The sequence below is a fragment of the Zingiber officinale genome, chromosome 5A, assembly GCF_018446385.1.
Source record: "Zingiber officinale cultivar Zhangliang chromosome 5A, Zo_v1.1, whole genome shotgun sequence".
NCBI classification, from domain to species: domain Eukaryota; kingdom Viridiplantae; phylum Streptophyta; class Magnoliopsida; order Zingiberales; family Zingiberaceae; genus Zingiber; species Zingiber officinale.
The window spans coordinates 38,180,426-38,252,514 of record NC_055994.1 but is presented as its reverse complement, the minus strand read 5'-3'; the positions used below and the strand labels follow the sequence as shown (position 1 = coordinate 38,252,514).

The following is a 72,089-nucleotide window of genomic DNA, read 5'->3' as shown; positions in this document are numbered from 1 at the left end:
ATGCCTCGACTTCCGACTCCGACGACGTATCGTCCCACGTCGCCTTTAGGGCCTTTCGCTTTTGGATAGACTTCTTACCCTTCTCCTTGTTCTTGTTCTTCAGCTTGGGGCAGTTGTCCTTGACGTGCCTTTCTTCGTTGCAGTGGTAGCAGTGGATCGTCCTTTTCTTTTTCCCCTATGGATGGTTAGTAGATCTAGATTTACAAAGTTTCTTGAATCTTCTTACCATCATTACCATTTCCTCGTCATCGAGAGAAGATTCCGACTCAGGTTCGTCTCTCGAAGCTTTGAGGGCGACGTTGTTCTTGGGCTCCTTCGAGCCTGCACATCTTGATTCATGCACTTCAAAAATCGAGAAAAATTCTTCTAATGGAATTTTTTCTAAGTCTTTTGAAATGTAAAAGTCATCTACTAGTGATGCCCATTTTGAATTTCTCGGAAACGAATTTAAAGTGTACCTTAGCGAATCTCGGTTACTTACTTTTCTCGGAGATTCGACAGTCCGGTGATGATCTGTTTGATTCTTGAGTGCAGATGCCAACTATCTCGTCTGCCCCAAATCCCAGGCTGGTGAGCTGATTGCGAAGTAGATCTCTTCTGGCGAGCTTGGCTTCGGACGTTCCTTCGTGCAGCTCGAGGAACTTCTCCCAAAGTTCCTTTGCCGAGTCATATTTCCCGATTTGATTGACTTTTTGTGGCGGAAGAACGCTTAACAGATGATATTCTACTTTGCCGTTCGCCACAAAGTCAGCCTGCTCCTTTTTCGTCCATTGATTTTTTTCCTTACCCTCTAGAGCAATAAAACCAAGTTCCATTGTTAAAATTAAATCAAAATCTGTTGTGAAAAATACCTGCATCAGTTTTTTCCAGGTTGTGAAATCCCCTTCGTATTTCGGCGGGTGGATGCTTGGTCCGGCCATTATGTTTACTTTGATTGACGGTTAGTCCTCCTGAAGCGTCTTGGCTCTGATACCACTTATTGGACCATTGGCGGCCGGCTAGAAGGGGGGTTGAATAGCCCTGTAAAACAAAAATAAAAATACCCTTCTCGAACTTTCAACAAAACACTTGCATAAAATAAATTGAACATAAACTAAAGAAAGGAAGAGGCAAAAGGATTTACTTGGTTACAACCAAGGAGGTTGTTAATCTAAGGAATGTCGCACTAGTATCTCCTTTGAGTGGTGAAGCCTCTTATAGCACTGAAAGCGCAAAACAAAGAAGCTACTCTAAAATTGAAGCGTACAAGCGTTGGAAATGAATTGCTCTGAGTTGTTGAAAAGCTTCTGGACCAAGGCTATATTTATAGCCTTGGTCGAGGCGCCCTGAGGGTTCCGAGCGCCCTGGGGGGATAAATTTTATCCCCCAATGTTCAGATCGAGTCAAAGCTCGATCCTGGGAAAAAGTCAACTCTGGGCGCCCCGGTACGTTCCGGGCGCCCCGAAGGGGTCCGGGCGCCCCGGTCAGCTCCGGACGCCCCAGACCCAAAATTCAACTCTGGTTGACTTTTTCGGTCCGGGTCCTCTGTTCCGGCTCTGGTCGCCTTGGTCCGGGTCTTCAACTCCGGATCCGCTCGCTTGGGTGATCTCGGTCATCCGGAAAAGGGCTCACCCGAACCCAACTTCTGGTCTTCTCGAGTGGGCTTCCGCTCCAGCTTCTCGTCCCTTCGGAATCACCACGTATTTTCTTCTCGTCCACCGGCGTACTCATCCGCAGTCTTTGTCCCTCGAACGTACCGCGTGCCGTCCTTCTCGCTAGCTGCATCTCTTGCTCCTCGAGTAGTCTTCCGCTCCAGCTTTCTTCCCTCGGAACCACCGCACACTTCCTTCTCGTCCGCCGGTGTACTCTTCCGCAGCGCCTCATCCCTCGGACGCACCACGTGTCGTCCTTCTCGCTAGCTGCGTCTTCCACTTGACTACTTGTGCTCCTAAGCTCCTGCACACTTAGACACAAGGTTAGAAACACACAGGACCTAACTTAACTTGTTGATCACACCAAAACAACCTTGGGGTTCCAACAGAGAACACATAGATACTCGATGGCTAAGGAACCAATAAAGTACGGTGAAATATGGTATATTATACTTGAGGTATTAGAAGGATGAGGAGAATTAGAGACATCAACATCTTTGTAGAAGACCTAAGAGAGTGAAAAGGATGACATGGGAAGTGAATTCAGTGCATTCGAGGGATGCAAAACTATAGAAGGATACTCTAGTGGAGCGATAAGGATGACACGAGGAGTGAACATGTCACGCCCCCAAAGGAGTTCCTGTCAGACAAAAATCCGGCAGAACCTCCCCTGTACCGATGACAATCTGAAGCATCACTACAAGCAAAATACATCAGCCACATGCGGCTGGAATATTTATATACACAACCACGCAGTTATAATAACAGCCCACACGGCTGGAATGAAACAATCACAACCACGCAGTTATATATAAAACAGCCCACACGGCTGTACTAAAAACCAACACAGCGGAAAAACGAAAACGGAAAGCCCAATACAACCCAATCAACACACTGCTAGCCGGCTAGGCTTATACAACAAATACAACACCAAAACCATAAGATAGCCACACGGCTATACACAAATACAATGCCAAAAATAAGAAAAGAATATACAAAAGAAAACAATCACGATCTTCGGATGTGACGTAGGACCCGACAGACAGGATACTCCGAGCGACACTCCAACCATCTACCGTGAGTATAGGTAACTCAGTGGGTATAGACATATTAAAGCATGATTTACATAATGATATAGGAAATCAAAAAATGCAGTCTCCATAAATAAAGAATGAGATCATGCTGTCAAAATATAACACATCTAATCATATTTGATACAATAACTATACATGTACATACTTGAAACAATAAACGCACATACCACAATTACATATACCCGACCAGAATCAATACCATGATACTATGATCCGTAAACTCACTGAGTCAGCAACATACTCGTGACACCTGTGCAATATAAGTACGATTGCGTATACATGTAAAATAAATGACATGTATGCAGTATGGCAACCAAGTGCAACAATCATATCTCAAACAAGTGCAACAACGACAATCACATGCAACTAGTAACTACTAGGCATGTATGCAAATCGCAGATGCACCACGCATCATAAGTAAAATGTGCATGCATGCTCCATGGTCACCCCGCCACCTCTCTAGACACCACGACCCTGTATGGCCGAGAGGCTTGGGTCTGTGACGATCAGACTACCCTCCAGCCCACTATATAGTGGTCGAGGCGGACAGTCCGCTAATAGCTATCTAGCTAAATAGCATCGGGGTCCCTGACCGCTCACAACGCCGGATCTCACTAAACCTCGTGACCGGGTGGCACGACAGGACTAGCGGCAACTGCTCTAGCTACCACTACCCATGAGTGGCCGAGTGACGACTCTCTCACCACAAGGGAGACAATGGTCATCAGATGCAATGAATGATGAACATGATATATATATATAATCATCATCCATGCAACAACCCCAAACCTCATAAATACCTCCAACATGAGTATAATCGTCATGATACCTCCACATATCCCACCGAACATATGTACCCACTACACATGTATAATTAACCAAAACTCCAATAATCCCACCAGACACATGTACACAAAAATATAAGTACAATCAACATGTATCCTCCAATAAAAATACAACGGACATGTGTATATACTCCGAACATACAATCAACACAACTCCTCCAAAAGTACATGACAAATACGTATGTACACACCACATGTAAATGTACGGTCAACAAGATAACTCCTATGACACATACCCATCTATGTACAGTCCACATCATACACCCAATCAGCATGGTAATACCAACAACCCGACAATCCCTACAAGGCATACTCTACACGTGTAATCACAACAGAGTAGATATCAAAAGTAGAGACGGTATATGAATTAAATGGAACACCTCAAAGATCAAGCATAAGTCTCTAGCAGGAAGTCAACAAACCGATATGATATAAGGTAAAGCAGTCTAATCCATCGGATAACAACCATGCACTAAGTACAAGAAAATCTACATAGAGGTAAAGGAAGAAATACCCGCCTTAATTTGTCGACCGTGTCCAGAATAAATCCCACGTCGTGATGATCATCCCATATCAAAGTCCTGCATAAATCAATATTTACATATTTTATTTAGCTAAATTCACATGAATTAAAATAGCTAAATAAAATCCCTACTCAACTAGGATAACTCCACTCAAATCTGATCTCTGATAAATCCTCCAAAGAATCCTCAATCTAACTCACATAATTCATCATCAATCCAACACTAATCTAAACTCATCAAAAATCCTTCTAAATCCACAAATCAATCCAAGATTCAATCCAAATCAATATATCAAAGTTGAATTCTAATTCCTTAACCATGAATCAACTTCACACAATTCATCCATTTCAACTAATCTACACAGATTACAACAATCTATCATCAACAATCTATGTTAACCCAATACCATCATCAACAATCTATGTTAACCCAATACCATCATCAACAATCTATCATCAACAATCCATGTAGAATGCTTAATCTAATCCAATATGAAATACCTCATTGATACATCACTTACCTTGGAAGGTTGTAGCTGATCCACACTCACAGCTCCCACCATAACCCTGCCAACAGCTACCAAAGCATTCATACATCAATCCTTCCAAAAATTTGTCCAAGAAGCAAAAATACAACAATGTATCTACTGAATCCTACAACCGGAATCACACTCACCTCAATTGATCCCAAATCAAGCTGTTGCTCACCACCCGGATCAAGGAGGGATCAGAATTCAACCAAACAATACATCACTAACTCATTTCCAACAACAACTATGCACCTTACCTCTTCACCCGAGAGCTACCAAAGACCCCAGCCACAAGAATTGGAGAAGAAGAAGTTCTTCTCAAGGAAGATCCATCACTAGGTTTATCCGAAGCATCCTCCTAGACCAGAACAGAGAGAGCACCATAAACGCATAAAAAATCCTTGAATTCATAGAATCTCTCGACCAAGCCTTACCTCAATCAATCCCTACAGCTGGTGTCGTGCGATCCACAACTACTGCAACGAGGAACCGAAACTAGGGCTCCGATTCTTGCTCTTGGCCAAGATCAAGTTGTGCTGAGGCGGCACCTTGGATCAAGAAGAAGGTTGTAGACCCGAAGCTAGGGCTCAGGAAGCGGTGGCCAGCACCAGCTGCTCATGGATGTCCGGCAATGGCTAATCGGAGCGGCACGGGGTCGGCATCGCGGGTTAGGGGAGGAATCGCCAGGGAGAGGGAGGAGAGGATCGAGCCGCCTAGTAGCCAAGAGAGCTTGGCATCGGAGAGGCACGCAGAGGAAAGGTCGCTGCCGGCGGTGAACTCGCGGTGGTCGGCGATCGGGCAAGGAGGAATCGCCGGAGAGGGGTTTCGGGCAGAGAGAATCGGGGAGAAGAATAAGGATCGGGGGAAAAATTAACGAAATCCGAAATTTAAACCTAGGTTTTATTAATTAAAACCTAAGTCCATTCCCAAATCAACTCCCACTTAAATGGGTATTCCAAAACAGGTATTCACTGTACCCCGAATCCATCCCATCAAAATGGATCATACGGACTCCGTTTAAATCCCGAAAAATTTCTAAAAATTCTGAAAAAATCCAATAAGATTTTTCGTCCAATAATAATTATTATTTAATTTTACGGTATCTTACATTCTCCCCCACTAATAAAAATTTGGTCCCCAAATTTACTGGTCAACTCAGGGATCCTCATCCAAGGGTAACATCCAAACAGTATCCTCATCCACTACCTCGTCATAACATCATAAACATATCTCCAAGCATGACAATCCACCCCCAAGTGAATAGTGATGACTCTGTGAGCTATGAGCTCACTCTGCTCCTGTTACTCCCACTCTGCAATCTAGCCAACTGTGAATAAATCAAACCCCTCTAAAATCCAAAATCCACTATCCACAAATCCTCCAACATCTGTACAAAACACGCAGACTATCCATCAGTCTAAGGGTGAAAATCCATACTATAGTAAAGCTCCAATCCCAAAATCTGTTGTAACCAAAGTCAAAACCAGGATGTGAAATCGCAGATCTCCATCCAAAACCATACTCAGAGATACATCATCCAGTCTGATAATCCCTCTAGAGTATAATCCTACTACTCAATCCAAAATAATCCGCCTTACTAATCGACAGCTAGGGATCCAAGTTGTCATCCAATAATGACTACCCAAACTATTATATCCTCTCCATGTCCTGGATAATCCCATAACAAAATCCATCATAATATGCTCCCAACTCCACTCTAGTATCCAAATCAATGGAGACAATCCCATAACATAATAATCCTGAAAATAATCCTGATGGTCTCCGACGTTCAGCCTCGCTGATACACTAAACATCAAGCTACAAATCCACGATGTCATTCTTCATACCGTTTCACCAATAAGAATGCTCCAAATCTCCATACATCAGGTGTCACCCGAATGTATCGCAAATCCAGATCAATGTGTTTCCTGCAGTAACTCCTCCCGGACAAGAAGTAACTCGAAAACACACACAATCTCCCATAGAGATATATGAATCTCATTCCCATCACACGATAATTCGATATACTGGCATGAGACTACTCCGCTCATACCATATCGGAACTACACCAACTCCCAGATACGATACATCTGTGTAGAGTACAAATCCGTCTACACTAGAAAGCATAACTAAGACGGTGCAGTTATCTAAACTGATCTCACAAACATCTATCCAGGAAAATTCCATACTATTCCTAGACAATCAGTCAACAACAAAACAATGCTAGAGAAACTCTCAATCCAATCTCCAGTAATATCCAGCTAGACCAAGGAAGATGCGAGTCTCCGATATAGACTACAACTACTCCCAACTGGTAGCAGCCTCTAACTCTCATGGATCCACCGATATCATCTACTAAACACGTGTCCCAAAAACTCGTAAAAGACAATCACAATACGTACTACTAACTTCACATACAAATGTCCCGTCGAAACCTCTCTAGAATTATGCAAAGATAGTGTACGTAATCCACCTCGGACCGAAAATAGATCATAACATCATCAATGGAGATAATGAAAACTGATCTAGACACCCTAATAATACCTAATACATCGAGTCCATAAAAACATCTAGGGCACGGTATGCCTAAACGGTAATACCAAGGACTCGTTATATCCATACAACAGACACTCTCAACCATAAGATCCCCAACAAATCTGTGATCTGATCACCAACTATAAATCACCAAATCCATAAATATCACATAAGTGCTACTCCTCACGTCTATCAACATCAAATACTAAACAATAGATCATCAAATCAAATATCCACTAATAGATCATCAGAAGATAACATATCACCACACCAGATCTCACAATATCCACCAAACTCCAATCATCCTCAACATCAATCAATCATACTACATAGTCCCCTAAACAATGATAGAGAAAAACGAAAGCATCCAACCCTCAACACCTACTGCCAACAAACTAAATGTATCCAAAAAGTCTGTCAAATCTCATCATCTTAATCCTCTCTGATAATTAAATATCCATAGTAAAAGAATGTCAAACCAAAGTCAAATGGTCACACAACCTGCTGACTAAGAGTCTACCCATCAAGAAAGTATTTCCACAACTCACATCAACATCCTATATATGTCCCTCGACAAATACCGATGAAAGGTTAGACCCTCTAATATGAGATATAGACTACAAGATCTGATAAAATGATCACGTGGTCAAGGTCTTGAGCCACCTGATAGGGACAATGTTAGCTGAATCGTCTAACCATTATCTTGTACCCCATCATACTGTGATTGCTCCATCTGAGGTTCAGTAACCTCTAGTATCAAGCAATGAACACAAAAATAGAGGAGCACTATAACTAACTAGCTGATCAAAATATCCATCAATCAACGCTCTACCCTTCGGAGATCATCATATGAAATTATACCTAGTTACGATCAGACCTCCTAGGTAGTACTCAACTAATACCACTTCCTCCGCACCATTATGGGGTATATATCACTAAGTACATCATGGATATCTAATCATATCCAATAGTTCCATGAGTCAGGATCTCCCATGGAACAACGATAGGCGAGTCTACTAGTCATCGCCTTACAAATCACCATGCTACCGAAAGAGGTAAAGAACTACTCTCTCCAAAACATCTCAAGGAAATCACTAAGTGATGACCTGATCTCTAACAAGCATTCTCTACTTCTTCCTTCACGTGGTACCAGGTCACATAAAGGTTAAGCAGCTAACTTCAACTCTCTCACGCCAGTACAAATCATATATCCAAAGGTCCTCTCCAACTCATACACCCTAGTAATGGATCCATCTCATAAGTGTTAAGCATGTAGCCTTACACCTTTCCCACTTCAACAGAGGTATCCTATCCGCATGTACCTTCTAAGTCAACCTATCAGGTACAAACAGTCCATGGTCAAAGTCCCCATGGAATAGGATACATCAATCCTCTATAGACTGACTAAGCCTATAATAGTATATGGCCAACTCAGTCCTCCCTATGACGGTACAAGTCACGTACTCAAGTGAGTCTCCCAAATATCTAACCCAACACAAGTAACCCCAAAGATCAGAACCTCTAAAAATAGAGTATGATGATACCCTAATGATCAAACTACTAACTAAATCGGTCGTCAACTAACTGATCTAATAAGGGTAAATCAATCCTCGTCAAAATCAACTAAGGTAACATCAATCCACCACTACCCAAGTCAACAAGGGTAATCTACAAACCTAACCAACATGAGTAAATCAATACTCTACTAATCAAAATAACAAGGGTACGGAACCAACTAAGATAGATCAATCCACAATGGCACAAGTCAATCAGGTAAATCAATCCTAAACTGATCTAACCAGCTGGAGTAATACAATCTGAGTCAACATATGTATACAGATATCATCCACCACCCTACTAATAGTAACAAGACTGGTATGTAACTCTAACTCTTAACCAACTAGTAGTGGCGGTAACTAACACAAATGGTAGTATGATATAACAAATCCCTTGAGACTGTAATCTTTGATCTCCATTAGGTCAATCGTGATCAGTGATTGACCCAACACATGCAATGCATGCTACAAACAACTGAATAGGTACTAACAAAGATTTACTAACACATGTCATAACTAACTATCCTGAACAACAGCATGTACACCAACAGAAATGTATGATAACCATATGCACACATACCTCCTATAGCCTGGAGATGTCCTGCTACTGCCTGGTCCCAAAGCCCGAAAGTCACATCAAGAAAATCGAATCACGAAATCCAAAACACGAATAACAGGCATCGAACCTGCTCTGATACCAAAAATTGGTATCAGATAAATCTCAAAAATCCAAAACAAAAACAAAACAGGCATCGTACCCGCGCTGATACCACTAAATTGGTATCAGATAAATTTCGAAAATCTAAAACAAAACAAAACAGACATCGTACCCGCTCTGATACCACTAAATTGGTATCAGATAAATTTCGAAAATCTAAAACAAAACAAAACAGACATCGTACCCGCTCTGATACCACTAAATTGTCACGCCCCCAAAGGAGTTCCTGTCAGACAAAAATCCGGCAGAACCTCCCTGCATCAACGATCATCACATCATACAAAATACATCACCACACGCGATGGAATATTTATATACACAACCACGCTTATAATAACACTCGGCTGAATGAAACAATCACAACCACGCATTTATATATATATATATAACCAACACAACGGAAAAACGGAAACGGAAAGCCCAATACAACCCAATCAACACTGCCGGCTAGGCTTATACAACAAATACAACACTAAAACTATAAGATAGCCACATGGCTATACACAAATACAATGCCAAAAATAAGAAAAGAATATACAAAAGAAAACAATCACGATCTTCTGATGTGGCGTAGGTCCCGGCAGACATGATACTCCGAGCGACACTCCAACCATCTACCCAACATAAAATATATATGCGGTGGTGAGTATAGGTAACTCATGGGTAATAGAAAAGAGCATGGCCTATAAACAATATGGAGATCACAAGTATACCTCGAGGAATATGAATACGGTCATACTATCATAATCAACGATCCGAACATACCCGATATAATAACCGATATAAACCTGCATAAAGCACAACTAATATAACGATACAAACCTAACTGACATCGACCACGTGACAACGATCAAGAACTCACCGGATCTCGCAATGCGGATATACCGTGACACCCGCAGATATAAGCACGATCGTATACATGTAAAATAAACGATACGATGCAGACGGCAACCAAGTGCAACAATCATATCTCAAACAAGTGCAATAACGACAATCACATGCAACTAGTAACTACTTGGCGTGATGCAAACGCAGATGCACCGCGATCAAACGCAAGAATAATAGCCATGGTCACCCCCGCCACCTCTCCTGACACCACGACCCCTGTACGCCGGAGAGGTCGGTCCGCGACGATCAGACTACCCTCCACCACTATATAGTGGTCGAGGCGACAATCCGCTAATAGCTATCTAGCTAAATAGATCGGGGTCCCTGCTCACAACGCCGGATCTCACTAAACCTCGTGACCGGGTGGCACGACAACTGCTCTAGCTACCACTACCCATGAGTGGCCGAGTGTGCGGTGCTAAACCAAACCAACTCATGACTCTCTCACCACAAGGGAGACAATGGTCATCAGATGCAATGAATGATGAACATGATATATATATATAATCATCATCCATGCAACAACCCCAAACCTCATAAATACCTCCAACATGAGTATAATCGCCATGATACCTCCACATATCCCACCGAACATATGTACCTACCACATATGTATAATTAACCAAAACTCCAATAATCCCACCGGACACATATACACAAAAATATAAGTACAATCAACACGTATCCTCCAATAAAAATACAACGGACATGTGTATATACTCCGAACATACAATCAACACAACTCCTCCAAAAGTACATGACAAATACGTATGTACACACCACATGTAAATGTACGGTCAACAAGATAACTCCTATGACACATACCCATCTATGTACAGTCCACATCATACACCCAATCAGCATGGTAATACCAACAACCCGACAATCCCTACAAGGCATACTCTACACGTGTAATCACAACAGAGTAGATATCAAAAGTAGAGACGGTATATGAATTAAATGGAACACCTCAAAGATCAAGCATAAGTCTCTAGCAGGAAGTCAACAAACCGATATGATATAAGGTAAAGCAGTCTAATCCATCGGATAACAACCATGCACTAAGTACAAGAAAATCTACATAGAGGTAAAGGAAGAAATACCCGCCTTAATTTGTCGACCGTGTCCAGAATAAATCCCACGTCGTGATGATCATCCCATATCAAAGTCCTGCATAAATCAATATTTACATATTTTATTTAGCTAAATTCACATGAATTAAAATAGCTAAATAAAATCCCTACTCAACTAGGATAACTCCACTCAAATCTGATCTCTGATAAATCCTCCAAAGAATCCTCAATCTAACTCACATAATTCATCATCAATCCAACACTAATCTAAACTCATCAAAAATCCTTCTAAATCCACAAATCAATCCAAGATTCAATCCAAATCAATATATCAAAGTTGAATTCTAATTCCTTAACCATGAATCAACTTCACACAATTCATCCATTTCAACTAATCTACACAGATTACAACAATCTATCATCAACAATCTATGTTAACCCAATACCATCATCAACAATCTATGTTAACCCAATACCATCATCAACAATCTATCATCAACAATCCATGTAGAATGCTTAATCTAATCCAATATGAAATACCTCATTGATACATCACTTACCTTGGAAGGTTGTAGCTGATCCACACTCACAGCTCCCACCATAACCCTGCCAACAGCTACCAAAGCATTCATACATCAATCCTTCCAAAAATTTGTCCAAGAAGCAAAAATACAACAATGTATCTACTGAATCCTACAACCGGAATCACACTCACCTCAATTGATCCCAAATCAAGCTGCTGTTCACCACCCGGATCAAGGAGGGATCAGAATTCAACCAAACAATACATCACTAACTCATTTCCAACAACAACTATGCACCTTACCTCTTCACCCGAGAGCTACCAAAGACCCCAGCCACAAGAATTGGAGAAGAAGAAGTTCTTCTCAAGGAAGATCCATCACTAGGTTTATCCGAAGCATCCTCCTAGACCAGAACAGAGAGAGCACCATAAACGCATAAAAAATCCTTGAATTCATAGAATCTCTCGACCAAGCCTTACCTCAATCAATCCCTACAGCTGGTGTCGTGCGATCCACAACTACTGCAACGAGGAACCGAAACTAGGGCTCCGATTCTTGCTCTTGGCCAAGATCAAGTTGTGCTGAGGCGGCACCTTGGATCAAGAAGAAGGTTGTAGACCCGAAGCTAGGGCTCAGGAAGCGGTGGCCAGCACCAGCTGCTCATGGATGTCCGGCAATGGCTAATCGGAGCGGCACGGGGTCGGCATCGCGGGTTAGGGGAGGAATCGCCAGGGAGAGGGAGGAGAGGATCGAGCCGCCTAGTAGCCAAGAGAGCTTGGCATCGGAGAGGCACGCAGAGGAAAGGTCGCTGCCGGCGGTGAACTCGCGGTGGTCGGCGATCGGGCAAGGAGGAATCGCCGGAGAGGGGTTTCGGGCAGAGAGAATCGGGGAGAAGAATAAGGATCGGGGGAAAAATTAACGAAATCCGAAATTTAAACCTAGGTTTTATTAATTAAAACCTAAGTCCATTCCCAAATCAACTCCCACTTAAATGGGTATTCCAAAACAGGTATTCACTGTACCCCGAATCCATCCCATCAAAATGGATCATACGGACTCCGTTTAAATCCCGAAAAATTTCTAAAAATTCTGAAAAAAACCAATAAGATTTTTCGTCCAATAATAATTATTATTTAATTTTACGGTATCTTACAGAACATCTAATGGATGAGAAGCTGTGAGGTAAACTACGCAAGGTAAGATAGTGAGATGAATTGAGTGTCTTTGTATTCGATATAAGGGTAGACACGACCATAGGTGGACTCAGGGGTAGTCGACTAAGTCAGAAGGTTCAAGCAAATAGAATAAGGTTTTTAATCGACCAAAAGATCAAATCAACTAGACCAGCTAGTTTGATCGACCTATGAACATGTTAATCCTTATTTGTTTAGTAGGTTATCACTGTAATTGGATCAAATGACCAGATTTGGAGATTGGGCCACCGTCAGCCACGTGGAAGCTAATTAATCCAACAACGCAAAGCTGATGTAAGTAGAATGGGTGATTAGAGTGTGGGATCAGACAATTGAATGATACATAGTCAGCGATCCAAAATAGTTATTCGAAGCTGATTGAGTTTAGTAGACCAAAATGGTATTCAGCCGACTAGAGGGATGCAACGTCAACAACTGGATGAGCGAAGACTATCTTATGGATGAGATCAACCTGCCTCTTCAATTGTTTCCAATTGATCAATAAGGGCTTTTTGGTCGATCGAAAGTGTCATGTCAACACTCGATCAAATCTATAAAAGGAGACGAGGAGCTCGTATTCATATCATCTACACAGCCACTATCAAAGATCTAATTGTATTCAATGTGTTCTTTTTTCTTCTACTATTGTATATCGAAGAGGAGAATGATAGTGGACAAACGTTTCTATGCATAGGTTTTGGAGTAGCAACTTGGGGATTGTGAATCAAGTAAATACTAGTGTCCATCTCTTTTATATTTGTTTATTTTAATTAATGTGTGTGTGGTATTGCTCAGTAATTAGTAAGAAAACAAATAAATAAATTGTATTAATATAGGTGCGCTATTCACCCCTCCCTCTTTAGCGATCTAAAATACTTTTGTAGCTCATTTATGATCTGTTAGAACTTCTCGTGTCTAACATCCACTCTACGACTCTTCACTTTTACATTCTAGCATCCGGTCCTTCATGACTTGTTAGGACATTACTCACATGTCTAATGTCCGATCTTCCATGACCTGCTAGGACTTCCTTTATTATTAAGTGTTCGATCAACTATGATTCACTTGGACTTCTTTCATACCAACTCCTCTATTCGACTTACAATTGTCATGTAACCAATCAATCATGACTTGCTTGAACTTCTCCACCGTTAAGTATCCCGATTAATCTTAACCTATTTGATCAACCATCAAAATCTAAACTAATTTTGATCAATCTTGACCAGAGGTCAATTGCACCGTCAATCTCTCCTTTTGTTTGATATCTTATTTCAACTATCAAATATATTGATCAAATATCGAAACTCAACTCAAACTCGATCAATTTTAATCACCGATCGATTGCACCAACCATTAGTATTCACGCTTTCACATTTATATATATTATTCTAGGCTCATATTTGAGCTCGTTGTCTAGGCTAAATGCAAACCTATCTAAATTAAATTGACAATAAGCATGATTTTCTCTATTATCCATTGAGTAACTCAATTTTGAACACTCATTTCTCATTCACTTTAAAAATTATTTTAATAATAATCTATTTGCAAAATACACCCTTCCATATCCCAGAGGATTTTTTAGCCACGGAAATTATTCGAAGACAATTGTCTGTAATATCCACTTCACCTCCTTGCCCATCCTTCCAACTACTTTAGGAGGAATTCACTCATCACCAAACACTTCCCTATTCATATTTTGCCAAATTAATGTGTCATAATCTCTAGGACTCGAGCCTCCTCCAGCCATTTCACTGTCTGCCTTTCATCAAAATATCCTACTTTTAGCCTTTGATTCACCACACAGACTGATCGATCCTTTTCACTCATTTCACCCTATCAAATAAAGCTCAAGTTTTTTAGTGAACTCTGCGTTGATGTGTTCAATGATTATCTTTCCTTTTGTTGCCTTTGATGGATCACGCGCTAGCTAGTGGAGATAAATTACAAGAGCCATCAAAATTATAAATCGAGAGCCGAAACATTCCCAACTTGGGCGCCTCTGCCTGATGATCAGTTGTCGCTTTGTGGAAAAACAGACGCCATATTTGTCGAGATCAGAGCTGGAATATTTCTCCAAAAGCAAGCGATCAAGATCGAGCTTCCATCTCAGTCTGCTACTGTACCTATCAACCTTTACTTAGCTGATGAGTACACCTACACTAAAATCTAGGCTTGTGACCTCCATGAAATTGGAATAGAAACATTACAATCTTGTCGTCCTCATCTCTATCTTGCCTGTGCACGGCACACACTCTTGAGATAAGAAAAGCTTGGCATACACGAGCGATAGATATGGCCAAAGTGTGCAAGTCGAGATGGTCAGAAGTGGAGAGTGTTGACACATTGCATGAGGCTCTGGTCGCTCACTTAGCTTGTTATTAGGACGCAAGCTAGGGATGGGACAAAGGACAAAATGTGATGAACCATTCACTTGTGGCTCTCGTTGTCGAAGAAGATTAATCTGCACTATATACCGTCCAGTGCATTTATATATAAATAAGTTATTGATTTGTTTATTTGTTTGTTTGTCAGTCAATTAATTAAGTTTACAATTTCAGAAAAATCGCTATTGGTTATTATTATTATTTTTTTTAAAAAAAAAATGCGTGTTCGATAAAAATTTGCTTGCGTAGTTAGTTTTGTATGTTAAGTAATATCTGCATATTTACTCTCAATTTAAATATGCATTTTAAATGTGTTCGAGCTGATAAAAAAAATCCAGATTGGCTTGAAGAAGCTATACCTTACGAAAGAGATTACCAGGAGAAAATTAAAGTGTATGATCCAAAGACAATGATGTAATTAGTTCTGATGGATTGTGTGTTCTTTCACAGTGTGATTTGGGTCTTTCTTGCTCAGTAGCTCTGATATCTTGTTTGAAGAATTGCCATTTGTTGAAATTGTATAAGGTTTGTAGAAGTCCTTTGTGATGTGAAAAAAAAGGGACTTGTAGAAGTCCTGTGTGATGCAAAAGGTTCTAATTTTCACCCCAGATGTCCCTCTACTGTCTGCCTCAAGGCCTTGTGGAAGGGAGATAAATCACGATACCGAACGACCTCCTAGATGGAAGAAACTTATTCCTTAAGGGAATGAACCATAGGGGATTCAAACCTTACTCAAATGATGTAAATCTACCCCTCGAGTACTAACTCAGTTATGTCCGTAGAAGTGACTTGTAAAAGTCCTTATGTGGAAAAAGGTAATAACGCTCATCCCTAGCGTTCAGTCACTCCAGCCCCACATTGTACAGGGTGGTAAACCACAGTATCAAACCACCACTGGTAGAGGAGGTACTTCGTCCCAGGAGCATGCACTCCCCTGGATTCGACCTTAGGCTTTATGTGACAAAGCCTCTGTCAGGTACTAGCCCATATAGCCCATGAGGGCGATTTGTAGAAGTCCATAGACAGAGAGAGAGAGAGAGAGAGAGAGAGAGAGAGAGAGAGAGAGAGAGGGTGGGGGAGTAGAACATTTGTATGGCTGACTAGAAGGGGACTCCACGGTAACTCCCTTTCAAGATGCAATAAGATAGGTGTCTATAAGTCGATGTTCACATCCGCCAAGGATCTTGATCCAAAAATGAGCTTTCTAGCTTTCATGAAAGTGAATGATTTCGCTTGCAAACAAATTCAAACTCACCTCTTCTTAGAGATGCAAGTGAAAATAAGTAGGAATAAATTGGCAAAAGCTTGAGGTATTGAAATCCTCTTCAACTTTGTCTAAACTCCTAATCCTTTTGGACACTTGATTGGCTTGAGCACATGAAAATGATTAGTATTATGTTGAGTCCTTGGTACTCAAAAAAGGTTCTCAAGAGTATATAAATATATACTAGCAGCCCCTAATGATCTTCTAAACAAAAATAAGTTTTAGCTAGGTCTTTAGTTAACTTACTTGAACCCTCAATTGACTAGTCATACACAATTCAAACATTAGGATTTCAATAATGTGTTGTTTAGTTAACTAAAACATAATTTTTCAATCAACTTGACAATTGTTAATTGACCAACCCAATTCAATCAACTGATAATAGTCTAATCAATTTGTTGGTTAAGATTGACTAAACTCAAATTTAGTTTTGATGTTTAATGAATATGTTTGATAATTGAGATGTTAAGTAGATCTAAGTTGACCAAATATTTTACAATGGAGAAGTCCAAGTGATCACAATTGACTAGCACTTAGCAATTGAAAGTTCAATAAAGAGTTGACAAGGGTAAAATTCACATGGATCATAGTTGATTGGACACTTGGCAATGATAGAAGCCATAACAGGTTATGAAAGATGAAATGTTAGGCATACAAATGAAGTTCTAACATGTCATGGAGAACGAGATGTTGGGTATGAGAAGGAGATTCCCGCTAGTCAAAAGATCATTTTTTACTTCGGCATAGGTTACTTAGGTAAATAGGGATTTCGAAGTAGTATATAATAAACAACTTCGGTAATAACATTGGAGAATATGCCTTAAAACATGCATAAAAGTATATATAATCTACACACATCAATTTTGATATAGTATTAAAAAGTGATCCTGCATCTTTCTAAGAAGCTAAAAAATACTCTAATCCAAAAAGGTGAATTGATGTCATACAAGAAGAGTTGATGTTATGACAGACAATGATATTTGGAAACTTGTTGAATTGCCTGAAGGTTCAAAACCTGTTGGCTATAAATAGATATTTAAAACCAAGCTGGATTCGAGGAGTAATGTTGAAAAGTGTAAGACTTGTCTTGTTGTTAAGAGATTCACTCAGAAGTAAGACATTGATTACAAGAAGACTTTCTCACTTGTGTCGACAAAAGACTCTCTTAGGACAATTATGACACTTGTAGCTCATTATGATTTAGAGGTATACCAAATGGACATAAAGACTACATTATTCAATGGAGACATTGAGGAGTCTATATATATTGTGCAGTCAAAGAACTTTGAGTCCTCAAACTCCAAGCACCTAGTATGTAGATTAAAGAAGTTCATTTATGGCTTAAAATATGTATCCTATCAGTGATATTGAAAATTTGATCAAGTGGTCAACTCTTTTGGATTTAGAGAAACCTTGTTGATAAGTGCATATATATCAAATTTAGTAAGAACAAGTTTGTTATACTTATTCGGTATGTGGATGATATATTACTTGTGAGCAATAATAAGGGATTGCTGTATAAAACCAAGTTATTTCTATCTAATATTATTGAAATAAAAGATCTTTATAAAGAATCCTTTATTTTAAGTATACATATATGTCATAATCGTTCAAGAGGTATTCTTGGACTTCCACAATATGCTTATATTGAAAAGGTGCTTATAAGGTATGTCATGTAAAACTGCGCACCCTATGTTTAAAGGTGACAAATTCAGTTTATAGCAGTGTCCATGTCTTGAACTTGTAATAAAGAAGATGGAACAATTCCCTTATGCGTCATCTATGGGAAGTCTCATGTATGCACAAGTTTGTATACAATCAGATATAACATTTATATTAGGTATAGTTGGCAAATATATTAGTAACTCAGGACTGTCACACTAAAAAATAATAAAGAGAATGATGTAGTATTTATAAAGAGCTAAAGGACACTTGCTCACATATCCGATGTTAAATCCCCTGAAGGTGATTGGATATTCAGATTTTGATTTTGTTGGATGCTTGGATAACAGGAGGTCCACTTTGGACTATATTTTCATACTTATTGAAGGGACTCTATCTTGGAAAAGTGTTAAGAAGACGCTATTAGCCACTTCTACTTGGAGCCATAGTTGGTAGCATTCTATGAAGCATCTAATCACAAGATTTGACTACAGAACTTCATCACAACGCTGCAAATTATTGATAAGCTATTGAAGATCAACTGTGATAATAAAGTCATAGAATTGTATGCCAAGAATAATCATAGTTCATCAAAGTCCAAGTACATTAACATCAAGTTTTTGATAGTTAAAGAAAGAGTTCAGAGTTATCATATTATAATAAAGTATATAAGCACATATTTCATGTTGACAGATCCACTCATCAAAGACTTGGTGCCTAAAGTGTTTCATGCGCACATTGTAGAAATGAGAGTCCTTATGAAAAAAGAACTCATCTAGTAGGAGTCTGTATTTATTTTTTATTGCTCTATATTAATAAAGACAAATATTTTATTTTGATTATAGTATTCAAAACATTAATGAAAATTTTATTATTTGTTTGACTCTTTGAAATAAAATATCATAATTTATTGTTGTTATTTAACATTTAATATTTGTAAATATAATATAAATTCTATTTGGAATCGTAAGGTTTGAATCATGATTTATTGATGTAGCTTAGCATAAAGTTTTAGCAAATATGATCAACTCTTTTGAGTCACTTTAGGACTAGTTAAAAATTAATATTTATTGATCATATTTCATATAATTAACATACTACATATCTATATTTTAATCTATGTCATTAATGATATTGATATTGTGATTATTATTAGGGCTTATTACAAACATGTATAATAGTTATGACCTCTTTAGTTGTATACTAATGAAGTTGATAAACTAGATTATTTAGGGTACTCTATACCCATGAAATTTGATATCGACTAAGGTTTTACTTGTATTTTATATACAACTCACATTTAGCTCAAGTGAGAGATTATTGATATTATCTCCATTAGGTGGGCTTAATTACAAGTCATACATATGAATACGAATAGAACCCATATAAAGTTATCTAACTTCAATTTATTGGATTTTGGATTATTGAATGTAGATTTAATGTGTAGAACCCTTTAGCTTGATCTGTTATCATTTATAGGCTGATAATAGATCAGAACCTCTATATAAAGGATTGGTCCCTAAAAGTTTAGGTCATCTTGACAGAATCATCATTCTCTATTGACGAGAGTTTGTGGCGCCATCAATCCAAATACCCTTGGAAGATCTCTCCTGTTACACTACTTGTTTTTCCTTAGGGATTTTTAGACTACGTTAAAAGATAAAGATAATAATTCTTCAATCAAGTTTTTTGTATTATGTTTATTTTTCTATGTCATATTACAATGAATCAGATCTATATTCATATATTCTTGTGTTTTTTTTATTTTGAGTTCTCTTCTATTCCTAAAATTCACGTGATATAGGAATTATAAGACTTTCGCAAGTTCACATCAACTTGAGGAAGAAAATGAATCTTTAAAATTACAAGTCACTGAATTGAAGAGTCTCTTGCACAAATTCACGTTTGATTCCAAATATCATGATATGGTACTAGAGAACCAACGTGTTATGCACAACAGAGCAAGCCTAAGATACAAAACTAATAAAAAGGAGGTAGCATATTAATGCTTAATTAATTTCAAGGACATTACAAAAGACAATAGTTTTGGTCACATTTCAATCCATTGTGGAAATATAGACGAAATTAATTAATGAGGGTGAGTGGCATACAAGTGAATAAGAAAAAATAATAGAAAAATTTGCATCCAATCTTCAATCATAAATAAAATTTTGCATGTAGTCCTAGTACCAAAAAGTTTTATTTCCACTCCCTAACTAAATAATAAATGTCAATTTACTTACTAATCTCTTATATTTTTTAGGAATAAAAAATTTAAAAATGAGTATAATTCCTCTTAAATTTAGCATATTAAACTAAAATCTAGTATATTTTCTATTAAATTGAGCATGACTCTTTTTTCACCGCAATTGGATGAAAAATATATTAGATTCTCTTTAAATAGTGCTCAGTTGAATAGAAAATTATTAGATTCTCTTTAAATAGTGTTGAATTTAAGAAAAATTATATTAAGTAAGAAAAAAATCATACTCAATTTTTTCTCCCTACCCAAATATAATGGATACCAATTTACCTAATTACCTCTCATATTTTTTAGGTATAAATAATATAAAAATAAATATAATTCCTTTTAAATTCAGCACATTTAACTAGAATTTAATATATTTTCTATCAAATTGAGCATTATTTTTTTTCATCTCAATTAGATAAAAAATATACTAGAATATATTTAAATAGTGCTGAATGGTGTTGAATTTATAGGACTTATATTAAGTAGAAAAAAAATTATGCTCAATTTGATAAAAAAAAAATATACTCGATTCTAGTTTAAAGTGTTGAATTTAAAAGGAATTATAATCATTTTTGGATTTTTTTTTTTATGCCTAAAAATATGAAGGGTAATTAGGTAATGATATTTGTATGAGGGAGTTGAAGTAAATAAAATTTTACATGTAGAGAATGGAAATAAAATTTTTTTAAAATGTATATAAAATTGAAGTTGTATTTAGGGATTTTTCTTCAATTTACCGAAAAAATAACACCCATTCTTTTTTAAAAAAAAATATTTAGTTTCTTCAAAAATGTTTATATTTTTTTATTTACCAATTAAAATATTTTAATTAATTATGATTCTGTATTGCACTCTACCATAAATTATAAAACATATTTTTTATTAAAAAATTACAAAAATATGAGATAATTTTTCTCATAATCAAGAGTTTAATTAAAAAATAATTAATCAAATTAGATAACATCAAATCTGATAATTTAATTGTTGACTCAACTAGTCCTTAAACATAAACATTTCCTTAATTTACTTATGATAAATCTAAAAGTACAATGAACTTCTCGTTAATATCCCAAATTTTTTTATTCTGAGTGCCTTGCGGATGCACCGTGCCTCAGGGCTCAGGAAGGTAGTTTTCGGCCTTATCAAGATAACATTTTCCAACGTGACTGGTTATATTAAACGGATTAAATAGAACGTTATCTACCGAGCAACGTTACCATTTACACTGAGCTTCTATTTAGTCAGCTCAGAGAGGGTGGAAATAAAAAGTGCTAGAGATTTTCGTTGTAAATTTTTTTTCCTTATTTACGTCATCAAAAAGATGGATTCTATTTTTTTATCTAAGGATTCCGATTATTTTTTAATATATTTTTCATCCATTCAAATCGAGACTCTCTCCCAACATACTTGCAACCTTGTACACGCCTGGCTTTGCTGTAGGCGACACCCCCACGTGTGAGGTCACCTCAAGACCTCACGTGGCCACTGCCTACGTCCTTGCGCGATCGCAAGCAGCGACCCCGTGCACTAGGTCACCTTACACAAGCCCTGCACATGGCCATAGGCAACGACCGCAAGCTCGCTCGACGATGAAACTAATTTTCCATCTCTTTTTTTTATTATTCTCTTTTCTTTGCTTCGGACTTCTGTTTTTTTTTTTTCCGTTTTGAATTCCTTTCCCTCCGCATTTCATCTTCAGAAGTAAACAAAGCATAAAGCGATTAAATACAACTTTTTCCACCCCCAACAAAAACCATAGCATTAAAGGGATTAAAGGAATATTCAACAAATTATACATTAAATTGAGATATTATACCATAGAATTTTTTACTTAGCAATTTATTTTATATATTTATTTAAAATTTATAATAATAAAACAAGAATAAATTTATTTAAATATAAATAATAATATAATAAAAATATAATCTAATGATGTAGAAGGAATCTATATAACCACGGATAAGACGTATTTAAAATTTTCATAACACTTCATTCAGACAAAGTTCAGCTCGGATCAATTTTGACAAAATAGTAGCCCAGGAACAAGGTCTCATGGATAGATCATTTCATAAGAATTCCGAATATCTCACATCAATCCATCAATCAAACACATTCCACAAAAGAAAGACAGTACTTATAGTTTTCTTATTCATAGATAAAGCAGATTCAGAATCCTCTCCGCATAACTACCATATAAGTACCTCTTATTATAGCCCGTTTCTGCCGTGCAATGTCAATCTACAGCTTCTTGTTACATCTATACGGACATGCTATTGTTGAGGCTATAGAATTGTTTATGCCTTAGTCCATTTAGAGCATCAAGAGAAGCAAACCACCAAACGATTACAAAATCATTGAGCAACAAGACGACTTGTAGAATCAGTGACTAATCCCCAAGGCTGTTACTAACAAACCCAGGATCAGAAAGGGCTGAGCACTAGCCTGCTTGTGGAAAGTGAAAACATGTTATTCGGATATTAAAGTCAAAGGTCAAAATATATGTAAAGAAATGGAACTACCTGATACTTGACATCATACTTAACGGGATCTTTCAAGAAGTATTCAAACTGCCAAGAAAAAATTTATCATGACCACAAAAATAGAACAGTTTTCATATCCAAAAAATGAAAGCATATACATAATATATTTTGATGGATTACAGTGGATCAAGGCATTCATTCTACGAGGACTCCACACCAACCTCAGAATACGTCAATGAGGTGGATATTTGCTAGTCCTCTCTTATAGAAATTTTGCAGGTACTAGCAGTGATTTTAGATATATTACCTGGAAATATACTTGTGGGAGGATCAATCCAAGCAATGCTAATGCATAGAAGGGCTTATCATCACCAAGAAGGTATCCTGCAATGAGGGCAAATATATGAACGAACTGTTATGAGTGAATTGTAAATTTAAAACCATCACAAACAAGCAGTCAAGGCAATAAAAGCATGGTTTACTCTCCGCCAAATCAGCTAAAGACCGTAAAAGACCATCTTCGTTGAAAGTTTAAATATAAATTTGATCATTTGAACATAAACCTATATGGCTAGATTCTTCATGGGATCTGAATCTTGTCTAAGTTACTCGACTCAGCTATGCCCGATTAAAACGTCACAACATAAATAAGGTGAGAAGCTGGATGACAGAAAATCAAAAACCCAAAAAAGGTAATAAAGGAATCAATATCTTCTATCCAGAGTGTGCTAGAAAGGAACTGAGTTGAAGATCCATTGGAAAATAGGTTCTTATTATTTTAGTTATACCCCATTAGATTATGCTAATACAATTTACAAAAAAAGTTGCCTTTTAATTACCTTCCAAAATCACTATTAAATTATAAACTGAATGCCCTGGATTTTATACTTGTAAAGTGGGAAGAATAAGAGAGTATGAGAAATTGTATAAATATATACCTGCAACTGATAACTGCGTAATATCTATAGCAGCAACACAAATCCATTTAGCAGTCTCCACGCCAAAAGCAACTGGAAGTGACTGTCGAATGCCAGAGTATAGGTATGCAATTATTGACATCAGTTTAAGCCATACAGATCACAAGTGTTCTGGAATATGAACCTGAAGTCCCAAAGCCCTGTCTCCTTCAATGCTTTTAAAATCATTTACTATTGCAATTCCAAGCTGAGCCAAAAGAATGCAGTATTAAATTAAATAACCTAATATGTTGACAAGACTGGCTTGTAGAACAACCACTAGTACCCCAGCTATGCTGTAAAGGAGTGTCAAGACAATAATATCGGGAGTAAGAGTTCCAAAGAGTGCTTGGCCAGCCCACCTACCAACATATGTTTGAATAGAAAGCTCAAAGAAGAAATAAATGCTACAGAAGCAAGACAAGAATCAATCATAATTACAAGCATCAATAACTACCATGGCAAGCTAATGTAGCTTGCTCCTAAAGCAAAATTTCCAATCCAACCATTCTGCTTGAGCTGTGAGGTTGGAAATTAACAAGAGAATGAACGAATTTTAAGGATAGTTTGTTTTGACAATCCAAAATGTCAATGTAACAGAGAGAAGAGAAGAAATGTCTGTACTTTAAGAGGAGGAGCTGAATATATGTAAGAGATAAGAGATCCACCAACAGCCAAATAAAATATGTCAGGAGACTTGTGCCCTGCCTGAAATTAAGTGGTAAAGAGTTTTAGCGTGGAGAAAAAATAATAAGGTGCAACATGAAAGTTACCATGATTAAAAGTACTCAAGAAGACCTACCCACACATCTAACAGGCCTGCCAATCCAAGGCCAGCTAAAAGAAGCACCCAAATTTGGGTTATAACCTGAGAAAGAGATATATTAAATGTATTAAAAAGGATTCAATTGTTGCATAACAAGTTTGCATACCAATGGTTCCTTTTCCTTTCACCAACCAATATTGATGCATTTGGCCAGATAATGTTTCTAAAAAAATGATTAAAGGAAAAAAGATAATCCGTCAATCTGTTGCTACCAATAATATCCAACAAACCTGTCTGCTCTGTTACAGCAGATAATAGTGCAACCAGTTGTGCAGCCAGAAATTTTTTTTAGCGGGTAGACATAATGTTCCAAAATTGATCCGAACTAGTAGGTAATAAAGTACTTATTCCAGTCAAAATTAAGCTTCAAACCGAGAAAAGTCAAAAAAGAATCAAACCAGTGTGAAACCCAATTAAACTAGACTTATTTACCCATTTTCTATGTTTTTTTGTTTAATTATCATAAAATTTTCCATGTTCTTCTTGAACTAGTTGGCTTCCTTTTACCACACAATTGACCTAATAAGCAATTACTTATGGATTAAAAACAACGGTGCTATATATATATATATATTTTTATATTGTTGCCAATGTAATTTCATCTTTGAAAACATTATGATCTATGGCACGGTCTATGTGCATGTAAGAGTTGTATTTACTTAATCCATCGATAGTTTTTCTCTTTTTTTAGAATTAATTGGCGTCAATTGTATTTATATGCTTCCACCCTCAGGAATCCAGATGGAAAGGATGGTGGTGAGAGAAAGTGTGGGGAACACTGCTACAGAGAGTTGCCTATTAGGTAAGTTTCTTGATAGATCATCTAGGTAGTGTTGGTGCAAATATAAATGTATGAAAATATAATGAGAAAATATGTTTCTAAATCCTTGTACTACCAATACATTGTTGATTTTTGTGGTCACCCTTCTTCAACAGGTGTAGCCTGCCTCATTGCAACCAATGACTAAGTAGCACATAAATGATAGGCACATGTTAGAATGGATCTTGAAAAAACAGGTCATAGGAATGAATATTATTCAGTTTAATAGATTTATACCTCACCCTCAGAAATTGATCCTGAAGGAATAGGACGATAAGGCTCATTGATTGCATCAATTTCTCTGTCATACCAGTCATTCATTGTCTACAAACAGACGCAATCAAATGCCACATCTCATAATGGTTTACAGAACATTTTGGTTGTATAAAGTTCTAAATATGCTGTATATCAGCATACCTGTGTATATCCTGTTAGACAAGGTCCAGACATTATCATACAGACAATAGCTTTAGCAACATCTTCAACATTCCAGTGAAAATTTCCTGGAAAAATGGCAGTTTACATTCACTGGTAAGCAAATCATTCTTCAAAAGATGATAGAAAAAAAGCTATTCCATAAGGATGCACAGATTTACCAACCTAAATCCCATATAGTAAAAGCTTCATTCAACAAGGCCATGCTTTACAGGACAGTTATTTTATTTAAGAAGGGTACCAAACTTCCACTAGTCTACTAGATTCTCAAACATACGTACTGGAGGAGCCTTTCTAAATAAAACCTTCAAGAAAAATAAAATGACCACATGAAATTGAAAAGAACACCTTGAAAGAAGAAAAAAACCCAAGGAATTTATTATTGGTTTATGTGTTCTTGTTATATATCTATTTGTAAATAGTATATATTAGAAGGGCCTAAATGTAATAATACATTGGTGAATAATATATATCTTGGTTGAAGAGATTACCTAGAGCAATTATCCTAAATCTTTCCCTCTTAAACGGTAGTCGTTGTGTCCTCAACAAAGATTTTTGTGCCCTCTTTTGCTAATATTGCATCCTCGCTCGAGGTGCAAGTCATCGTCGGCACCCTTGTCGGCACCCTTGTCGGCACCCTTGTACCTACCTTTTATCGACCTCATTCTTCCCCCCTCCCAATTCATGATAGATAGCGATTTACAATGGATTATCAAGTTGATCTCTTCTAGTGTAGCATTGGCTTGCACTTCTGAGATGACAAAAAAAAAAAGAAAATTCTATTAATCTCCATTATTCCTCTGCCTACAACCTCGGGTCCCTTCATCAGCCAATCCCCAGCTGGCCATCCATACCTCTACAACTCTGGGCATCCGCATCCCAACATGTGGCTTTAGTGTGTGAACCCTAGGCCAACCATTTAGGTATTAGATAAATGTTTATCATCTAGTGGTCATCTGAATCTACAGCCATTTGCCCTCATCATTTCATGGTGATAGACGTTCTAAAAGCAACCTAATCCCTCCTTCTAAAACGGAAATTGTTTCAAAATGACAAGCTCCTCCAACACATCAACGTATGTTCAATGTACTACTTCCTTGAATCTTTCAAGATCCATGCATATTACCACAGAAAGTTGAACAAAAATTGTGTTTCGTGATCTATGCAATTAGTGCATGGTTTATGAGTCAAGGGCAAGTGGAATATCTCACTACCCAAGCTGCCAATATCCCAGACCCCATTAGAGCTTCATGAGAGCAGATTGATGCATGGTTACTCTTCTTCTTAGGCAGTCTACTGGTCTCATTCTCATGAGCATTTTTTTTTATGTTTTTTTTCGTGTTATGACACTTGGGCATAGGCTAGAGATCTAGACTTGAACACATGCTAAAGATCTATACATCAATGATATTTTCTTGAGCTTATGGTGTGAATAATAGTCTCTTCAAAGTGCCACTGTCTGACATAGAGATCATCACACATATTGGTAAGAGTTCAGGCTATTGCTACTGATCTGTGGATATCTTTTGAATGTATTAGATGTAAGAGCCATGCAACAGCATTTTGATCAGTTTTTGATCATTATATACTTTGACACAGTTTGACTGAAGTTAGAGCTTGTGAAGACTCAGGTCTAGGAGGCACCTTCATCTCACTTCTATTTGATGTTTATACGAAGATGTTGAGGGCATTAACCAAATCTCCAAAACCATCAGACCCCTCGGTAGGTAATTCCAGTTGGCCACTCAATTGTCATCCAGAGGGGGCTTAAGGTCGTAGAGAAGGTCATAGGAGAAATCATGAAAGTCCATACGGCAGACCCAAATATGCCGACTACGGAAAACTTAGATGTGTCAGAGACATCTAAAACCCTCTTCATGCTTCTCAAACAAGTTATCCTCTACAAGGCTCATATAGCATAGTCAAATCAGTAGAGATTAAAGATGTTTCATTGGGTTCTATCTTTATTATCACAGTTCCTATTGAGGAGTATAGAAGTATTCACACTTTCTCCAGCTTCATACTGCAATACATCCTCATCTTAGTTAACTGTTATTTTATTCGCAGAGGTAATTTTGCTACGCTTGTGTTATATTCCATCCAACCTTCTATCAGATTTTTGACTCAGGTACGTACCTCTCTATACATATGAAGTAATAACAAATTGTCCAATGTCATGCTTGCATGGTTCTTTTATATTGGCAAAAGACATTTCCATGTATGATTTCTCTTTAAACTTATTATTAGGTAATAACGTTATAAAATCTTCAAATTGCTCTATAATATTTACCAGTAACTCTATTTCCATTAAAGATTCATGTACAAAGAAGGTGATTAGTGTTGGATATAAGTCTCAAAGTTTATATCGAATATCTACACCACTTTGATCTACTCTTATGACTGGTCCTTCGCAACAATGTCTACAAATTCACAATTTTCTTAGTCATTTTGAATCTTTTAAACTTCCAAAAATAGTCCCTACTTTATCTTATGTTAAGAGTTTTGAATACAAATCTTGTCAATCAGAACAATATCACTCAATGTTTCCTAATAGTGTCAATATTCATGCTTCTAGACCATTTTCTTTAGTATATTTGAGGTCTTAGTCGAGTCTGTTCCAAGCTTAGTTTTACATACTTTGTTATGTTCATTGATGATTATTCAAGAATGACTTAATTTTCATTAACGAAAGATTGATCTGAAGTGTATTCTATTTTTTCTTCCTTTTATGTTGAAATATGATCTAAAATTGGTGTCTAAATTAAGACATTAATGAGTGATAATGCTAAGAAATATTTCACTCCTCTCAATCCCTGTCTCTTGCCAAGTATCCTTCATCAGTCATCTTGTCATATAAACCCCAACAGAATAGTGCATCCGAAAAGGAAAATTGCCACTTAGTTAAAAGTGTCAGAACACTTCTTACTAAGGTTCCACTAAGTTTTTAGGTTGGCATGGTTCTTACAACACGCTAGCTTACAAGCTCCGTGTCCTCTTCTATTCTTCATGGTCATTCCTTTTAATATTCTTCTTTCATATATATATATATATTCCATCCAACGTATTAGGGTGTACTCGTACTGTACATAGTCTATCGTGATTCAGGATAACTTGTCACCTCTCTCAGTTAAGTGTTTCTTCCTTTGCTACTTTACATTACAAAAAGGGGATATAACTGCAACACTCCTAAGTTACGTGTATTTATCTGATGTCACATTGTTTGACTCCATTCAGTTCTTCTCAGACTCACCAACTATTTTAGAATTTGTGATTAAGATGCTTCTAATTCTTAGGTAACACAGTTAGCATTTTAAATCCTATTTAAAATAATCTTGAAAAGTTCAAATGTGTCAAAATTATCAAATTTTTAACTTGTTATATTTCTAGAAATAGTTGGAGACATTTTATAATAGTTGTTTAATTTTTAAGAAAAAATAGTTAAGTTTTTATTGAGTCATTAGTTCAAGAAGAATAAGTCTTATTATCAATCTAAAAAAAAGGTTATGATCTCACATATTACGTAGGTTTTAATTAATAAATTTTCTCTTTTTATGTGAGACCTTTCCTTTAGGTGAGGTTTTCCATTCGTCTATTGTGCTACATGTTGGTGCAATATCCCTCAAGTCAAGGTTGACCTGGGTAACCAAGCTGAGTCTTGGTTTGGGTTTAGATGTTTGACAATAAGATATTGATTGAAGAAGAGTCAAGTAGGTCAAGGTTGACTGGATACTTGACTGGGAAGTCCTAACTGGGATGTTAGGCAAAATGAAAGTCCTGGTGAGTGAAGCCAGGCAGAAGAAAAGTCCTGGTGAGTGAAGCCAGGCAGAAGGAAGTCCTAGTGAGTGAAGCTAGGCAGATGGAAATCCTGGTGAGTGAAGCCAGGTGAAAGTCCTAGTGAGTAAAGCTAGGCAGATGGAAAACCCTGGTGAGTGAAGCCAGGTGAAAGTCCTAGTGAGTGAAGCTAGGCAGATGGAAAACCCAGTGAGTGAAGCTGGGTGAAAGTCCCGTGAGTGAAGCCGGGCAGGAAAATCCAGATGGATCGAGGATGATCGGACATCCGGTGTTGGGAAGTCCAAGTAGGTCGAAGGATTGTTGGATACTTGGCATGAAAGAAAAGTCCAAGTAGGTCGAAGGGATTGACCGATACTTGCAGAGAAAAGTCCAGTGGGTCAAAGGATTGACCGACACTTGGTAAGGAGTCTAGCAGGTCGAGGGTGACTAGATGCTATGTACCAACAGTCGAGGTTGACCGGATGTTGGTTCGAGAGGTTTAGGACTTGGTTTTGGACAAAAACCAAGTCTTGCGGATCGATCGATGGATCGATCCGAGCTCGATCGATCGCTGATCGATTCTGATCGATCGATGGATCGATCCGACGACCCCCGAATGGTCGGATCGATCCGTGGATCGATCAGATGTCCCAATCGATCGCTGGATCGATTGGGACGCCGTTTCTGGAATGGCCGGATCGATCCGTGGATCGATCCAGCGCTTTCGCACAGAAGAGCTGATCGATCCGTGGATCGATCCAAAGCCTCCCGATCGATCGGGAACATTCGAATCGACGGATCCGACCGCCGCGTCGTTTATAGCTGTTGGCGATTCCTTGATAGAACTTCACCGATTCATTCCAGTTTCATCACGGCTCCTCCCCAGCACTCTCTAAGCTCCTCACCGCCAGTTCTTGAAGGTTCTTGGAGGTTCATCCAAGTCAAGAGGCGAGTTGCAACGAGAAGAAGAAGAAGCTAGGGTTTTCTGCATCTCTTGTAAGCTTTTGCTTATTCTTTACTACCCTTTCTTCTTCTTGTACTGAGAGTATTGTAGGGTTTCTCCGCCCTCGATAGTTACCGAAAAGGAGTGTTTCATAGTGGAGGGTGCGTGCGTGGTGTGGATCCTTGGATTAGTCATCTCCTTTGGAGGTGGATACCAAGTAAAATCCTATTGTTAGCATTGTTGTAGTTTGTTTCTTTGTATTCCGCTGCGCATCACTTTGAAGAAACAAGCAACGAAGCTCGACGAGCACATGTGGAGCTATTCACCCCCCTCTAGCTAGTATCAGAGCGAGGTCGCTCTTCACGGAATCATCGCGGAAGGGTCAAGCATAACAAGAAAAGCTAGAGGGTGAAGAAGTTGGAGCAAATTCTTCAAGTTCAAGATTTTATCAAGCTCAACTTCAAGATGCAATTCCAAGATGGACTTGGATTTGACACAAGGGTGGCTCCACCATATTCATCTACAAGTTTCGATTCTTGGAAATCAAGAATCGAAAATTTTCTTATGATGGAGATAGAGCAATGGTTTGCTCTCATGGAAGGTTTTGAAGCTCCCACAAATTCCAAGGGCAAAGTACTCAAAAGGAGCAAGTGGAGCAAAGACCAAATCCAAAGATGTGAGGCCAATGACAAAGTGACCAAGCTTTTGGTCAATTTATTGCCAAGCAACATCTTGGAACAAATTGGAGAGTTTGAAGATGCCAAGGAGCTCTGGAGCAAATTGGCAAGAATTCATGAGATCCCCTCCACTGTATCAAATCAAGGAGAATCCAAAGAGGGCGACTCATTGGATCAAGACCAAGAAGAGGAAATCCAAGAAGCTTCATCATCAAGGGAATGCACCGAAGGGAACAAGGAGGGAGCATACTCCTTGTTTCACATTCAAAATGATGAAGCCTCCACCTCTAGGATTGAGGGGGAGCAATTCGTGGTGACGCCGGATCAAGAAGAAGGAGAAGCTTCTACATCCGGGTCAAGTGAAGAAGAAGAAGATTGTGCCACCTCCGAAATTCAAGAAATATCAAATGGAGGAGCAAGTGTCATCCCTATACAAGAAGGTATAAATGTTTCAATTAAAAATAAAAATCATATAATATGTTTTGAGTGTAGGGAAAGTGGGCACTACAAGAGCAAATGCCCTAAATTGGCCAAGAAGAAGGGCCAAGTGGCAGCAAAGGGCAAGGAGACCATCCCTAAGAAGAGAGCGAGCACATCGTGTGCTTCTCAGATCTAAAGGGCATTAAGTCAATGCCTAAGGGAAGAAGGTGGTCAAGGCTCAGGGGCACTAGTCAAGGGGAGCCTCAAGGTAAAGAAAGGTAACTTTCATTGAGCCTATTCCTTGCAAAATGGTAAAAAGCATGCTAGGTCAAATTTTTATCATTTTAATGCGATTTACCATAAGAATAGGAAGCATGAGGGCTTTAAGGAAAAGCATGTGGCCCTACATGCCAAAACTACTATCCCTAAGGCTAGGAATGTAGGTAAAAACCTAGGCGATAACTCTAAGGATGTAAGATACAAGCCTAGAAACAAAAATGCTCATGGATCAAATGAAAAACCAAAAACTAAGGACTTAGTGATAGAAAATCAAGTCTTGAGATCAAGGCTTGATAAAATGGAAAAGACCCTAAAAAGGATGGAAAATATCCTATTAGGGCAAAATGAGCATAACCTAGGTTTAGGGGTACAAAAGCCATCCAATGGCCATAAAGGTTTGGGATACAAACCAAAAGCCAAGAAGGATGTGCCTAGTTATCATAGGGTTCCATATAGTTATGGAACGAACCCTAAGTCTAGAGGTCAAGTCAAGGATACAAGGGAAGATATCCCTAGAAGTATCTTTGCAACCAAAGTGACTAAGACTTCTAAAAAGTCTAAGAAAGTCACGAACAAGGTTACAAGGGAGGCTATCCCTAGAGTTGACCTAGAAAATGTGACCAAGGCTTCTAAGAAGCCCAACAAGGTCACTAGGAAGGTATCTAGGGAAGTTATCCCTAGTGAGTACCTAGAGCATCCAAGGAGCACCAATAGGTGTTGGGTTCCTAAGAGCATCTTCTCTACCCCATAGATGGGTTAGAGAGTGTCAACTCCGATTAGAAGGGTAGTTAACCCAACTTTGAGGAAATTGACACTCAAGGAGCATTTTCAAGGTTTTAGTTAACCTTTGAAAATGAAATGGACCTTTTGATTACTCCTTGAAAGAGTAAATGTGCCAAATTGGAGAAGTATTGATTTTATTTTAAAGTGGCACAAATTTGAGAAAACACAAGAACTACCAAGTTGGGATTTTGGTATGTTCTTAGGAAATTAAAGGCAAACTAAGCCTTAATTTAAAAGTGCTACTCTTGAGGAAATTAGAAATGCCAATCTAGGTTTTGGCACTCTCTTGAAGCACTTTAGGGCAATCTAGGTTTAAGGTGTAAGTTTAGCTAAGACTTTAAGGATACTTAGATAGTTAATCTAGGTATATTTTATTTATGCTAAATCTTGCCATGATTGTTTGCCCATCATATGCCATGACATCATGTCTAGTTTTGCATTCATGTTTTATTATGGAAAATCCAAAAATACCATGTCATGACATTCGTACATCATGTAGTAATAGGATATTTTTTTAAGTTATTTTATTTTGATGTATGCCATAACATAATCATGCATTAAGTTTAATTCCTTGTAATTAAGGACAAATGGCATTTAACGACACTTATTGACAAGTGACATCCTAGGTGGATGTCTAACATTTCTAAAATGCCTAGATAAATATGCATGATCCCTAGATTAGGGCAAAAACCAAAATCTACATCTCACAAAGACTATAAGGTGACTTGTATGTGTTTTAGTGCATATTATATACAAGTGAGATGTTAGGATGATGAACAAAGCTCAAGATGTTGATTTAGTGCATTCCTTTGAGTTTTAAATTCATCAAAACACATAGTTATGTGTTTTCCCATCATTGGGAAAGCTAATGTACAAGTCATGTGCATTATGCCCAAGGAACATGATGGGATATTGGTTTTGAAAATGTTTTTAAAATGTTTTTGGAAAACCTTGGTGAAGGCTATCTTTTGATAGTAATCACCATTGAATAGTTAGACACAAACTTGAAGAAAAACACTAAAGTTTGTGTAAGTGTTCATGTTTGTGTGGATCTTTGAATAGATGGTGTATTTTTATATAGAGCTATTTTTCCATGATTAAGTATGCCCTAAATTATGTCTACACGAAATTTCATAATTTTGGATTTTTGTAGAATTCGGGTTTTCAAGTTGGTGAAATGGAATTTCAGCAGCTATCGACTCTGATCGATCCGTGGATCGATTGAGTTCCATGAATCGATCCGTGGATCGATTGACATGTTGGCGAGGATTTGGATCGATCGACCGATCGATCAGGAGTCTGAATCGATCCGTGGATCGATTCGTAAAGGTTCAATCGATTGGAACCCACTCGATCGATCCAAGTTGCTGATTTTGGTTGGGAAGGCCTCAGCATCTTTGAACCTCTTTGAGTCTAGGTAATCATTTGAAACCCCTTAAATACATTTGTATACATACAAAGGGTGTTTCATGTTGAAAACAAGGATGGATTGTTAACGAAGACTAAGTAGAAGTTTAGGTTGAGGTTGTTTCAAATTTTGAATATTTGAACCTCAAAATTTCTAAATTTGGGTTTCCTAATGGTTTAGTCATTGTTGGTGCAATGACGAAGTTACCACCATGTCTTTGGGGAGGGACTTTTTAAAGACATGAAAATTATTTTCATGAACCTTGGAAGGTGGTTAACCTTCATGTGAACTCGCTCGAGGTTGAGCATTTAAACTTGAAATGGGAGAAATGGGAGTGGATATCCTCATTATTTCAAGTGGACACTCAGTGGTAGATAATGCTCAAGGTTGGGTAGTTGTCTACATTGAGGGAGGGTTAAGGATAAATGAAGGGTATGGGACCTTCATTATCGTGTTGATCACAACGAGTGATGTTATGAACAACGATGAGCAACTCTTGGGGGAGAGTCTTCAACAAATGGATTTGTTGAAGTGTGCCCAGAATTGGAGCATGGGTTGATGTGTGTCCAACGATGGGTTGATGTGTGCCAATAGGGGAATGTATGGTTAAGCTTAGGCCTTCATTACCATGGGAAGGTCATAGGGGAGAAACGAAGGACTCGTAAAGGGAGTGTTGCTTCATTACCTGAGGGAGTTCGCCTCTTGGGGAGAATGAAGAGCTTAATTTACGCTTTCATTACCTAGTGGCGTGAAGAAGGAGGCTATGGGATTAGCTTAACTTACATATGGGATTGTAAGTGTTATTGTGGTATTGTCACATCAAAAGGGAGATTGTTGGTATGTCAAGGTTGACCTGGGTAACCAAGTCGAGTCTTGGTTTGGGTTTAGATGTTTGATGATAAGATATTGATCAAGAAGAGTCAGAGTCAAGGTCGAGGTCGGATACTGATCGAAGTCCTAACCGGATGTTAGCAAATGAAAGTCTGTGAGTGGCCAGCAGAAGAAAGTCCCGTGAGTGAAGCCGGGCGGAAGGAAGTCCTGAGTGGTAAAGGCGGATGGAAATCTGGTGAGTGAAGCCGTGAAAGTCCTAGTGAGTAAAGCTAGGCGGATGGAAAACCCCGTGAGTGAAGCGTGAAAGTCCCAGTGAGTTAGGCGGATGGAAAACCCAGTGGTGAAGCTAGGTGAAAGTCAGTGAGTGAAGCAGGAAAATCCGGATGGATCGAGGATGATCGGATCCGGTGTTGGGAGATCAGTAGGTCAAAGGATTGATGGATACTGCACGAAAGAAAAGTCCAAGTAGGTCAAGGGATTGACCGGATACTTGGCACAAGAAAAGTGGGTCAAAGGATTGACCGGACACTGGGTAAGGGCCTAGCAGGTCGAGGGAGTGACTAGATGCTAGTACGACATACCAACAGTCGAGGTCGGATGTTGGTTCGAGGTTTAGACTTGGTTTTGACAAAACCGAGTCTGGATCGATCGATGGATCGATTCCGATGCGATCCGATTTGCACCGAGGCCTCATGAATGAGAGCTTACGGATCGATCCGGATCGATCAGATGTCCCAATCGATCGGATCGATTGGGACGCTGCCAGCGATAGCTGGATCGATCCGGGATCGATCCAGCGCGCTTCAGAGCGAGGCGCCTGATCGATCCGGATCGATCCAAAGCCTCCCGATCGATCGGGAACATTCGAATCGATCGGGATCCGACCGCTGGCGCTGTTTATAGCCGATGGCTTCGCAAGAACTTCACCGATTCATTCCAGATTCATCACGGCTCCTCCCGGACTCTCTAAGCTCCTCACCGCCAGTTCTTGAAGGTTCTTGGAGGTTCATCCAAGTCAAGAGGCGAGTTGCAACGAGAAGAAGAAGAAGCTAGGGTTTTACTGCATCTCTTGTAAGCTTTGCTTATTCTTTACTACCCTTTCTTCTACTTGTATTGAGAGTCTTGTAGGCCTTCGGTAGTTACCGGAAAGGAGTGTTTATTAGTGGAGGTGTGTGTCTTGGACTAGTCACCTCTTGTGAGGTGGATACCAAGTAAAATCCTATTGTTAGCATTGTTGTAGTTTGTTTCTTTGTATTCACATCATCACAAGAAACAAGCAACGAAGCACGACGAGCACACGCGGAGCTATTCCCCCCTCTGGCTACTTTTGGTCCTAACAGTGGTATCGCTAGGTGAAAATCCTAGTCATCCGAAGGGTCAAGCATAACAAGAAAAGCTAGAGGTGAAGAAGTTGGAGCAAATTCTTGAAGTTCAAGATTTTATCAAGCTCAACTTGAGACTGATTCCAAGATGGACTTGGATTTGACACAAGGTGGCTCCACCATATTCATCTACAAGTCGATTCTTGGAAATCAAGAATCGAAAATTTTCTTATGATGGAGATAGAGCAATGGTTTGCTCTCATGGAAGGTTTTAAGCTCCCACAAATTCCAAGGGCAAAGTACTCAAAAGGAGCAAGTGGAGCAAAGACCAAATCCAAAGATGTGAGGCCAACAAAGCTTTTGGTCAATTTATCGCCAAGCAACATCTTGAACAAATGGAGAAGATGCCAAGGAGCTCTGGAGCAAATGGCAAGAATTCATGAGATCCCTCCACTGTATCAAATCAAGGAGAATCCAAGAGGGCGACTCGTTGGATCAAGACCAAGAAGAGGAAATCCAGAAGCTTCATCATCAAGGGAATGCACCGAAGGGAACAAGGAGGGAGCATACTCCTTGTTTCACATTCAAAATGATGAAGCCTCCACCTCTAGGATTGAGGGGAGCAATCCTTGGTGACGCCGGATCAAGCTTCTACATCCGGATCAAGAAGAAGAAGATTGTGCCACCTCCAAAATTCAAGAAATATCAAATGGAGGAGCAAGTGTCATCCCTATACAAGAAGGTATAAATGTTTCAATTAAAATAAAAATCATATAATATGTTTTGAGTGTAGGGAAAGTGGGCACTACAAGAGCAAATGCCCTAAATTACAAGAAGAAGGGCCAGTGGCACAAAAGGGCAAGGAGAAGCTCAAGGAGACCATCCCCAGAAAAGAGCAAGGAGCACATCGTGTGCTTCTCTTGCAATCTATTACTAAAGTCAATGCCCTAAGGGGAAGAAGGTGGTCAAGGCTCGAGGGGGCACTAGTCAGGGGAGCCTCCAAGGTAAAAAGGAAGGTAACTTTCATTGAGCCTATTCCTTGAAATGGTAAAAAAGCATGCTAGGTCAAATTTTTATCATTTTAATCGCGATTACCATAAGAATAGGGCATGAGGGCTTTAAGGAAAGCACGTGGCCCTACATGCCAAAACTACTATCCCTAAGGCTAGGAATGTAGGTAAAAGGCGATAACTCTAAGGATGTAAGATACAAGCCTAGAAACAAAAATGCTCATGGATCAAATGAAAACCAAAACTAAGGACTTAGTGATGAAAAATCAAGTCTTGAGATCAAGGCTTGATAAAATGGAAAAGACCCTAAAAAGGATGGAAAATATCCTATTAGGGCAAAATGAGCATAACCTAGGTTTAGGGGTACAAAAGCCATCCAATGGCCATAAAGGTTTGGGATACAAACCAAAAGCCAAGAAGGATGTGCCTAGTTATCATAGGGTTCCATATAGTTATGGAACGAACCCTAAGTCTAGAGGTCAAGTCAAGGATACAAGGGAAGATATCCCTAGAAGTATCTTTGCAACCAAAGTGACTAAGACTTCTAAGAAGTCTAAGAAAGTCACGAACAAGGTTACAAGGGAGGCTATCCCTAGAGTTGACCTAGAAAATGTGACCAAGGCCTCTAAGAAGCCCAACAAGGTCACTAGGAAGGTATCTAGGGAAGTTATCCCTAGTGAGTACCTAGAGCATCCAAGGAGCACCAATAGGTGTTGGGTTCCTAGGAGCATCTTCTCTACCCCATAGATGGGTTAGAGAGTGTCAACTCCGATTAGAAGGGTAGTTAACCCAACTTTGAGGAAATTGACACTCAAGGAGCATTTTCAAGGTTTTAGTTAACCTTTGAAAATGAAATGGACCTTTTGATTACTCCTTGAAAGAGTAAATGTGCCAAATTGGAGAAGTATTGATTTTATTTTAAAGTGGCACAAATTTGAGAAAACACAAGAACTACCAAGTTGGGATTTTGGTATGTTCTTAGGAAATTAAAGGCAAACTAAGCCTTAATTTAAAAGTGCTACTCTTGAGGAAATTAGAAATGCCAATCTAGGTTTTGGCACTCTCTTGAAGCACTTTAGGGCAATCTAGGTTTAAGGTGTAAGTTTAGCTAAGACTTTAAGGATACTTAGATAGTTAATCTAGGTATATTTTATTTATGCTAAATCTTGCCATGATTGTTTGCCCATCATATGCCATGACATCATGTCTAGTTTTTGCATTCATGTTTTATTATGGAAAATCCAAAAATACCATGTCATGACATTCGTACATCATGTAGTAATAGGATATTTTTTTTTAAAGTTATTTTATTTTGATGTATGCCATAACATAATCATGCATTAAGTTTAATTCCTTGTAATTAAGGACAAATGGCATTTAACGACACTTATTGACAAGTGACATCCTAGGTGGATGTCTAACATTTCTAAAATGCCTAGATAAATATGCATGATCCCTAGATTAGGGCAAAAACCAAAATCTACATCTCACAAAGACTATAAGGTGACTTGTATGTGTTTTAGTGCATATTATATACAAGTGAGATGTTAGGATGATGAACAAAGCTCAAGATGTTGATTTAGTGCATTCCTTTGAGTTTTAAATTCATCAAAACACATAGTTATGTGTTTTCCCATCATTGGGAAAGCTAATGTACAAGTCATGTGCATTATGCCCAAGGAACATGATGGGATATTGGTTTTGAAAATGTTTTTAAAATGTTTTGGAAAACCTTGGTGAAGGCTATCTTTTGATAGTAATCACCATCGAATAGTTAGACACAAACTTGAAGAAAACACTAAAGTTTTCGCAAGTTTTCAAGTTTGTGTCAATCTTTGAAAATATGATGTATTTTTATAAAGCTTATTTTCCATGATTAAGTATGCCCTAAATTATGTCTACACGAAATTTCATAATTTTGGATTTTGTAGAATTTTCCGGGGTTTCGTTGACCGAATGGAATTTCAGCAGCTATCGAGTCTGATCGATCCATGGATCGATTGAGTTCCATGAATCGATCCATGGATCGATTCAACAACTTGCAATCGATTGGGATCTCCATCGATCGATCGGAGTGTCTGAATCGATCCGTGGATCGATTCAGAAAGGTTCAATCGATTGGAACCCAACTCCAATCGATCCAAGTTGCTGATTTTGGCTGGGAAGGCCTGATTTCAGCATCTTTGAACCTCTTTGAGTCTAGGTAATCATTTCAAACCCCTTAAATACATTTGTATACATACAAAGGGTGTTTTCATGTTGAAAACAAGGATGGATTGGTTAACGAAGACTAAGTAGAAGTTTAGGTTGAGGTTGTTTCAAATTTTGAATATTTGAACCTCAAAATTTCTAAATTTGGGTTTCCTAATGGTTTAGGGATTCCAAGTCATTGTTGGTGCAATGACAGAAGTTACCACCATGTCTTTAGGGGGAGGGACTTTTTAAAGACATGAAAATTATTTTTCATGAACCTTGGAAGGTGGTTAACCTTCTGTTGTGAACTTGCTCAAGGTTGAGCATTTAAACTTGAAATGGGGAGAAATGGGGAGTGGATATCCTCATTATTTCAAGTGGACACTCAAGTGGTAGATAATGCTCAAGGTTGGGTAGTTGTCTACATTGAGGGAGGAGTTAAGGATAAATGAAGGGTATGGGACCTTCATTATCGTGTTGATCACAACGAGTGATGTTATGAACAACGATGAGCAACTCTTCAGGGGGAGAGTCTTCAACAAATGGATTTGTTGAAGTGTGCCCAGAATTGGAGCATGGGTTGATGTGTGTCCAACGATGGGTTGATGTGTGCCAATAGGGGGAGAATGTATGGTTAAGCTTAGTCCTTCATTACCTATGGGAAGGTCATGGGGAGAATGAAAGGACTCATGAAGGGAGTAAGTTAGGCTTTCATTACCTAGAGGGAGTTTGCCCTCTGGGGAGAGAATGAAGAGCTTAATTTATGCTTTCATTACCTAGTGGCATGAAGAAGGAGGCTATGGGATTAGCCTAACTTACATGGGATTGTAAGTGTTATTTTGTCAAACATCGAAGGGGAGATTGTTGGTGCATATCCTCGAGTCAAAGTCGACTGGTAACCAAGTCGAGTCTTGGTTTGGGTTTAGATGTTCGATAAGATATCGATTGAAGAAGAGTCAGTAGGTCGAGGTTGTTGGATACTGATCGAAGTCCTAACGGGATGTTAGGCAAAACGAAAGTCCCGTGAGTGAAGAAGAAAAGTCCCGGTGAGCGGGCGGAAGGAAGTCCTGAGTGGTGAGCTAGGCGGATGGAAATCCGTGAGCGAAGCCGTGAAAGTCCTGAGTGAGTAAAGCTAGGCAGGATGGAAAACCCGGTGAGTGAAGCCGGTGAAAGTCCCAGTGAGTGAAGCGCGGATGGAAAACCCTAGTGAGTGAAGCTGGGTGAAAGTCCCGTGAGTGAAGCCGGGAAGGAAAATCCAGATGGATCGAGGATGATCGGACATCCGGTGTTGGAAGTCCAAGTAGGTCAAAGGATTGATCGGATACTTGGACGAAGAAAAGTCCAAGTAGGTCGAAGGGATTGACCGGATACTTGCACAGAGAAAAGTCCAAGTGGGTCAAAGGATTGACCGACACTTGGTAAGGGAGTCCTAGCAGTCGAGGGAGTGACTAGATGCTGGTACGACATACCAACAGTCAAGGTTGACCGATGTTGGTTTGAGGTTTAGGACTTGGTCGACAAACCGTCCGGATCGATCGATGATCGATTCAGCTCGGATCGATCGGTGGATCGATCCGACTGTCCCAATCGATCAGCTGGATCGATCCGGATCGATCCAGATGTCCCAATCGATCGGTGGATCGATTGGACGCTCTGTTCCATGAGCAGTAGCTCTGGATCGATCCGGGGATCGATCCAGCCTTCCGTGCGAACAGAGAGCTCTGGGATCGATCCATGGATCGATGACCAGCCTCGATCGATCAGCCGATCGATCCAAATTATTGCCCGAGCACAGTAGCATTCTAGATCGATCCCTGGATCGATCAGCTCCTCACCGCCAGCTCTCGAAGGTTCTTGGAGGTTCATCCAAGTCAAGAGGCGAGTTAGAAGAAGAAGAAGCTAGGGTTTTTACTGCATCTCTTGTAAGCTTTTGCTTATTCTTTACTACCCTTTCTTCTACTTGTATTGAGAGTCTTGTAGGGCTTCTCCGCCTTCGGTAGTTACCGAAAAGGAGTGTTTATTAGTGGAGGTGTGTGTGTGTGCGTGGATCCTTGGACTAGTCACCTCTTGTGAGGTGGATACCAAGTAAAATCCTATTGTTAGCATTGTTGTAGTTTGTTTCTTTGTATTCCGCTGCGCATCACTTCGAAGAAACAAGCAACGAAGCACGACGAGCACACGCGAAGCTATTCACCCCCCCCTCTAGCTACTTTTGGTCCTAACACTACATCCTATGTCATTGCCTATTTTATTATCTCTACTAGTAATCTTCTTTTGTAGGATCACCAATACTAGAAGCCCCACCATTAGGGCCTACATTAGACAACTATAAAACTCTAATGCTTGCGCAACACTAACTCTTGTTCTGAATCCATCATTTGATTTAAAGCTTCCTAAAAAAGATACTAACAGTTGTTTTCCATCTCATCCAATTTTCTCGCTTCTTGTCTTACATTTCACTATCACCTAGCCATTCTACCTTCATTTTGTTCTTTAGTTTTACATATTCCTAACTCTTATATAGATGCTCCCAAATACAGAAGTGGATATAAGTTATGGTGAAAAAGATATAAGCATTGCATTCTAATGTTAGATGGGATCTAGTATTAGTGCAATCGTGCCTAAATGGTCAAGTTCAACCAAAGTGTTTTAAAGTGTTGTGCAAAGGATTAAAGTTAGGTTCGTCTGTGTTACTAATGTAAGTGGTCAGGTGCGTAAGGACTTGATAGGACGGACATGAAGCTCGCAAGATGCACACGAAGCTCGCAAAGCTTGAAACTAGATGAGGTTGAGTTGTGGTTGATGACTTTGCATGGCCAAAGTTGGTGTGGCTTAATGGCTTGAGGTTCGCTAGAGATCCAAGAAGGACGATATGGGGCATCCGAGAGACTATGGGATGAAAAGTATCAAGGTGACAACTTTGACGACAATCATAAAAGGTATACTACTTAGGTGAACGAGTGATGCATAAGCCAAGGGCTTGGTGCATCTGAGAGACCGATATCCTAATGGGAGACAACCATTGGGGAAAAGTGAAGTTGCAATAATTTTGACAAAGTTGGACAAGACGGACTATATATGTGAACAAGTGAAGAATGATTGACAACTGTAACAAGTGAACAATGATTATCACCTGTAATGGAAAATGACCTTGTAAGTGAAGTAAAGATGCAAAGATAGACTCTTAAGTGAATTATGAGAGGTGAAGACCTACAATTTGGGTTTCAAGTAGCCTTGACTTATACGATGACTCGGCCATTAGATTAGTCGAGTAGACTAGAGAGCCAAGTCAGGTTGGTCTACTAACATAGAATATTTCTATGAAAAGCTGAGTCGACTAGTAGTCAACTAACCAAGTTGAGTTAACTGGGCAAGGCAAGTGACTAAATCCCTTCCCTATTAAGAGTCAAAAATAAGGTCATTAATTGAGCAGATGAGAGCTACAACCATTAGATTGCTTAGACAATAAAGTGGCTCAATCGACAGGATCAGTCGACTAAGGAGTCATTACAAAGCAGAGGAGTCAACTAGTGCCAAGGTGAGTCAACTAAGAGATCCATTGTCAAGTGAAAAGCTGAAGCAATCAGGGAAACAGTAGACTAAAAATAGTCGAGTTTACTAGGGTGTTGTAGAATACAACTGTAAGTTGGTTTAAAACGACTTGGAGGATATAATTAAAGGACCAAGAGTAGCTATCAAGGTTAGTGAATCTGAACTAAACTTCATTCTTTGTGCTGTCTTGTTCAATTTTATAGCCTTAGATTTGTAGTTGTCTTAGTTGCTTTTACTTGTATTCCTTATTGTTATAAGAGAGGTTTCTCTGCCTTAGGAAGCATCCAAGAAGAAGAAAAATAGTGGAATTTAGGAGTGACTCATCTGAAAAGTTATAGGTCGTGGAATAAGAATGAAGATTCCGAACCACATAAAATCTGCATTTTTATTTCCATTACACTACTTAATTGTGCGTCCTTGCTAAGTATTAGCAAGAGTAAAGGATTAGGTCAAGCATTATTCCCCTTTCTAGCCATCCGATCCATCAACCTCATTGGTCCTAACATCTAGGACCTTTGCCTTTTGGAAAATTCACAATAGTGCGCAGCTAGTTATTGACAATGAAGATATTAGCCATAGGAGTTGTCGATCGGGATAAGGAACACGCTTAAATCTATGGAGGCGATTATATATGCACTTTTTCACCTATGGTTAACATAGTTCTGTCAAATTGCTTGTTACCTTAAGAGCTTTATTTAAATGGCCCTTTCACTAGTTGAATATCAAGAACATCTTTCTCCATGGTGATCTTATGGGAAAGTATATATAGAATCCCTCCGAGGTTTGTTGTTCGAGGGGAGAGTGGCTTAGTCTCTGTATATTCTTCAAGTTTGAAAATTTTAATTCTGCCTTCATTCAGTTGGAGATAATCAAGAGTGCCTCAAATTGTTTCATCTTACCTCTCCATCTGAAGAGTATTTTCCTTAGATACATTATTACAACTGTTGATGACTTTGTAGGGATAACAAGGCTAAAAGCCTTCTTTTATCAACACTTTCAGACCAAGAATTTAATGATTTGTGATATTTTCTTGGTAAAAAGGTGGCTCACTCAAGGGGAGACATCTATATCTTATAGGAAAAATATGTATTTGATATACTTGAAAAAAAATGGTATATTGGAGACTAATCCAATTGATACTCTTATGGATCCAAATGTTAAACTAATGTAGGAGAGCCATTAAATGCTCTAGAAAAGTATGATCTAGAAAAATATAGAAGGCTTGAAAATTTGAATAATTTTATGATTACAAGACCAACCATATCATTCATAGTGAATGTGATCAATTAGTTCCTTAAAAGCTTCATCTGGAGACCGCCTCAAGGATCCTACGTATTTAAAGAATGTTTTAAGAAAATATCTTGTTTATCAAAATTGAGGTCATCTTTAAATTGTAGGATACACTGATGTGGAATAGGCAAATTCTCCCACCAATAGAAGGTCTATATTAGACTTACTACATCCCTTTGGGAGTGAATCTGATTTCTTAAAAAACCAAAGCATTGTAGCCAAATCGAGGATAGAGGAAGAATATAGAGCTATGATCTTAGCTAGGGTTAAGCAACAATTGACTAAGTTGGGATCTGCTCCTAAAGAACCTAATAAAGTCATATTATGATAACCAAATCTAGTGTTCCATGAGAGAATAAAGCATAGAGATTGATTGTCACTTTGTTAGTGAGAAAGAGCGGTATAATGAAATTTTTACATCATTTATGAGCTCTAAAAATCAATTAGCTGACTTATAATACCTTGCTCCAGTTTAAGGACAGTTTAAGGAGAGTATTATTGACCCATTTGTAAATACTATATTTTACAAGACACTAAATGTAATATTCCTTTGATGAATAATATATACATAGGTGGAAGGGACTTCATAGGGAAATTATCCCAAATCTTTCCCTCTTCACTTCTCAAGTGTACAAGTTGATGAAATCGTATGGATAATATTTATGATAGAATTCGTATACCAAATTTATCTGACACAGTCAAAAGATAAATTTTATATAGATCTTTAACAAATGGGTAATTGACCAAGAAGTAAGTGATGGAAAATACGCATAATTATTAAGAAATTATATGGTAAAAACTATAAACACAGTCTATAAACATGCTTATAGATGGGTTTTTACTCGTCCCTTTTCACAGAAAATTTTCAGTGACCTTTTCATATTCCAAAGTTTTCATATTATTAAGGATAAATACCATGTAGGTAACTTAAATGAGAACCAAATAACTTGCTCAATTCAGACAGATTGTGTTATGAGCACATCAATATTACTTGAAGGAGATGCTATCTGCTCATCTGATAAAAAACTAGTGAATATAATAAATGAACTAGATCAAGTTATCAACTGACGTAGGAAAAAACTTTGTTTACCAGAAGCAGCAGCTCCACAAACCACTCCCCACACTAGTGGAGGCCAAGTGACTGGTTTTGTAAGTTGAAGACGTATCTTCCATTTATTCTGTGTTTTATAAGAGAAGTCAGTTCAATATTGGACCAGTACAAAATGTGACTTAAATCGAACATACAAATACGCATGTTAGTATAAGCATGTTAGAAAGAAAAATGCTAAATACCATGAGGGAGAAAAGTGGGAAAATGGAAATTTTCATTCTAATAGTTTTATCATCTACTGAATATTAATTCTTTCACAACCTCAATGGCCAACATTTTAACCGGGGTCGAGGATTCTACGCAGCAAGTATTACACAGTCCCAGTTTGATCTTGACAATATATATATATTATCAGTAGCTAACCCAGCCTGAAAAATTAAACCTTCTAGGCTATGTAGATGTTGTTGGCACAGGTAGGCCGACAAGAGAGGGATGAATTGCTCGTAAAATAAAAAATAATCCTTTCCTGATTTTCAACTCAGATTAGTAACATAATTATAACAAATTAATTTAACAACTAAAAATAAAAGAGGCGGAAGAATTACTTGGTTACACTCTACGTGGTTGTTAATCCAAGACAAATGAAAGCACTATAAAGCATGATTTAAAATTTCGAGCCGTGTCGGAGTTTCGGTCTCAGACCAGAACGATATGGTTTCGGTATCGTATCGTGCCGATACAATTTCAGTAGTTTTTAATTTTTAAATATAAATATTAGGCAAAAACAAATAATTATATTTTTCTTTAAAGAAAATTGATATATGAACAACTCAAATTAAAATTGATATATCATAATACAATACCTTACTAATACCAAAAGAAGGGACGTGAATCAGATCTGCTTAAATCAACTCCATAGTTTTCCAATACCCAGATTAAATTATCATCCCATGACATGTAATATTGATATTAATTTCTCCACATGTCCATCAGCATGTCTCGATTGACCATTGAAAGTTGAATTTGAACTAGCACTACTAGAATTGGAACTGGTACAAGTACAGGCACAGGATAAGGATAAGTATACGTCCCTGAGCTCTGATATAATGGATCATCATATGATGCATTCGAACTATAATAAGAAGGCTGAGAGTATGATGAACTTCAATCAGAATCAATCTCAGTTAAACTCTCCCGCATATCTTGATAATTATAGGATTTCTTTTGTTTGTCACCCTTAGATCGACGTTGATACTGAGTTTTAATAATTCTACTTCCGTGATCATCATCTTGGGTTACATGTGTGCAATCTCTCACATGTCCAAGGCTCCGGTGCCGGAGTAGGAGGAACATAAGTGCTACAACCACCAGATGCATCACCACTGCCACCACTTCCATTAGTTCTTGTACTGATATTGACATCACTATCATCATTTCGAACTTCTCGTCGGACTATAGTGTCAGAAGGTGATGATGTTTCATCACTATCATCATGTTCTTGCTCATCAATTGCATTGAGTGGATTTTCACTAATTCTCAATTAACCCTTTCTTTAAAAGCAAGAGTTTTGACTTTTCTTTTCTCTTTAGTAAAAATTGCAGGAGTTTTACCTTTGTCTTTATCTACGAACTTTAGTTGAGTTTGAGGTTGAGATGTTTGAGAACGTGTCGATCGTGATCCAGAAAATCGAAATTCTTGGTCAAAAGTCTCATCATTATATTCTTCACTGACATCTCCTCTAGCTTGTATTTTTTCAATCTCTTGAGTAAGAAATTGAGATGGTCTTGGTGGATCTCCAATTTCATCAAGTAAGGGATTCTCAGCCTCAACGGCGCTCCGCCAGTCCATCATTGGATCACCCTCAGTTTGGACAAATCCAATATCAAATGAATCTACATCACTAGATTCTTGTTTTTCCTGTTCTTGTTCTTCTGTTATCGCTTTTAGTTGAAAACGCATATTATAATGATCATAGACCATCTTCTCCAAGCGACGATAAGAAAGACCATTGTGTACTTTTGTATGAATAAGGGAGCAAGTTGACCAATTTTTTTCGCAACCACTTGAAGACGTTGTCTGTGAGAGAATTTGTACCAATTTTTTTTTAATTTAGGACTAATCCTCCATATTGTAGCCACCACTCAGTTATAAGATAAATAAGAATAAAATTAAAATAATATATATATTTGTTGACAATAATTAGTAATAAGTTTTTCTATATTTACCTACATCCATTTTATATATGCATGATACTGCAAAAGAATCGCTAAAAGAACCATATGCCTCTCGAAATGATCGACTTTCATTAATAGCCTCAACAGCTAATTCTCTATTTTTTTTTTGAGTCTTGGTATTACATTCCTGAGGGCTACTAATAGATCTTCATTTGTGGCAAGATTATAACAGTATTAATATGCCGAATTGAGATAATAACCTAAAATAATTAAGCATATATAATTATTAATAGCAATATTAAAAATTTTGTATCATAAAATATACACACCTGCCAAATGAATATGTTTTCCATTTGGTTGTCCCATCTTGTAGTGATTATATCAATATAATATTGATACTTGGTTGGTGATTGTAGACGTCTCTTAATTTCTTCTTTTGCTTCATGAATTAGATGATAGACGTTGTCCATTTGTGACTTCTTGTTCATATCGACTTTACATAAAACGACGTACAAGGGTTCTACTGCTATAAGAATATCTGAAATATAGTCTCAAAATCTAGCAAATATAATAATTTTTTTACCTCCCTTCCTTCAGTAGAACTAGACTATCGAGAGGTTTCCCAATCTTCAGAAATGAACATGGCCTTCGATCCGACTTTTTTCTGAAACAATGATTTTAATAGGAGAAAGTGAGTTACAAACCTAGTTGCTCATGGTCGTAGAATCTCCCCATTAATAAATTTCCTCATTAATTCATGCACCCAATGATGATTATAAAGGAATTTGTTAATGATTGACCTTTTTTCACTACCTTCTTTACTATATCGAGTTTACCGATATCTGTCATCATCAAATCAATACAGTGTGTTGCGCATGGTGTCCAAAATAATGTTTGATATTTTTGCTCCAATAACTCTCCCGCCCTCTTGAAGTTGGCACCATTGTCTGTAATTACCTGCACTATATGTTCTGCACCTATTTCTTGAACTACATTATCCATCAAATGATATATATAAGATGCATCATGATAATCTGCAGTTGCGTCAACAGATTTATGAAAAAACACCTTTTTATTACAGTATAGCAGAAAATTAATAATACTCATTCGTGTAGATCCTATCCAATCATCACACATTAATGTAACCCCATATAAGCCCCATTGTTTCTTGCATTATAGGATCCAAGTTTTGATTTCCTCTACTTGTTGACTAGCAATTTCATAAGCAGTCGGAGGTTGAATACTAGGTCCAGATTTTTTAATGTTGGACACCATGCTACGGTAGTATGTGTTATTTGTTGCATTGGGAGGAATTCGATTGAAATGAAAAAATTTAGGAATATTTGACTTATTGATTTCTTCTTCTCCCTTGTATAAGCATCATCAATCCTAGTCTGTTTGCTATCTTGGTCTGGAAATGCTAGTGGATCAATATCAACAATATCAACTACACGCCTTCGTCCTATAGAAGGAAAGAAACGACCAATACCACCTTGTGTTGAAGTAACACGAACACTTGCACTCCTCCCAATGTTGCTGCAGTAGTTGAGCCACTTCCGCTAGCACCAATTATAGCACCACTATCTTGCATCTGCCGCTCATATTCATATTGAGTTCGAGAGGCACTAAGAGCTACTAAAAATTCTTCGTCATTTGGATCTTCACCATGCCCTTCAAATTCATCAAAGACTGGTTCTTTAAAGCTTCGTCTATCAAGCATTTCACATTGTTGTTATTGTTTATACTTTAATTCTTTTTTGCCATCAAGTTCGTCTTTCATTGCACGACGAATTTCTTGAGAAACTTTTGGCCATTTAGAGACATCTGGATATCCACCAGCAAGATATTGTTTTAGACGTGTGATCTCACTGTCATGTCCAATCATATCACAATGCAAACATTGTCAATGAAATCGATTTTCTAATCGACGTGCATGTCTCCAAGATAGATCATAAGATTGTTGTTTGGGTGTCATTACCTATGCGTTATATAAATTTAAATATTCATAACTATAGATATTAATAAAATTAAAATTTTAATTAATAAATATGATAATTATATTATTAATTATCAATTTAATTAATTATCTATTAATTTATATAATATATATCTACAGAGTTAGTGTTTAAATATTTTGTATATTATATAATAACAATCACTATTTATATATTTATATATAATTTTAAAACTAAATTTATTCAAAACATGGAAAATTATATATTTTAAAAAATTAGCTAATAAATAAACAATTTAAATTATTCTATTAATAAACAGTTTAACAATTTTTCTTATAAAATTTTCTAATATATCACTAATTAAATTATTTAAGTAAATATGAAATAATTAATTCAGATATATAGAGAATAATTAATAGACAAAATTTACTATAAATTAGTTAATAAATAAAAAATTTAAATTATTTATTCAATTAATAATCAGTTTAACAATTCTCCTCTAATTTAATTATTTATGTATACATGTAATAAAATATTTAGATATTTATATAAAAAATAATTAATAGATAAATTTTACTAGATTCCTGTCATAGTTCCATAATAATTTCATAGAATTTTATTATTTTTTATTTTATTTTATTTTTATTTAATATAAAAATAATTTTAAAATTTAATTTATCTATAATAATTATATAACTTAATTATTAGTTTACTTAATTATTTATTTATAAAAATATACTAATCCATGATAATTCACTTAGGAAAAATATATTACAATTTAATCATAAAATGTGAAAAAATAGCAAAAAATGACTAAAATTATGCATAAAATAAGCGAAAATAAAAAGCAAGTGAGCTATAACATGCGTAAATAAATTTTAGCTCATAAATGATCAAATTGCTAATATTTGACTAATTTAAGTTAATTTACTTAAGAGAATATTAAGGAATTAATTAGAAAATTAAAGATTGATAAAGAGATGTAAACTTCGATGCATGAAAAATAGCTAAATTTAACTAATTAATTTTGTTAAACTCTAAGTCATATAAAAGGAAATTGGTGATTTATTTATATTATACTATACTTTATATAATTCTGTTTATAAATATTCTATATAATTTGTATATTAAATACTATAATTTATATTACATTGAAAAATTAAATTTATTTAAAAGATTAAAATTTATAATAATTTTTAATCATTTATAAAAATTTTAAATTATTTATAGATTTTTAAATTATTTTAAAATTTTAAACTATTTTTATTTATAAAATTAATTTAAGATATAATTTTGAATAACTTACAAATTCAAAGTTTTTAATTAAAATATTTTTATTTTTTATTTTTTAATAATAAATAATAAAAACATGAATCTATATATCATAATTATATTAGTTAATTATAATTTATATATTAATTAATTAGAAATTATATATATTTTAAATAATATATTACATATTTATGTATATAATTTTAATTTGATTTTTAATAAATTACAAATATCAATTTAAAATTTAAATATTTTTATTATTAATAAAAACAAATTTATATATTATAATTATATTAGTTAATTAACAATTTATTTAATTAATATTAATTTATATATATAATTATTGTTTATATAATAATTAATTATTAATTAGAAATTATATATATATTAAATAATATATTATATAATTATATATATAAATTTTTATAAAAAATTAATATAACACTGTTATAATAGTTATAACAATTATAAGTTATAATATATAAATAAATTTTTTTATTTCAATATAACAGTTTTAATTAAAACTGTTATATTGAAGTTTTTAATAAAACCCTATTCATTTCTGTGAATCGCGATTTCGTCGATTCTTCTGTCGTCCACCATCACCTCCTCTGCTCGCGATCTCGCTCGCAATTCAAGTCGCAAAACTCTTCAGTTTCTTTACTTAAATTGAAAATTTACTATGGTACCTGTCGAAGAAATGTGATTGTTGCGTCGCCGCCGCTACTAAGCCAGTTGCCCTCACTGGCACTGACCTAATCTCCCTCGCTAATGCTTCCAGGTAAGTCTTCATCGTTTATATGTGGTGTTTTTTCCTTCTATCATGCACTGTGCCGCAACTGGACGCACGCGATGATGATCCGAACTTCTTTATCGCGCACGTGCTGTACTGGTTGCGTGCCAGTGCCGGTCCCCCATCGGAACGGTAAAAAATGTGAGTTTCGGGCGGAACGGCTCGATATTTTAAACTAAGCTATAAAGTCTCTTTCGTTAAAGGCGGAGAAGCCTCTTACACTAGTTGAACGCTCAGAATATGCTAGGAAATGAATATAAGAGTTATTGAATATTTCCTATCTCCAGAGGTCAGACCCTGGAAAATATTATCCACAACTTGAAGGCGCCTTCCATCGGATAGATTTTATCCGCCGAGAATAAAACTTTATCCTTAGATAATGGCTAGTGAAGGCGCCTTCCATAGGCTAGAAGGCGCCTTCCATGAAGCATTGAAGGCGGGTCTTCTTTGAGTGGATGATGCTCCAGTTATCCGGAATTGAGCTCACCCGAATCCAACTCCGACCTTCTTCTCGAGCAGGCTTCCTTCCCGGCTTCTCGTCCCTCAAATGTTGCACACGTCCTTCTCGTCCACCGGTGTACTCTTTCACAGCACCTCGTCCCTCGAATGCACCGAGCCAATCGGCTCCTTTTCTGTGTCATCCTTCTCACTAGCTACTTCTTCCGCTCGACTTCTTGTGTTTCTAAGCTCCTACACACTTAGACACAAAGATCAAATACACAGGACCTAACATAACTTAGTTGACCACATCAAAACTACAACGGGGTACTTACAGATGTGACTTATTCTCACTTCACTTCCGTATCATTTTTGGTGTTTTATTCATATTCTTCCCCTATTGCTATATGTGAAAAGTGGAATCACCATCTCCCTTTGTAGGCATGCAACTGAGAGGTTGTGGATGTATCATGAGGTTGTCTTCTGAATATTTTAGCAAGAGACAAGAAATTACCGAATGAATTTTTTCATTAACTCATTCCCTTGAAGTGTTGACATTATTTAACTTCTATTTCATTAATCACAAGCTGTTTTACAAACTATTTTTCTACCAAACCCACACCACGGAATGGAAGATAGTTGAATGATATTTTTTTGTAAAGATCTTCTACTATTTCTCCTTTTCTTTATTTATCACAGATTGTGCACTAAACACCAACTCAGACACAATATTATGCATCTCAGACAGCAGCACTTCCAGTATTTTCCCTCACCAGATGCCTTGCTAAGGAACTTCCAAGCAAACACCTCAGTTCACGAGAAACACTATCAGACTATCATTGTTCTAAACATTTCTCACTTGACAAGCAGCATACTAAAGACAGAGAACTTCCTCTTGTCATGTATTGTGTAACAACAGATGTTAATACTAGAAGATCGGGTTTTCTAAAAAACTATCTAATTTGAATCAAACTCAAATAAAAGTAGAATTTGATCCCTATTGGCTTGAATCTCATCCAGCCGATAGACATGCAATTCCCATCTCAAACAGAGACTGCTCAAGTGATCTTATCCAGGTAAAAATTGGTCTAAAAATCATCTCTACATTTTCTAATAGAGTTGTTCCTAATTGCCCAGAATCTTGTTCAGTCCATAAACAAGTGCAACCTCACCTCAAAATGAGACTACTACAACTCATCTTATCCACTTGAAAATTGGTCTAAAAGTTATTTGTTCTACTTTCTAATAGAGTTGTAAGTTGCATGGCTTTGGGATAGAATTTTATTGTGTAATTAAGGATGGTCCGCTTACAGTATGAAAGGTAACATGGGCTTCCTGCAATGCTATCAGTGGGATGCTAGAGACTAAAGAGATCAATCTAGAAAAAAAAAATGTCATTTCCTAAGTTCCTATTTTGTAAGTCAAGAAATAATTCATAAGGCCTAATACCCCAAAAATTTGGCATTCTCACAATGCCATTGACTCCGTAAACATGACCGCAATACAATACGATAATCAGTAAATGAACAAAGCATGACTTAAAATTTTGACTCGTGCCGGAGTTTCAACTCCAAACCAGAACAATATGATTTTGGTATAGTTTCGTGCTATGTCGATATTTTTTAAAATTTTAAATATAAATATATATTAATTTTATTTATATTTAATTATTAAATATGCTCACTATTAATGTAATATTTTGAGATGTTGAGTTCATATTTCAATATTTTCTTGTAAGATAATGTCTATTAATTTTTTAAAAAAATATTTTAAAAATATGTAATTCTAAAATTTCAAAACTTAATTTAAAATTATAAAATTATTTGCAAGCTCAAAAATAATTATAAAATTATTTTTTAAATGTATTTATAAATTTTAATTTTTTAAAAATTTATTTAAATGTTTAAGAATTATATTTAAGAAAAAATTTAGATTATTTTAAATTTACATTCAATTTTAAATATATATTAAAAATTTTAAATTATTTTATAAAATATTTTATTAATTTTAAAAATTATTTTAAAATTTTAAAATAATTTTTAATATTTTATAACTATTACCAATAATATATTATATTTATAACTGATCCTGTCCGAAAATCGTAAAGATGGCAAGATGGGGATGTGGCTATCGTGTTGACTGGATGTAAACTCCACTCCGCTCTGCAACATAAAAAACGTCAGTGCCGAACTAGTGAAGGGGTCTTCGGCGTTGGTCCTCCGATGCTTAAGTCAGTCACCAGAAAGAGGAAAAATGTGGAGTAACAGTAGATACAGGTGTGAATCGTAAATAACGCGTACCTCCACTGGTATACGTTATATAATGCCCTGGTGGGCGACATGCGCATTTTTCGAGGCGTGGGCACGTTATCCCATTGGTCGCGAACACGTTCTCCAATTGGTCATAGACACGTTCTCCAATTGGTCATAGACACGTTCTCCAATTGGTCATGGGCACGTTCTCCGATTTGTCGTCGTACAATCCGCCTGTTGACCATGTCCCATGTTGGCAACACTATCTCCCAAAAGGATATCTCGAGATAGGTCAGCGATCCCACTGATCGGGCAAGCGAGATAGCCACTCGGCCTAGTACTCCTCCGCTTGGCCAAGTACTTCTCCGCTCGAATGGACTCGGCTACTCTTCCATACGGCAACGAGTCTCTATAGTATATTCTCGCCCGACCAGAATAACGCACCGGTCATCTCAACGCTCCTCTGATCCATGACGAACTTCTGATGATCTTGGCTGCACAGGCGCTTTGCTTGGCCCATCCCTTTGTCGGTCAAGCAAAACATGTCCGATCGGCCCATGATATAGAGCTCCGCTCGGATACCATTTGATGGGCTCGTTGGCCCTCTGACGTTGACCTCCTTGACTTTGACCTCCACGTCCTCCTTTGACCCACACTTAATGGGTTCCTTTTATCACTGCATCACAAGTCTTCCCCTCAAGTCTAGTCAAAAGAGGTTGCAAGTCCGACTGACTGGACAAATAGTGCCTTGGGTAACCTCCGCCGATCGGACACTCTCTGTGCTCTGGATGTTGGTCGACTGATATCTCCTAATCATCATTCGGATGTAATGAGCTGCGAAATTTAGTCGATGATTCGGTGATTTAACTCGCCGACCGGCCATTCCTTTTTTGTCTCGATCTTTCGATCGGATCACATTACTTCGCCGCACTGCTTCATATGTTGGCCTGGGTGTGTAGCTGGCGCTCGATCATACCTCATAAGCTTGGTGTTGGATCGGCCGGTCGACTATACCATAGTCGGATATCCGTACCGATTGGGATGGTTGACGCCAACACTTAGCGAATTTTTCCATTTCTCTGGACTTTCTTGTCTGGGCGCCCAACAATAAGAGTTGACGTCCTTTCAATTTCTAGAAGACCATGCAAATTTCATAAACATTACTTCGCATCGCCGTCATCTTCATTCCTTGTGTTTTCGTCTTCGAGCAGTCTCTGCGACGTTTCTTCTCCTCTTCTTCTCCGGCGACCATCTTCAGTAAGCTTCTTCTCCTTTTCCTTCATTGAATCTGTTCGTTGCTTCTTCTCGAATTCTTTGTATTCGATGGCCAACTTCCTGCAACCTCCTATGCCCGTCCCCGGGCTCTGGTACACTTCCACCGAGTCTAGGTTTAACGGGGAGGAGATAGACTAGCTTAAATCCATATACCATTGTCATTCCCTCTGCCTATGACCGGTCGCACGAACCGCCAGTCAACTTTTTGACTTTCTTTAAGGACCAATTTTGTACAAGCCTTCGGTTTCCCATTCATCCCTATTATTTCCGCCTGCTGTAAATATTTCCACATCTCCCCATATCAATTAGTGTCGAACTCCTTTAGGATGTTGTACGGGGTAGTAGTTCTCTTCCGCCTGCACGGCATCCCTTTGACGCCTCGGATCTTCCATTACTTCTATTATCCTAAGTTATCCGAGCCTGACACCTTTTTATTCCAAGCCCGCGTGGGCTCAGTCTTTTTTGACAAAATATCGACCTCCAATAAACATTGGAAGGAATACTATTTTTTTTTTTCGTTTTCCCGAGCGGCCCGACTTCACCGGCTGGCAGATGAAAGTGATGCAGTCTCCGTCGCTCGGGAGTTACCAAAGTTGATCGGACTATCTCCAAGCGACGTCCAATTTGACCGGTCAGAAGTATCATATCCACAAGCTATTGTTGGAGGGCGTCCTGTACGTGTTCGACCTGAGCCCAATCCGAACACGCCTGCCGTCGAGCCTAGGTATGCTCTTTCTTCTCATCTTTGAATCTAATTGATTTTTCTTCCTTTTTTGCAGCCCACATCATGCTGAGGGCACGTTTGGCTAGCAAAAGCAGGCTTGTGGACGCAGAAATCAACGCCGCGGGAGTGGCCGAGTTGGAGAGTCGCGGTCTATAGCCGGTCACCCACTCTGACGACCCGCTCAGCAAGGCGGAAGAGAAACATGCACCGGCCAACGAGGGTAGAGGGAGTCAAACAGCGACTAGCGAAGCCACAACTGCTACAGCAGACCTTTCTCCCGAACGGCCTTCCATGCTGTCGATCGTCGTGGCCTCAAAGTCAACTACCTCCGATGAGCCTCTGATACGGCGCAAGAGGCACCACAGGGAAGCTTCCTCCGGCTCCGTCACTTCTGCCCTGCAAACCCCTGTCCGAGCCAACTCCGAACGGGGTGAAACATCAACGCATGCTCTTCCCGAGCAAGGAGCTACAGCGCTCTATACTTCACTATCCTCCGACCGGACACCTTCCCTATCCAGGCTGCCGTCAGGGACTATCTGTGCGTCGCCGATCGCCTTCATGCCACCGCAATCCTTGTCGGCCGCACAAGTATCTATCATCTGGCCGTCCCCAATGTCCAAGTCTACGGGGAGAGCGACTTCTGAGCCTTTCGGTTCGAGCGACCAGAGGCAAATAACGGTCATCATCCATTTGCCCACTGATGAATGGTGCAACCCGGACAATGTCGCGTCCCGTACCCCCAAGCATCATATTCGGATTCAAGGGTCGCTAGCACAAATATGGGTCGATGCCCGGGCCTGCGCGACGGTCATCTCACTGAAGGAGCTCGCGAACAGCCATACCCAGATGGCCACTGGGTACGTATGTTGCCTTTATATTTACTTGCTTTCATTCGTTCGGCACTTACAATATTATTGTTGTTGTAGTATTGGATTGAGAGTCTGGCCATGTGTCAAAGGCTGACCTTTCTGGAGCATGAAATCCAACAGCTGCACGCTCCGAGCAGCCAATCAGAGGCCGCTCAAGCACGCACGGAGCAGCTAACTGCTGAGGCAGCCCAATTGAAGGCCGATCTGAATAAGAGCTCCGAGCTGCTACAAGCGGAGAAGGCCAAGAGTGCTGAGCAGGCTTCGCAACTGGCGAGGCTTAACAAGCAGGTCAACTCCTTTGAAGCGAAGATCAATTTCGTCAACGCCCGAAAGCTCCGAGCCATCAAGGACCTGGATATCAAGAATAAGGAGGCCAGGTCTTAGCTCAGAATCTTAAGAAGGCTAAGGTCGCGCTGACGATCGAGCGAGAGAGTCGATCGGCAGAGCTGCAGTGAAAGTCCAGCTCACCGCCAAGGATGCTGACTTGGAATCATTGAAGGCCGAGTTGGAGGCATCCTAATCGGCCCTCCAAATTTATCAAGACACAAGCCTAGTCAGTTTGAAGTCCTCAAGCAAGATTATCTCCGCTCGGACGCCTTCAACGATCAGTTCACAAACCGAGCGCTTTGCCTCTTCAATTTCGAAATTGATAGGACTCTTGATCAGCTGAAGGACGACGGCTATCTACCGTCCGCACTAACCAACAAGGTGATCAACCGGGAGAAGCTTACCGAGTCGCTGTCGGATGACGTGCTAGATTACCTAGAGTGACCCCCATCTTTGCTCCGCAGACCTTCTTTTGTAATGTCTCTCGATGTTTTGTAAAAAACTTCTAAGTGACAATGCATGATCGCTCGTTCGATGCATCTTTCTTCTGTTAATTTTTACTAGCATTCCTTCATGCCTCGCTGTTCGGTTCCGATGAAGTTTTGTACTACTTAGGGGGTGTTTGGTTGATGGGTTTGGGAATGAGGGAATGGAATGATAATAAAAGATAGTGTTTGGATTGTGGGTTTGGGAATGATAATTTGGGAATGATTTCTAGATTTATGGAAATCAACAAAACTCATATAACTAGGTGGGTTTCATTTCCATTCTCATTCTCATTCCACCTTACTATCAAACTCATACCCATAGTCATTCCCATCATTTAACCAAACGCTATCTTAGCGTTTCTTGAAATTTTAAGTATAGCTCACTGCTTTCCTGATCATCAGTGTAACTAGTCTCAGAGACGTCCGGATGCTCATTCCAGCTATATCATAGCGATGCTCCTCTGCTTTAGTCACTACTCATCCTTTTAACTTATTTAGGGTTGACTCAGTTTTAGAGCCGCCGCTCGACTATTATTCGTCGTAGACTCGAGTTTATAGCCGTTGTTCGGTTGTTAAAAGCGTAGATAAGGTTTATAGTCGTCGCTCGACTGTTGACGTAGACTAGGGTTTATAGTCGTCGTCCGACTGTTGAAAACGTAGACGAGGGTTTATAGTCGTCACTCAACTATTGACGTAGACTAAGATTTACAGTCATCGCTCGACTGTTGACGAAGACAAGAGTTTATAGTCGCCGCTCGATTGTTGATGAAAACAAGGGTTTATAATCACCGCTCGACTGTTAACGTAGACAAGGGTTTATAACCGCCGCTCGACTGTTGACGTAGACTAGGGTTTATAGTCGCCGCTCAACTTTTAATTTGGCCGAACGACACAAGAGTCTGGAATACTTTAAATTTTTATTCATTGTCTTCCTGCATTCACAAGACACACACTTATACAAATACTTCTGGATTTAACCACGCACCTCTCACCCGACCCTATAGAGCTGGAAATGGTTCGCGCTCCAAGCCGCTCGAGCTTTCTCTTGTTTATGTCCTATAGGGCTCCGGAGTGGAGATTCTGAACGACTTTGAATGGTTCTCCCCAGGGAGCCTCTAGCTTGGTGACGTCGTCGACCGGCTTTATTCGTTTCCACACCAGGTCGCCAACCTAGAATGACCTTGGGATCACCCTTCGATTGTAGTTTTGCCTCATTCGCTGCCTATACGCCATCAGCCGAACATTGCCTTATCTCTCGCTCCTTCCACCAAGTCAAGCTTCATCAATCTCCGCTCGATGTTTCCCTCGTCGTAAAGCTGCACCAGATCGGACTCTACTCCGACCTCCAATGGAACTACCGCTTCTTCGTACACTAGGTGAAACAGAGTGACGTCGGTCGCATCTCTTGGTGTGGTGCGATTTGCCCACAAGATGCTGGGACCAGCTACCTCCAGCATGGTCAAGACGAGCCCGTAACCCTCTAAGGATCTCCCGGTTGGTGACTTCACCCTAGTCGTTGCTATGAGGGTAGGCCACTAAGATGAAAGTTTGCACAATGTCATAGCCCTCACACCACTCCTTGAGTCTCCGTTTGGCGAACTGCCTCCCGTTATCCGATACCAACCAGCGAGGGATGCCGAACCAACATAGGATATTCTGCCATATGAATTTGATGACCATATGGTCGGTTATCTTGGCTATCAGCTTGGCCTCCACCCACTTTGAAAAATAGTCTACTGCAACGAGCAGAAATCTTCGCTAGCCAATCGCTATGGGGAATGGTCCAACGATATCCATGCCCCATTAGTCGAACGAACAAGACACCGTGGATGCCTTCATCTCCTCAATCGGTCGGTACTGGATGTTGTGATATTTTTGAAATGACATCATCTTGTAGTCTGGGCCAAAAATATCTCGCCAACAGGATCTTTGGGCCAACTATCTACCGCCCAGATGACTTCCGCGGGAGCCCTGATGCACTTCTTGAAGGATGTACTCGACGTCCTCCGGTCAGACACACTTGAGCTGCGGTCTTGAGAAAGCTCTTTTATATAGCTGGTCTCCGATCAACGTGAATCGTCCGATTCTCTTTTTCAACAGGCGAGCTTCATCTTGATCGGCTGGAGTGCTACCCAATTGGAGGAATTCTATTAATGAGGTCCTCCAGTAGCTTGGAAAGGTTAGTCCATCTAAGCTATCGATGTGTGCCACTAGTGAGACCTGCTCAATCGACTGGCTTATCACGACCAACAATAATGAGCTGGCTAACTTAGCTAGCTCGTTCGTGGTCTGGTTGTCTAATCGGGGGATCTTTTGTATAATAACTTCTTGGAAGCCTGCCCTCAACTTCTCGAATGCTTCTACATATAACCTGAATCGAAAATTGCTTATTTCAAACATCCCCAATAGCTGCTGAGCGGCCAGCTGAGAATCCGAGTGAATAAAGACTTTTGCAACTCCGACGTGCTGAGCCACCTGCAAGCCGACTATTAGGGTCTCATACTCGGCTTCATTATTTGTGGCCCGATAGTTTAGCCGCACGGACAATTGCATCCTGTCCTCCCGTGACGAAATCAAGAGAATGTCAATCCTGCTACCTTGCCGAGTGGACGATCCATCTACATATATTTTCCAAGTTGCGTCCGGCTCGGTGTTCTGGACCTCAGTGATAAAATCATCTAAGGTCTGGGCCTTAATCGTCGTCCTGGGCTGATATTGTATGTCGAACTTGCTCAGCTCGGTTGTCCATTTAATCAGCCATCCGGATACTTCTAGGTTGAGAAGGACTCTTCCCAAGGCGTTGTTGGTCATCACGACAATCGGATGTGATAGAGAGTATGAACGGAGTCTCCGAGCAACGAGTACTAGTGCGAAAGCCAATTTTTCGAGATTGGTGTAGTAGAATTTTACATCTTTTAATATATGACTTAGGAAATATACAAAAGTTGTTGCTCATGGCCGTTTTGCCTTACCAACGCCGAGTCAACAACATACTCGGTGGGCATAACATTGTAGCAATAAGTTCCGTCGACAGTGATGAATCTAACCTTCTCTTGATCCTCCTGAGCAAGCGGCACTTGGTGGTAACCTTGATATGCGTCAAGCATGTCGATCAACTCGCAACCCGCCGTAGAGTCCACTAGCTGGTCTATCTTGGGCAGGGGATAGAAGTCCTTCGGGCAAGCCTTCTTCAGATCACGAAAGTCGATGCAAACTCGTCATTTGTTGCCTGACTTAGAGACCAGCACGACGTTGGCAAGCCGGAAACTGAACCTCACGGATGTGACCGGCTTCAAACAGTTTTTCTATCTCCGCCCGGATGATCTGGTTCTGCTTGCACTGAAGTCCCTCTTCCGTTGTTTCACGGGTTGAGCGTCTGGTCGAACGTGAAGCTCATGCTGAGCTACACTTTGTGAGATGCCTAGGAGCTCGTGGGCCGACTAGGCGAACACATCGAGGTTTCGCCTAAGGCAGGTGACCAGCTCCGCTTTCTTCTCCTCTTTCAAGTCAGCAGCTATGAAAGTGGTGGCCTCCGATCGGCTGGGATGAATCTGGACTTCCTCTTTTTCCTCGTAGACCAGCGCGAGAGGTTCTTCCTTGATGGCGTTCACTTCTAAACGTGGGGCCTTCTGCGCGGCTCTTGCTTCGGACTTGATTATCTCGACGTAGCATCACCAAGCGACCAGCTGATCACCTTCAACTTCGCCCACCTTGTTATCCACTAGAAATTTGATCTTCTAGCAGAATGTGGATACCACCGCTCGGAACTTATTAATGGCTGGTCGGCCCAATATACCATTGTAGGTGAACAACGTCTCCACCACAATAAAGTTCGTGGTCCTTGTCCTCTTGAGCGGCTCCTCTCCGAGCAATATGGCCAGTCGAGCCTAGCCGATCAGCAATACTTCATTGCGAGTGGGGTCGTCATTGGCTGCAATTCGCTTCAGTCAATTTGTAGTTGGTCGAACGCTTTCTTGAATATAATATTCACTGAGCTTCTGGTATCAACAAAGATTCGGTGAATAGTAAAATTAACTATTACCGCTTAGATGATCAGGGCATCGTCGTAAGGGATCTACACTCCCTCCAGGTCTCGGGAGCCAAAATTGATCTCAAGTCTCTCGGCCTTTTCCTTACTGCATCCAACAGCATGTGTTTCTAGGCGTCAGGCGTGTGACTTCCTCGCTCGATTCGAATCACTATCGGTCGGCCCCTCCGGCGATCATTCTGATCTCTCCTCGAGCGGCATTATTTCGGTTTTCCTCCTCCCGAGCCGACGTCCTAGTCCGCTCAACAAAAGCTCAAGCGGGACTTGTGTTATTTCTCCTTTAAGGTTGATGCTGACGCCGCTCGATCATCATCTCGTCGCCCCGCTGATTGGCGCCTCTTATGCCGATCGGGTGATGGTGACTGGCGTCGATACCCTCGAGAAGTCGGTTAGCTCGCAATTGGCGCCAGATTGTAGCAATCGAACGTGTTGTGGGTTGCCGACTGATGGAACGAGCAAAATATTAGTGTTCATAGCTTTCCCTTCGCCGCCTTTGGGCGACTGGCTATCACATGCTCTACAACATGCGTTCTAAGCACCTGTTGTTGCTGTGCTCCACCTGCTCGAAGCCCCTTGGGTGGCTGATGGCTACTAGGTGGTCACCGCTCAGGCGCTCCTGCGGGCTCGGCCGACACCTCCTTTCTTCTTGGGCCTCTTCTACGTTTATGTACTCTGTGGCCCTCCTAAGCAGGTGGTCGAAGTCCTTCGGCAGCCTCCGGATGAGTGAGCGGAAGAACTCTCCTTCGATGAGCCCCTGGGCGAAGGCGTTCACTAATACTTCCAAGGAGACCGATGGAATATACATGACCACCTGGTTAAAGCGCTTGATGTAGACCCTCAGTACCTCCTTTGGCCCTTATTTCAAGGAAAATAGGTTAACACTCGTCTTCTGGTAGCGGCAGTTGTTGGCGAAGTGGTGTAAGAATGCCGCTCGAAAGTCTTTGAAGCTATAAATCGAGCCGATCGACATTCGTCTGAACCAGCGCTGCGGTGACCGAAAAAGTGCAGTGAGGAAGACCCGACATTTCACCCCATCGGTGTACTGATGAAGTGTGGCCGTATTATCAAACTGGGCCACGTGGTCGTCCGGATCGGTGGTTCCGTTGTACTCACCGATCGTCAACGAGATGTAGTGCTTTGGCAGAGGGTCATCCAAGATTCCCTGAGAAAACTGTTGATTGATCCGCTCGAGTGAATCATCATTCCTTGGTGCTTTCCCTTTACGTGCATCCTGAATGGGCACGTCATCCGAGGAGGATCCTCATTCCTTATCCGCTCGGCCTAGCTCCTCTACTGGAGTGTGGAACAGTGCTCGATGGAAGGGGATCAGCGCGTGAGACGCGTCTCCGTATGTGCCGGTTGGCTTCTTACTCTGTCCCCAAACGAATACATGATCCGCTCGGTCTCCATATTCGGCTGAATGACCCACTGCTGAGGCTGCGGACTCCTGTACATGGCGATCGGATTTGCTCGGATTCAGGTGCGTTCGCACAGACGGCGCCAATTTGATCCTGTCCGAGCGCTGAGTCGATGGACACTGGGGACGTGGCACTCTCCGCTGTCTTCGACTGGTGATGTGGATCTCTGGTGAACCTGCAAAGAAGCCGAGCCGGAAGGGGTTTCCCGACGACGACCCTCCGACGCTCAAGTCAGGCAGTGGAGAAGAAGAAGAACAAGGCAACGTTACTGTGGCTACAGTGATAAGAAATCGCATACCTCCGTCGGAGTCTGGGGGTCCTTATATAGGACCCCGGGGAGGCGCGGGCACGCTTCTCGATGCGTGCACGTTTCCCCAAACATACCTCAGTGGGATTGTGTCAGAAAAGCATGTCTGACGTCATTCCGCAATCGTCCGAGCATATCCCGGATGTGATGGTGGAAACTTCCACCGTACGATACTCTGTCCGCTCCGGCCGCCGACCATGCTGTTTGTCGACGGCAGGTGTCTCGAGGATGATGTTACCAGCTGTCCCTTTTGTCCCTTTGCGCCTCTTGCCTGTTCCCGAGCCGAGCGGACCGGTCGCTCGGCGCTCATGGTCTCCGGGAATGCGCGTACCTCGGACCGGGCGGAGAAGCCCTGCTCATGTGCTCGGATTGGATTGCGCCTTATTATCCTGTGGCTCGGCTGAGCGGCCCGTCCGCTCGGCCCAAAGACTCTTTTACCTTGAGCGTCGGAAACCCGCCTTCTGGTCGGGCTGTCTTTCGTCTGGCCTGGGAGCCTCCCGGTCGGCTTCTCGGTCGGCCGAATGCTCGATCGGCCCGCCAGTCCACTCGGCATGACCTCGGTCCACTCGGCACGACCTCGGGGCTGACCCTCTTGACCCTTGACCTCCACGTGTCGTTGACCTCCCGCCAACGAGGGTCCCCCGTCCTTACCACCGGATCACCGTCCATTTTGGATGGCACGGGATTTCAAACCATGGAACGAAGAACTAACTTATACAATGGATGCTTTCTGATTGAAGAAGGAAAAGTCAATGAGCAAGCTAAAATGATACTTGAAGGGATGTATATGGTGATAACTAAATCATAGAGACTATCTGCTAATGGAAACAATCTATAGCAGCTTCTGCAAATAAACACCCTACCAATAATCAATGAACCATATAACTTGAAAGAACAGAAAAAGTACCCACTCAATCACAGAAAAAGTAACTTGGGCTTCCACAACAAAATTGTTAAAAAAAAAACGCATTCGCGTAAATCTGTTCCTGAACTAGATCAATAGTTAGTCTTGTTGAACTAAAATCACGGAGCATATTTATCTGGTGTTTGAACTAATTCAACCAATTGTGTAGCCAAATATCTATTATTCAAAAGATGTAACCATCAGAAGAAAAGGGGTCTTAAAGTGGTAATAAATAGACCAATTCCATCAGAAGAAAAGGGGGCTTGTAGTGGTAATAGATAGGACATCTTTCCATTCGTAAGGTTTACCGATTCTTGAGCCGCACCCTTGATGCCAAGAAGCTGATTGATGCTAGACCCACCCGCTCCACTACTTGACGGCGCCTCCTCAGGCGCCGCAGCTTTGACTGGTGCAAACGAACATCATAAGAGCAGACGCAAGAGGTAAAACTGACGAAATCCTACTGAATGCGAACCTTCGTCGGCGTCGGTCTCAGCCGCCTTCACGGTAAGTGTCCTCCGCTGGAAGCCCCCTATTCAGATCTCAAATCGTCAAAACAAATATGATAAAATCGGCGAGTAGCGAGAGGAAAGCTTGAAAAGATGGACTCACTTAAGTAGCAGCGATAAGAGAAGGGTGGAGGAGCTCGGACGGCCGGCGAACAGTGGCGATGAGGGCTGCGACTGGACAAGGCGAAGGAAGAAGAGGAGACAACAGTGAGGACGGAAGCCATATCTCAGCAGATCGGAGGGACGGGGCCTGGGAGTGTCCGAGGACTGAGACTCTGGAGAGCGGGGATGGAACGGGGGAAGAAGTCGAGACGCGAGGCGGATAACTCGGCCGTCGCGAGGCACTGGCATGGCCTGATGCCCCGCGGCTCAACGACTTCGTTAGCCTGCTCCTCTTCCTTTCGAATGAACAGTCCCGTTTGTCATTTAAATTAATGTAAAAATTCAAATTACATTTGAACGCGACGAGAGAAATAACAATAAGATTAAAAGATTCAAGATATTTGTTTTTAAAAAAATAAAAAAAAGGTGGAATTCCGACGTATCTAACGAGAGAAATAACACGTGGAATTTGAAGCGGCAGTCTGCAGAGTCCGCTATAGTGCACAACTGTTTGTTTGTGTGGGTGTGTGACAGCGGGTTGTTTTTCGTCTTGCGAGAAAGATCGCTGACGTATGGAACGGGAGTTTCTTTGGGAAAATCAAAAGAGCGTACTAAATTTCAAAAAACATTTTTTATTTTTTAAAAAAATAAAAGGATTCATATTATATATATGAAGACTGCTCGAGGAACAAGAGACGCAGGCACGTAGCTAACAAGAAGAACGATACACGGTGCGTCCGAGGGACGAAGACTGTGGATGAGTACGCTAGCGACGAGAAGGAAACACGCGATAATTCCGAGGGATGAGAAGCCGGAGCGAAAGCCCACTCGAGAAAATCAGAAGTTGGGTTCGGGTGAGCCCTTTTCTGGATGGCCGAGATCACCCAAGCGAGCAGATCCGGAGTTGAAGACCCGGACCGAGGCGACCAGAGCCGGAGCAGAGGACCCGGACTGAAAAAGTCAACCAAAGTTGACTTTTGGGTCCGGGGCGCCCGGAGCTGACCGGGGCGCCCGGACCCCTCCGGGGCGCCCGGAGTTGACTTTTTCCCAGGATCAAGCTTTGTCTCGATCTGAACGTTGGGGGATAAAATTTATCTCCCCCAGGGCGCCCCGACCAAGGCTATTAATATAGCCTTGGTCCAGAAGCTTTTCAACAACTCAGAGCAATTCATTTCCAATGCTTGTATGTTTCAGTTTTAGATTAGCTTCTTTGTTTTGTGCTTTCACTGCTGTAAGAGGATTCTTTGCCCAAAGGAGATACTAGTGCGACATTCCTTGGATTAACAACCTCCTTGATTGTAACCAAGTAAATCCTTTTGTCTCTTCCTTTTTTTAGTTTCTGTTCAATTTATTTTATGCAAGTGTTTTGTTGAAAGTTCGAGAAGGGTATTTTTATTTTTGTTTTACAGGACTATTCAACCCCCCCCTTCTAGCCGGCCACCAACGGTCCAACATTCTCCTAAATCCCTAGACACTTAGACACATATATCAGTAATATCAGTAAGGCATAATTTAAACTAATTTAATAATATATCAAACAATCGTGGTTCAAACCATTTGAGGTACTAACAATAGAGGATCGGATGTTAGGCATGAGAAGTGAAGTCCTGATTATATAATTTTATTTGACGCTAAAGGTAGGGTGAATACTATACTCATCTTTTTTGTGATTCTTTAATTTTTAATCAAATTTGTTAGTTTGCACAGTGGAATAATTAACTTAAAACTGAAACAAACAAAAAAAAAAGACAAAGAACACTAAATTTACTTGGTTTCCAACCTTTAGGGTTAGTATATTCAAGGCTATGCATGAAGTGATCATCCACTCGTGTCCTTCTCCTTTCCAGATTCTTCCAAAGGTGAAGAAATGTCTTACAAATTGTAAGGCAATCACAATACAAAATATGAGTAGTAGTATAAGAAATAAGCATGTAAGTAAAAAAAAAAACTCATCGTAGACCAGTTAAAAATCCCGAGTGTCACAACACTCCTCCTAGCACTTCATGGATAACATAAGTGGAGTTTAGAGCACTTTCTAAGCACTAGCATGAAGATAAATGTTTGCAAGAGTTGATGGAAGACACCACCTTGATTCCATTTTATACAACTAGATCAACACTTCTTCGGTCAATTGGACCTCCCTCTGGTCTACTGGTCCTTTACCGACTTATATACAAACTTGATCATCTTCAAGATAAAATTTAGCCTCACAATCACCTAGAGCTCAGCCAAAACTTATCTGAGACCCAACTTGTTCAGACTTGATCATGTTGACTTCCAATCGATAGGACCCTTTTGATCGACTAGACTTTTGGTCGACCGGATCACAAGTCTAGGGTTTCCGGATAGACTTTAAGTATGGCTACCGATGAAAAGATTTCCTTATAATCAATACCCTTTTTCAACAAGCCTTACTTTGAAAGTTTCCACCTTCCCGTCTGTCCTTCTTTTTCTATTATGAACCTAATGGCTTTTACACCATTTGGTTATTCTACAATCTCCCAGACTTTATTAGAACACATATATTCTAATTCTGTATTCATTGCTCTTTGCCAAGATGCTGCATCCTTATCTTGGAGCGCTTCGTCATATGTCCAGGGATCATGTTCATGTTCATGTTCACCGGGGATCAAGTCCAAAGACTCTCCCAAAACATGAATCTTTCAGGTTGCCTAACAACCCCTCCCACTACGATGAGGCACTGTCTGTAATTGTGCATCATTTGTGACACGTGTTGCAGTTTCTTGTGGTATCTCATCTTGTACAATTGGTACTAGTTTAGACGTGTCCTTTATTGTTTTCTTAAGAACAATTTTACTCATGGGCTTATAGTCCTCTTCTAAAAATTGGGCATTGGTGCCAACAATGACGTTTTGATCTTTAGAACTATAAAATAAACCACCTTCCGTCTTTCTAGGATAACTCATAAGCAAGTGAACTCCTGTTCATAATTCTAACTTATCAGTGTCTCCCTTCAGCACATGTGCTGGACTACCCCAATTCTGAATATGCTTCAGACTAGGCTTACGCCCATTTTATAATTCTATGGGAGTAGAGGGTTCTAACTTAGAAGGTACTATGTTCACTGTCGTTTCCAGAGTATATCTCCAAAACGAGTTTGGTAATTCTGAATAACTCATCATTGATCTAACTATTTCCATAAGAGTCCTATTCCTTCGTTCTACTACACCATTCTGTTGGGGTGTACTAGGTGTAGTCAGTTGGGATTGAATCCCGACTTCTGACAAGTGACTCCTGAACTTTCCTAAGAGTACTCGCCACTACGATCTCACCGTAGTGTCTTGATACTTTTACCTTGACGTTTCTCCACATCAGTCTTGTACTCTTTGAACTTATCAAAGCATTCAGACTTATGGCGCATCAAGTAAATGTACCCATATCTCGAATAGTCATCTATAAAAGATACAAAATATTCGAAACTACCTCTTGCCTAGATAGACATAGGACCACACAAATCAGAATGAACTAATTCCATCACATCTTTGACTCTATACCCCTCGACCTTAAAAGGTCTCTTGGTCATTTTACCTTCCAAGCAAGATTCGTAAGTTGGAAAATTTTCCAACACTAATGAACCCAAGAGTCCATCGGCTATTAGCCTTTGAATCCTACTTAAGTTAATATGACCAAGCCTTAGATGCCAAAGATATGTTTGGTTCATATCCGAAGGTTGCTTTCTCTTATTAGAATTAGAAGATGTGTTATTTGTTGCATCGTGGGAGTAATTGGATTTAGAGTATACAAATTGCCAATCAACGTACCAGAATAGATAACTTCCCTATTTTTCTTGATAACACCTTTGTTATCAATATAGACAGAATATCCATCCTTGTATTGTTTAGAAACTGAAATTAAGTTCTTTCTAAACTTGATACGTAAAGACAATTCCATGTCTTATTCCTATCTGAGGATAAACATCTCCCACTGCAACAGCTGCTACTTTTGCAGCAATGCCCATGTAGATGGTGATTTTCCCTTCATATAGTTGTCAGGTTTCCTGGAACCCCTGCAATGAATTACTGACATGATCAGTAGTTTCCGTATCTACACATCAGGTACCAGTAGATAACACCACTAAATATGTATCAACTAATGAATAAAATACACCTCTATTGTTCTCAGTTCTGAGAGGACAATTCACCTTAATGTCCAAGTCTTATTTCTAATCATTATAATTGGGACTACTAAGTCTATTCTATAGTATAACAGCTAGAGGATTGACAAACATTTGAAATCCTAAGAATCACAAAAATATTTGGTCAAGACCAACACCTCAAAATCCACATGAATTTTGTATGCCACGTTAGTGTGGACGTATACAAATTCAAACTTTAAGAGGAGATTTTATCCATTAATTTTATCTTGTCAACCTATCTTTATAACAAATAAAATTAATAGTTGGTCTGTCTTTGATCAAATATTTGGTCAAAATTTTGAATTTAAAATAATATTGATTCCTCAAACAATATTATTTAAATTCACCAACACCTCAAACACCGTGAATATTGTATACCACGATAGTGTGGACGTATACAAATTCAAACATTTGTAAGAGGAGGGTTTTACCCATTAATTATCTTGTCAACCTCTCTTTATGACAAATAAAATTATCTCAAACACCGTAAATTTTGTATGCCACGATAGTGTGGACATATACAAATCCAAACATTTGTAAGAGGGGTTTTTCCCATTAATTTTATTTTCTTGTTAACCTGACAAATAAAATTACCTCATACACCGTGAATTTTGTATGCCACGATAGTGTGGATGTATACAAAATCACACATTTGTAAAAGGGGGTTTTAATTTTATTATCTTGTCAACCTATCTTTATGACAAATTAATAGTTGATTTTCCTTCGGTCACACAAATAATAGCAGTGACACCGATGGGGAGGATACTATTAAATGTGCCTAAGTGTATACCATTACTTGATACTTAGTCCATTAAATAAGATTGTGCCCCTTCCGATGGGGAAGATCACACGCTCCTAATTAATTCCCTATAACCATCCATAAAGGAAGTTTGATCTAGTGATCTGCAAACAAACTCATCCGATGGGGAGGGAGGCACTCAGAACCAACACGCAAGTTTATCACATCACTTACAAACCAGTAATGGAGACCGCGGAATTTATTTACTAATCCTTCTCCCACTTAGTTATTTAAGGTGAGAAATTTTAACCTAGCAAGCACACATCACAGTAAATAAAAGCAATAAATATGAAAATTAATTTTCCAACTATTATGACTTTTTCCATCACTATCCTTCACGTGCTGCCAGCCCTAGGGTTCATGCCGTCGGGTCCATCGAGCTTTCTTTTCCGCTACGCCTCTGGTCCTCCAATAGCACCATGCCTCGCAAGGATACGATCCAAAACAGAAAAAATAAAATTTTACATACATCGGTCCTATATTCCACAAGGGAATGTACATCAAGTCTAGATCGAACATAAATGTTAAATCCTAGGGCTAATACAGCTCCAGCTGTATTAGTTAAATACAATCATGCACACACAATAAAATACCCTTGACATGTCCAAGGGTCCAACACACACAATATCTATAAGCCATAATAGTTGGAGCCTGCAACCATAGAGTTAGCACATCCTACTATTATCCTGCCTAAATTATGTATGACATGTGCATAATTAAACTGAAAACCAAACACACAGAGGCAAACCCTAGCTCTGATACCAATTGTTGGTTGCTATGTGGAATATTATACCGGTTCCCCTATACAAAAATTTTGTACAAGTCTTGAACCTTTACTAACAACCTATTGTGTTCTTTAGAAATTAAATTAGGAATCGCAAATGGAACTTAACATTATTGATTCCAAATTTAACTTATTTGTTCTTTTAGGTTTAGACTTGGATCGCAAACGGAACTTAACATTATTGATCCAAGTCCACCCATGTTACAAAGTCGATTAAATATTTATTTCTAAGATTGACTTCCAGGACAAAACGTGGCGAGGCACTAGGCCTTCTTGGGTATGGGAGCATCCACCACTGCCTAGGCAAAGCCTTTCAAAGAAATTCAATATTCAATCTCCCTATAGTAACCCTAGGTTTAACCATAAAGAACAATCGAATCACAAGATCAAAAAAGAAAAGAAACACAAATCGAATACGCAAATTCTAAACCTAGAATCTCTAGCCTCTTGTGTTTGGAATTCATACAAAGAAAACCAGTATGATGCAGAAAACAATTACTAGTTATATCTTTCTTTGTAAGCAACGACCTCTTGATCTTCTATCATATTCCTCTTCTTATCTCGGACATTGTGTGGGCAACGATCTACTAAGATGAGAATCCACCAAGCCTCCTCCTTCCTTCTTCCAAGTTCCAGCCAAGCAACCTTCTCCAAGAGATAGCAAGTCTCGGTCACCAACCAAGCTCCAAGGAAAACTAGGAAACAAAGTCTTCTTTCTCTCCTTCTTCACCAAGCAAATCCGGCCACCAAAACAAGCTCCAAGAGGATGATAGGTTC

At 39.3% G+C, this 72,089-nt stretch overlaps 1 protein-coding gene and 2 long non-coding RNA genes across 5 annotated transcripts; all 3 read right to left on the bottom strand.

Moving 5' to 3' along the window:
- Nucleotides 1–4,068: 4,068 nt before the first annotated feature.
- On the bottom strand, nt 4,069–5,509 carry LOC121982757. Of its 2 annotated transcripts, none has more exons than XR_006112235.1 (5): nt 5,058–5,509; nt 4,881–4,981; nt 4,770–4,790; nt 4,615–4,670; nt 4,069–4,151 (listed from the first exon to the last, which is right to left on the bottom strand). It is a non-coding gene; the product is annotated as an uncharacterized LOC121982757 (long non-coding RNA). The 2 variants fall into 2 exon arrangements; XR_006112236.1 differs by having other exon boundaries at nt 4,615–4,660.
- A 5,919-nt stretch (nt 5,510–11,428) lies between these two features.
- On the bottom strand, nt 11,429–12,846 carry LOC121982756. 2 transcript variants are annotated; one of them, XR_006112234.1, is made up of 5 exons: nt 12,397–12,846; nt 12,220–12,320; nt 12,109–12,132; nt 11,954–12,009; nt 11,429–11,490 (listed from the first exon to the last, which is right to left on the bottom strand). It is a non-coding gene; the product is annotated as an uncharacterized LOC121982756 (long non-coding RNA). The 2 variants fall into 2 exon arrangements; XR_006112233.1 differs by having other exon boundaries at nt 11,954–11,999.
- Nucleotides 12,847–22,703: 9,857 nt separating this feature from the next.
- Nucleotides 22,704–65,896, bottom strand: LOC121980436 (chlorophyll synthase, chloroplastic-like). Its single transcript, XM_042532469.1, has 15 exons — nt 65,575–65,896; nt 65,438–65,494; nt 65,271–65,368; nt 45,758–45,845; nt 26,171–26,256; nt 25,991–26,077; nt 24,910–24,975; nt 24,732–24,815; nt 24,565–24,626; nt 24,394–24,469; nt 24,253–24,315; nt 24,090–24,171; nt 23,459–23,535; nt 23,191–23,238; nt 22,704–23,113 (listed from the first exon to the last, which is right to left on the bottom strand). The coding sequence occupies exons 1-15, from the start codon at nt 65,693–65,695 to the stop codon at nt 23,051–23,053; spliced, it is 1,158 nt and encodes a 385-aa protein (XP_042388403.1). The 5' UTR covers nt 65,696–65,896; the 3' UTR covers nt 22,704–23,050.
- Between the last annotated feature and the right edge of the window lie 6,193 nt (nt 65,897–72,089).

What these genes read in the sequence shown, in the direction of transcription:
- LOC121980436 (XM_042532469.1), bottom strand. Translation starts at nt 65,695, where the DNA reads ATGGCTTCCGTCCTCACTGTTGTCTCCTCTTCTTCCTTCGCCTTGTCC. An exon ending in TCCTTTACAGCATAGCTGGG is followed by an intron (nt 24,316 to 24,393) that starts GTACTAGTGGTT and finishes CTTTTGGCTCAG; the next exon opens with CTTGGAATTGCAATAGTAAA. An exon ending in TCCCACAAGTATATTTCCAG is followed by an intron (nt 23,239 to 23,458) that starts GTAATATATCTA and finishes TTTTCTTGGCAG; the next exon opens with TTTGAATACTTCTTGAAAGA.